The 72,089-nt window shown below is 31.4% G+C and overlaps 6 protein-coding genes across 17 annotated transcripts in view; 2 read left to right on the forward strand and 4 right to left on the reverse strand.

The window, feature by feature from the left end:
* Positions 1-14,174: 14,174 nt before the first annotated feature.
* Positions 14,175-36,020, reverse strand: LOC123705927 (schwannomin-interacting protein 1 homolog). Of its 6 annotated transcripts, none has more exons than XM_045655031.1 (12): positions 35,778-36,020; positions 26,168-26,486; positions 25,805-25,965; positions 24,548-25,551; positions 23,239-23,333; positions 22,732-22,829; positions 21,451-21,577; positions 21,027-21,197; positions 20,569-20,744; positions 19,822-19,962; positions 18,071-18,204; positions 14,175-17,561 (listed from the first exon to the last, which is right to left on the reverse strand). In XM_045655031.1, exons 2-12 carry the CDS (start codon positions 26,478-26,480, stop codon positions 17,477-17,479), a joined length of 2,505 nt encoding a protein of 834 aa, XP_045510987.1. In that variant the 5' UTR covers positions 26,481-26,486; positions 35,778-36,020; the 3' UTR covers positions 14,175-17,476. The 6 variants fall into 6 exon arrangements, with proteins under 6 accessions (XP_045510987.1, XP_045510986.1, XP_045510985.1 ...); XM_045655030.1 differs by having other exon boundaries at positions 18,077-18,204; positions 21,027-21,233; XM_045655029.1 differs by having other exon boundaries at positions 21,027-21,233.
* A 7,142-nt stretch (positions 36,021-43,162) lies between these two features.
* On the reverse strand, positions 43,163-51,447 carry LOC123706089 (activating signal cointegrator 1 complex subunit 1). 2 transcript variants are annotated; one of them, XM_045655231.1, is made up of 7 exons: positions 51,218-51,447; positions 50,880-50,979; positions 50,496-50,628; positions 50,292-50,420; positions 49,665-49,825; positions 49,261-49,433; positions 43,163-43,477 (listed from the first exon to the last, which is right to left on the reverse strand). In XM_045655231.1, the coding sequence occupies exons 1-7, from the start codon at positions 51,327-51,329 to the stop codon at positions 43,209-43,211; spliced, it is 1,077 nt and encodes a 358-aa protein (XP_045511187.1). In that variant the 5' UTR covers positions 51,330-51,447; the 3' UTR covers positions 43,163-43,208. The 2 variants fall into 2 exon arrangements, with proteins under 2 accessions (XP_045511187.1, XP_045511188.1); XM_045655232.1 differs by lacking the exon at positions 51,218-51,447 and adding an exon at positions 51,077-51,202.
* Positions 51,448-52,776: 1,329 nt separating this feature from the next.
* On the forward strand, positions 52,777-56,329 carry LOC123706088. 2 transcript variants are annotated; one of them, XM_045655229.1, is made up of 2 exons: positions 52,777-53,221; positions 54,953-56,329. In XM_045655229.1, the coding sequence occupies exons 1-2, from the start codon at positions 53,140-53,142 to the stop codon at positions 56,137-56,139; spliced, it is 1,269 nt and encodes a 422-aa protein (XP_045511185.1). In that variant the 5' UTR covers positions 52,777-53,139; the 3' UTR covers positions 56,140-56,329. The 2 variants fall into 2 exon arrangements, with proteins under 2 accessions (XP_045511185.1, XP_045511186.1); XM_045655230.1 differs by lacking the exon at positions 52,777-53,221 and adding an exon at positions 54,148-54,639.
* A 2,020-nt stretch (positions 56,330-58,349) lies between these two features.
* LOC123706097 (eukaryotic initiation factor 4A) lies at positions 58,350-62,818 on the reverse strand. Of its 3 annotated transcripts, none has more exons than XR_006753366.1 (8): positions 62,613-62,816; positions 61,807-62,179; positions 61,459-61,673; positions 61,187-61,334; positions 60,792-60,923; positions 59,384-59,607; positions 58,874-59,080; positions 58,350-58,422 (listed from the first exon to the last, which is right to left on the reverse strand). XR_006753366.1 is itself a non-coding variant. In XM_045655245.1 (8 exons), exons 1-7 carry the CDS (start codon positions 62,633-62,635, stop codon positions 58,936-58,938), a joined length of 1,260 nt encoding a protein of 419 aa, XP_045511201.1. In that variant the 5' UTR covers positions 62,636-62,818; the 3' UTR covers positions 58,350-58,422; position 58,935. The 3 variants fall into 3 exon arrangements, 2 of the variants coding, with proteins under 2 accessions (XP_045511201.1, XP_045511200.1); XM_045655245.1 differs by having other exon boundaries at positions 58,935-59,080; positions 62,613-62,818; XM_045655244.1 differs by having other exon boundaries at positions 58,350-59,080.
* Positions 62,819-63,531: 713 nt separating this feature from the next.
* Positions 63,532-67,553, forward strand: LOC123706436 (profilin). The gene is made up of 4 exons (XM_045655709.1): positions 63,532-63,749; positions 66,063-66,234; positions 66,361-66,460; positions 66,542-67,553. The coding sequence occupies exons 1-3, from the start codon at positions 63,639-63,641 to the stop codon at positions 66,456-66,458; spliced, it is 381 nt and encodes a 126-aa protein (XP_045511665.1). The 5' UTR covers positions 63,532-63,638; the 3' UTR covers positions 66,459-66,460; positions 66,542-67,553.
* Positions 67,554-67,611: 58 nt separating this feature from the next.
* LOC123706435 overlaps positions 67,612-72,089 on the reverse strand; it is a 90,572-nt gene continuing 86,094 nt past the window's right edge. For all 3 annotated transcript variants that reach the window (XM_045655707.1, XM_045655708.1, XM_045655706.1), the window contains one exon: positions 67,612-68,424. In XM_045655707.1, coding sequence (XP_045511663.1) covers positions 68,336-68,424 — 89 coding nt within the window. In that variant the 3' untranslated portion in view covers positions 67,612-68,335. The remainder of the gene's footprint in view (positions 68,425-72,089) is intronic.

A 72,089-nucleotide genomic window follows, 5' to 3' on the forward strand; every position in this document is an offset into this window, starting at 1 on the left:
GCCAAGTGCCGACACGTCTGCTTAATATCAAGTTTATTATCTATCCCTGTTTATATACGCCTCGCTAGTTATGTCTAGATAGAAGGATTAAGAGATCCTTAATAAGGGCGTCGTCAAACCAATCCCAGACTTGAGACCTGTTCTACAGGAAGGTATTTGTGGATACGTCCTCGTTAATTTTATTTGTTTGAAAATTATAACTTAAGATCCAATTATTTAAACTCAATATCTAATTATCTAAATATATTGATATTATCTTTCTTATATATAAAAATGAATCGCAAAATGTGTTGGTAAGCGCATAACTCGAGAACGGCTGAACCGATTTCGATAATTCTTTTTTTTATTATATTTCTTGAAGTACGAGGATGGATCTTATGTAGAGAAAACGTAAACATGTACCACGATGCGAAGCCGGGGCGGACCGCTAGTAGCTAATAAAAATATTATTGCTAACCCCAAAATAAAAATATTATAGCTAATATTATAGCTAACCCCAACAAAATTAATTTAATTGATAAGATTTCAATTGCTTGAACAATGAATACTTATTTATTAAGATCCCTACAGCAACCTACCTAGTACCTACTTATTAAATTTTTATATGGCGACTTTTTAAAGTGATTATAAAAGATACATACGAAATGGTAGATGTATATTACTTTAATTAAATTTTTAATTACTTCCATTGATATCTACCTATTGCTTTAATCTTCTATGATTCATTTATGCATAACGATTGATCAGAATATAAAATTTTTACGATGTCATTTGGTATCGAGACAGAAAGTTAATTCGAGTATAATTATTGTATATAATTTTGATATAAAATTTTATTTATAAGACACACTAATGAACTAGATTTTTATTAAATGCCTCCACGCAATTACATCCGCTAACATGCGTCTATTTTAATGAGAAGAGAAGACCAAAGGATAAGATAGACTAATAAATGAATAGAGAATTCAGTGAATGTGTAGAAAAGGAAAGTGCAGGATATTGCACGCCGCGGCCGCTATCGCGTAAAAATCAAGTCATCTTTATACCGTAACTAATGCGGTATGTCTCATAAGTATAAAAAAATATCTACTTGCTATTATAGTGTGGTATACTAGCAAGAAGTGTGTAGATGAAGAACGAAATACACACCTCGACCTTGCTTTTGAATCTTCTTTATGGCCATTGAAAAATGTAATGAAAAATCCCATGCATACAGACCACAAGACATATTTATGTTTCCCTCAGGTGCAAGTTGCATTCGAATAGTCAATTGTTATGTAATCTGTTTTTTTATTTATTTTTCTTTAATTTCAACATAGTTATATCATTAAAATTATTTAATAAAAATTTACTAATGAACGTTTCGGAATACAGCATTAAAGTAGCACTGACTGGATTTAGCAGTACTAAATGAAACGCTAGCCGTTTTTACGGTTAAAGCACAAACACGGTGGGCAGTACGCTATAAATAACACTTTCGCAGCATAAGCGCGTTAAATCGAATCCAACGATGGCTGGAACCCGTCCGCTGTGCACCTGCGACAATTTTTATAGTATAAATTTGCATTAATTCATTTGGTCCTGTTTCCAGCGCATCGTATAAATGGGTTAGGCGGTAAGTGGTGATTCCACTAGCTGCCTAGCCGGTCTTGCGGCGCGCCACGTCTGCTCCTAGATGTAGTTAATTGACGTTTGATGTCTGTCTGCCCGCTGGCGTCTGCAAATAAATCTCATCTGCCTGACGCGATTTGCTGTGATTGTTTAATTAAACTTGTTGTAATCAAAGCTTTGTTTTGTAGATAAACGCAGGATTTTCTTTTAAACCCTTGAATATAAGAATTTGTATAGTAACTGCACAATACCTACATCTACAATATATATTCTACATGCTTTATTTCCACATAATTATCCAGAACGATGTATTGTTTGTATTGAAAAAGATAGACAAACTAGGTACAAAGCTTATTAGATTTTTCCAAACAAAGTGTTCACAATTAATGTGTTTAATATTGTGCATTACATTTATTTTGAAAATGTAATGAACAAACAATTCATGTAGAAATATTAACATTAATAATAAGAAAAAAAAAGTGAACAACTATTTGTTCAGTAATTTGTATTATTATCGTAATATCATACTATTATGGAACTTAATTTGAAATAAATAACTATTTATTGGAAACAAATTATTATTTTTATGAAAATTTATTACATATTTCCTTTACTTATCTTTCTATGGAGCATTTGAAGCATCATAACGCACATGATTGTACCGAAAAAGAGGCAATTAAGAACAAATACAGTGTTGTACCTTGATAAATTTGTGTAGTAGGTAATTTTAACAGATTTAAATAATATAATATAGGTAATAAAATAATATCTAATTTGTAATCATCTTATACTACCTATGTTTTAGAACAAAACTCACAATTAATATATTGCTAAGGCTTTTGCATAATTATAATTTGTAAAAAAATGTCATGGGAGGTGCATTTCCACAAGACGCAATGAGCATACAAGTACAATTTAAATGAGGGATTTTTTATTTTGTTCACACAATTTATTTTGGTCGCATGAACACGTGCTGACAAGGGAAACCACTTAAAGATTCTATTAGAGACGTCACACTGAACTCAGAGGATCCGGGCTAACCGCCTTACTATTTTTTATTACAAACGACTTGCACTTTCCCACATAAATACGGTCGTTGTGTATTTTTACTTTTCCGGTTATAGCCGGTCCAGTCCACATCGACAAGGAAAATGTAAGCGCAAACCTTAGGCTGAAGGAATAAATTATAAACAGATTTATAAACAGATCTAACGGGATTTTGTAGCCGAAACTGAAAGCGATAGACCTGAAAAGTAAGCACAATTTATTTAATATCTCTAAGCAGTAAAACATTCATGTACATTATAATTCAACAAAAAGAATTTCAAAATCTTTTCCAAAATTTATCAAAGTTTGGAAAATAAATAGTCATTATTCTCTAAACCTATGTATGTATATAACTAATTAACCATAGATAAATATGCGTAAGCCAGCAGAATGATCATTATTCATTTCTAAGGTAAAAATCCTGCTGATAAGAAGTAACTTAGTAACTTATCAAAATAATACTAAGTCCGATTTAGATATAGGTATGCATTATGATGACATCTAAATTCCTGTTTGACACAAATGAGAGGAAACACATTGCTTGAGGCTTAACGATAAACGATGTATTAAAAAATATAAAGTAAAACCCACTCCGAGTGTATAAACTAGTCTTTAACATAATATCAATCTATATTTTATTCGCATGACAAAAACGAATGATTTTGATCTGAAAATAATAAAAAATATTGCATACGAACAATTTGATTACGATATTCTAGATAGATAAGGAAGGTTTGATAAGTCTTGTAACAACAATCTTATCTTGTACGAACAATAAATTAAATATATTTACATTTGAGTTGAGCTTAATACAACGTGAGCTCTATAATTAATATAAAAGGCAAGGAACGCGTGCGCAATCAAATTTGCTCTTACAAACGATTTAAACGGGCGCGTGAGCCGTCTTGATAATATCACGGTTCGTAGCCAAACGGGCACCTTCCAACTTTCCCTAACACCATGTGTTTAATAAAACCGCGACATTTTTTATAGCTTGCCGTATGATACGGTAAAAAATACGCTTTTTGTTGATTATTATTTCAATAAAAAATGATACAGTTGACTTTTTGTGCTCATCACTGTTTTTGTATGTATTCACACTGAAACATGCTGCGTTTCTGATAAGTGCACTAGTTATGAAATTATGTATAAATATACAAGTAAGTTAAGTATATCTAATTAGAAAAATAATGTCTTATGAGAACTATTATTAACGCTGTTCTATAATTGAACGTAAATTGAAACGATATCGATTAACACACCAGTTATTTGCATAAATAAAAGCAATAGATAATTATAAAATTACACTCAACAGATGGGCTATCTATCATGTTCGTGGGATGTCACTGAAAGACTACGACAAGCTAGCTTTAGGTATTAGTAAAATGTATGTATTATCGATAGCAATTAGACAGTTGAAGGCTTAAAGAGTAATAATAGACTTAGGACAGCAATGTGCGCTAGGCAGGTGGAGGCGATTTATTCCAATATACAAAGTGAATAAAAAGTTCCAGTACTTGTACATCTTCGCTGGCAGGGTTTGGGCCTCGCTTCAGTAAGCTGGATGGATTCACGCCATATGGCAGTGCACATGCCCTGCTCGTGCCCTCGCCCGAAATTGCAGGTTGCTACAATTGGTTTCATTGAATTAAAACGAACGTCTATCACAATTTGTTGTGCCCTATATAAATAATATAATGTTTTAATTTTTTTCCTTGTTTAGATCATCCATCATAGATATTACAAATCTACATGAGCGAAAGAATTATTATGTATGTATAAATGTAAAAGAATAAAGATTCAGAGATAAAATAGATAGATATTCTGAATATTCATATATTTAACTTACCAAGTACTCGACATAACGACACATTTATGTATAAAATCAGGAATTCTCCAAAGGTCCATTTAAAAATGTAGCTTACCTACTAATTCTCAGAGTAAGGGTACTCTTATGAACACATCACACATGGTTATATCAGATCATCTGCATTTGCGTTATAACAACTTCATTGTACTACCTAGTTCACATAACCATAACATCACAAAATTTTGCAATATGACGTCGCATTAATCAGTCATAACAATTACAATTCGTACTCTGGCGTTTTCCAATTATCGTCCCCTTGTTACTCCCTTGTAATGACGTGGAACGAGATGATGAAAGCCGCATCGAATCCCTATCCCGGTGATGTTTAATTGTTACACATTGTTTTAGATTGAGGCAATATGTCGGAGGCGGTGGGCCGTTATCTGATGAAATATGTCCGTTATGATTGGCAAACAAACAGTATGGCGCGTGGCCATATGTCGCGGCACGTGCGCGCGCGCATCGCTTGCGCTGCTCACTCAGGGATGACACTGTAGCCCTTAAAATAGTAACCAAGTGAAAACTTTTCACTTTCGTTTAGACTTTTTATGTTTTGTTACGAAAAAAAAAAGGTTAATTTACATCCAATAACACGAATTTAAAAACCATTTCGAAATTCCTAATAAAACAACCGCAAACATGTTAGTAAACTAATTTTGTTTTTTTCATTTATATAGCTCCTGACTTTCACAATAATGGAGATTAGAGCTGCATATTCGAAGAATCAAGTCCCAAAATATTTATCCACTGATTCGGAATGCAGAACAGTCACATTGGCTCTTAAGTCTTCCTATTGCTACGTGATTCCACTTCTAGTAGGTACTTTTTATCCTCATATAACTTTTAATAAAATAATAAATTTGCGAGTCTTCTGCATTGTAACTCTATGGTCAGTGAAGCCACCGTGAGCACACCGTGAGCCTCCCATACGTCAACGTATAACACTAATCATTTTTCGCTTGATAGGGTTCATTGTGGTACCCTCACGGATTGTATTATTCACGCTAATATTTATATTTTTTTTATCTTGTTAGTACCACGATGTGGCGACAATTAAATGAAAAAGACATAAAACTGCTGTAAAGTTAGCATGGGCCCGTATCACTTCACCGCGACATCGACCTTACTATTGACAATGAACTTTGCTTTGATATAGGGGAAGTTGAGCTGAAAATACCTAGTTATATAATGTACTGAATTACTTGTTAATTTTAAAATATAAAGTTGTATTTTTCTTTGTAATAATTCTTTTACCCAACTCCTAATTTGTAATTGGATGTACAATCCACTTACACTGCAATTTATAGATCAGTTAAACAGTAATTGATGTTATAAGCGCTTGATTTAAATTATCACTTGAACTACTTGTTTGAGTATTCGGCCAAGCTGTTACCTATAAACTCTCTCCATTTCTGCAATAAAATATATCCTAAATTTTTTATCGATTTCATTATACTAAATCAGTTTCATAGCATTGAAGATCCTACAAGCAAAGATTCTCCACTTCATGACTGGACGATTTCTAGTAATCCTAGTTAGGTAATGATCGATTACGATAGAAGGAAAAGCAAAACTGTCGTGCAAATACTTTTTTGATAGGTACATCATACCAAAACATATATTAATAGGAATTCAAATAACATATATATATGTATATCAAAATACTTTTTTCCTATATAAAAAGGACAAAAGTATCAACAATAAAGTTGAAGGATCAACAATTGCTAGATACAAATAAAACAAATTTATCATGAATAAATAAAAATAATTATACAGACTAGTACGGCTGATGATCCCCAGCTACGCTTGCGGTGGGCAAATGACGCGGGCAACCCGCATGCAGCGGTGATTTGCATGCGCCTGACCGATGACAGCACCGATAACTTTAACTTATTGCCGCTATTTACGTACTTACTATATAGGTATCGTTGGTACCTACTTATATGCCAAATAGGTAATATAGTATACATATAAAGTACAGCGATTAAGAATTGTGTAGGTTGTAGGTCAGATGGATGCCCGTGCAAATTGTAAGTAGCTAGTGACTTCTTACAGTGGACCAGGAAAGTATATTTTCAATAACGCAGATGTTCGTGTAAAATTGGGTATAACAATTAACAATGATGAAAATAACTTTGTGGGGACAGGGAATCCCCTGTCATATAATCATATGTTTAAAACAACTTTTAACACCTGTAGCAAAATGATACGAAAAATTTTCATGAAAATAAACCGAATTTATCAATAATCATATGGCAATCAGACTTGGAAAGTTTTATTACCTACCTGCTGTCTGTGCTGATGATAGATACCTACTTCTTTAATTTTTTAGCTCATTTTATAACAAGCAAAAATATGTACTTACCTACACTGCAACAAGTTTCGAAGTGTTTTTTACAGCCAAATTGCTGAATACTATCAAAACTGCTTAGAATTTGTATTACCAAATGTTCGACAAAAGTAAAAATAATCTAAGATTGTGCTTATTTCCGGTGCAATTAACAGTATTTTAGGGATAACTCTGGATGCAAAAATCAATGTTGCACTCATGTTCAGTTCTGCTGCCCGTGCTGTTAGTGATATTTACCTACTTCTGGGCCAATCTATCGCATTCTTATAGTTGCGTCACAATACATTATATTAATTAGTATGTAGTGTATTTTATTTATATACATAAACAGCTATTTATATTCAACTGTAGATGATACGCATGATTAGAACTTACTCGTGGTAAAGATATAGGTAAATTAGTATGCCACATTTTCGGCATAATAAAATTCAAAACTCTTTTATGGGTCAAGGTTTTCGTTTTTATAACAAAATTCCTCGTAATGTAACGAATTTTAATGTTATTCATTTGTTAAATCTACTTTGATTAACAAAGCTTAAGTATTAGGTAGGTACCTTCACAATAAACGAATATCTTGATAATAAAAATGGATGGAAATTGGAATATATAATTCCCAATTTAAAAACAGGATTGAAGGACAGCCAATGAATTTAAATTCTGTTTTATTACTTGTAATGAATTACTTAGTACTTAATCACGTTTTTTGGCGATTCTTGTAGGTAAAAGCGACAATCAGATTTGGTGTTACCTACCTAGTTGTAAAAAGGACTATTTAACAATGCTTGTAAAAGTTTACATGGTAAAATAAGTTTTAAGTCTGAGTCTTGAGAATGTAATCAATCATTCTATTAAAAAAATACCTAGTTACATTATTTCTTATCTCAATTCGTTAAAGTTTAAAAATTATATTGGCCAATATATTCTCACAGGAAACAATTTTCCAATAAAACAAAAGATAACGGCGGGGAACGTATCTGTTCACACAATAATTAAACACCCCATCAAATACGTTATCCAATCTATATTGGAAATTGCAATTAAGATAAAATTTGTTCATTAAATAGTATCGTTTTCTACACGAATTTTCGCGCGAGCGGAAACTATAAATCTAAGATGGACGGGAAAAAAATGTCGAAGTCTAAGCGCGATAGAGATAATAAAACAAATAAATTTGAGTTTCTATTATTAGAGTTGTATATTAATTGCGCGGACGCACCTGGGTCGTACAGGTGAGGGATATGTTTTGGGGTCAACGGTGGTTTTGACATGGTTGCGACGCGCCATAGGATTGTGGGAAATGACCCATTGGCGCGTCGCAAGTTAATTATCGCGTTCATTTAGCTCTTGATGTATTTAGGGCACGCGTGGGGTATCGTCGCGTATGTTGCGATTACATATAATATACATTTACGACATCATTATTTTTGTCAATGGCATTCTTTATATAATACTTCCTACTACATATTACCTATAACAGATTCAACATGGATAACACAATATAGACGACGATAAACCACATCAATTGACACTAATTGCGTATTATAGAGGTATTGTAGCGCTCATACTCACGGTCTAAGATTTATTTTCTGGAAGGTATTATGTTTTGTTCTATGAAAATCCTTGGTAATATTATTAAACTTACAATTTAGAATTTGTACCTAGTTGCTGAAGGCCCGCTCTCAATTCCATGGGGCATGGGACTTATCATCGTCCGCGTAGCGCAAATCGCAGTTAGCATGACTATCATGCTAATTACTGCGATTTAAATTTATAAATATCATTTTCACTACCTAACTATGTATTCTACTAAGAATATAGCAAATTGAAAAGAATATAATGATTAATGGTTAAAATTCTAATTATTCTTCGTCGTTCTTTTTGTATTTTATAGTAAATCGTTGTCATTTAGTCCCATATTTAAAATAGGATATTGGAGTGGTACTTCCTCAGAGACGCGGAATTCCGCGCCGGTGACATCTTTTGTTGTAGAAAATATTTTTATACCTGTAGGTAGGCTACAGGCTACAACGATATAAATATAATTGTTACGACTGATAACTCGGCAGCTACGCCCCTATATGTAGTCTATGGAAACCTTTTGCCTCTTAAGGTGCCTAGTAGAGCAAAACGCGAGTTTGCTGCTAAATTATAATGCTTTAAAGTATATGATTAACTGCAGTAAAAAATCTCAGATAAATATATGATATTCTTCAGGAGATAAACTAGCTAGATAGTGTGTTGAAAACACAATACAACTTATTTTACTCGATAGAAAAAAATCACAAAGGTACCTCTAAAAAAATCTTTTGATGCTTAAAAACCATACTAAACTACATGCAATCATTCTGTTTATTCGGCAAATAATTCTACAAGCAACATACTAAGATAAATACTGTGTTATTTTTTTAGTCCAATCAATAGATTTCGTGTAAATCGCAAATTCTTATTCCCAAACCAAAAACGTACGCATGTGTGCGTGAACGCCTGTGTACCGACACTACCGGCCGAGGCCCGTTCGTAATGATTCGCGTATGGCGATTGGCGTCGGGCTGCAACTGTGGCGCGGCGTGTGTGTGTGAGTGGAATGAAATGCTTGCTCAGGGCAGCGCCTTAACTTGAATTTAACCAAATTCAAACAACAAAACATCGCAAGAAAATCATTACCAAAATACAGTTCTGTGTAATAGGTACTGGCCGAAGCATATGATATTTAGTTGTATATAGAGTAAGATCCCAGAGCGATAAGACATAACTTATTTTCTAAAAGATGAAACTTTAAGTTCTCAGTAGTGTCTCATGTACTTTGTATACCTGCGTGTTTGTGAAGTTTGCCCAGTGACACCTGGGCAGGTACCAGGTGAGAAAGGTGACTAAAAATAAGAGTTACTTTACTTAAATTTAGATGGCTGATTTTTAGATATATTTTATAGAATATCATTCTCAAATGGTATCGCAAGTATCAGACACTTTTCATGGACCAAAACTTTTGTCAGACGCTTTAAAGCTCCACCAAAAATAAATAAACTTTTAAACTTATTTTTTAATGTCTGATTTTTTAATATGTTATCAACATAACTATTACAAAATTATATTTAATCAGTCAGACAAATCGGAATGACCAAAAATCCACTAAACACAAAAATTATTCGGCCGTGAGTACGAACGCGAGAGCATTATGCATGCGTTTCAGAGCGAGTGAGAGGTCCATAGTAACACAATATATGGCTCACGCGCACAAGCAAGCGTGTTTACGAGTATCCTAAGGGTATTGAGGGGGATCGATAGTAGCGGGTGACACATCCCCAGATTTGGAATAACAAAGATACGTAGTATAGAAAAAAGTTTAAAGTGATGTCAATTCACATTAAATAAATATCGATTGTTTCAATTTGTAGCCCTTTCAATAAATATATTTGTACATACCGTATCTGACTACAAGTTAAAAAGAGACTATTTTTAAATTTCTATAGATATGGCAGCATGAGTTTTAAATTATGTTGACATATTTTCTCCCAAAATGATAGCTACAAATAATCACTATTAGCCTATTAGGAGTCCAGTCTGTTTAAAGATCGCATCTATTTTTTACGCAATCTAGAAGAGCACAAAAATCTAAAAAAATGGAAACCTTACAAAATCTTGTTTAAATTTATGTGCATAATTGCGTAAATATTAGGGAAGAAAAAGATAGATATTATAATTATTGTATTTTTATCGATACGTGACTTTACCACTTTGTCAAGCACTAAGCCTGTCACACTATTTTCTTTTTCATCCTAAATCCTAATCCTAAAACAAAAAGGTGGAGGTTGTATGCTAAAAATTAATTTACCGAATAGATGCAATAAATTATTTTAATTTTAATTATTAATTTATTACCTTAATGTTGAAATTCATTTTATTTGAAAAGAGATGCAGAAATATTTTATCGAAAGCAGTAAGTACTTTTTGGACATTCTTCGCTCTGACACGCATGCGCATAATACTCTCGCGTTCGTACTCACGGCTGAATATTTTTTGTGTTTAGTGGATTTTTGGTCATTCCAATTTGTCTGACTGATTAAATATAATTTTGTAATAGTTATGTTGATAACATATTAAAAAAATCAGACATTAAAAAATAAGTAAAGTTCATTTATTTTTGGGGGAGCTTTAAAGCGTCTGACAAAAGTTTTGGTCCATGAAAAGTGTCTGATACTTGCGATACCATTTGAGAATGATATTCTATAAAATATATCTAAAAATCAGCCATCTAAATTTAAGTAAAGTAACTCTTATTTTTAGTCACCTTTCTCACCTGGTACCTGCCCAGGTGTCACTGGGCAAACTTCACAAACACGCAGGTATACAAAGTACATGAGACACTACTGAGAACTTAAAGTTTCATCTTTTAGCAAATAAGTTATGTCTTATCGCTCTGGGATCTTGGACTAATAGCATTCAATCTTTATAAATAAGAATGTGTTGATTGTTGAAGAATAGACGGCAAGGCGAAAGACGCGGTTTCAAATCCCGCCTCGTCACCGAATTTTTTCTCGTTTGTAAAAATGATTCACATGTCAATAATATTTATTTTATGGGTTGAAAATAAAATAATAATTTTATTATTAACGTTTTATTTATTTAATCATCAATATTATGGTATCACATCTGTAGGGATTTTAAGCACGCCAAGCATTCTTTAAATGTACGCGAACAGTTGTACAATAAATAGAATCCGTCATGCACTTACCAGTTAACAATTTTGTATGATTTTAGATATAAATTAAAAATGTACACTTTTCACCATAGTAATATCGTAAAACAGTATAATCTATTTATTATAGAGAGATCAGATTGTAACGGGCTTGGGATAAATAGATTTATAACGGTTCTACGTTTACCTGGTGGCAATTTTCATGAAATAATCTGTAGATTAACATTAAGTCGTCTATAGTGAATCGTGGTGTCTCACGTAAACTGGGCTTTCAAAAAAGAAATGTGATAAAGCGCCTCTAATAGTTATTAGGATAAATTAAATGAAGAACAATAAGATCTGACTAATTTTAAAATTCCTTCCTAGTTTTTTAATTAATTGGTGTTTTATTCTTTTATGTGTTATATTGAATTCAAGTGAGACATACTGATTCACTGACCACGACATGACTGAAAAGAAAGATATACAAAGAGGTACATGTCGAATTGAAAACGATTACAAAAGTCGTATAATTAATGATTTCTTTATTTAAACAGATGCTGTATTTATCGTATAAATTCTAACTTTAATCTGATTGATATTGAATTTCTCTAATTTAAATGTTTGATATGAACAATCTTAAATATTATTTGATTATTTTCTATAGTCCTTTTCAGCTATGATGATTCCTGTGACACTTCATCGTGTTCCGAATTACGTATTTTATGTTTAAAACGCCAAAATGATTTTAGTGCATAATATTTTTATTTTATGGCGGCATTATTACCAAAAATATAAAAATGAGACATCTTAAGCTTATAAATCAAAAACAGTATTGTTTAGTTTAATATAATGAAAAATAAAATAAAATAACACAAACATATAATGCAACTCGTGTACATGAAATGGATCGTTGAAAAATCATAGAGTTGGAAAATCATATAATCGGCGCCCATCTTATGATCGTTTGTCAATCGAGTCAATCGTCTGTAGGAGTGCGTCAGCCTTGTATACAAGTTGCATTTTTATATTGATACTTTCCGTGGTATTCTGCTATTGTTACTAATTGTTATTGTTGACTTTTTGTTGCTGTTGTTTGCTAAGTTTCCTTAGTTAATTGATGGCGAAATGCCGAAAAAACTAATTTTGGTACATTATTCAAATCGATTTCATTTCCATATAAAATATTATCGATTATCGAAAACAATTGATATGATTTCAGTACAGACATCTCTTCACGTGTCAAAAATCGATGTGTCACAGAAATCATCTTAGGTGGAAAGGACTATAGGTGGTGTCGGTATTGGTTAGTAAAAACCAACGCAGTTAGTCTCTTTCAATGATAATATTAAAAGTAAATAGGTGTAGAAAGGTTACCAATACTACATCATATCTTAAAAAACGACAAAATCACGAACACTTGATAAGACTTCAAAGTAAAATGGCATGTTTCAAGCTTAGATTACAAAATAAAGTACAGATGGAGCATGACAACCGCCCGTCGCCCTTGTCAAAGAAAATACGAAATCAAAAACAAATACGTCGCTGCACCAGTGCTATAGCGCATAAAGTGTCATGCAATACGTCAAAAAGGGTTTGCAATTTTAGTAAAAAAATGCCGTCTTGTGATAATAAAACGCTGTAAAATTTGTTCCCGAAAACAAAAAAATATATAAAACATCGTTTCACAAGTTTTCTGTAGATTATTTGGCTGATTTATTTCTTTAATACGAATAATAATTTTACAGATATGAAGGAATACAAAACTTCAACGTATGTTGCCAGTATTTTGAAAATGAATTTGCCATTTTTATTGGTAAAACGGTAAAATGGTTAAAAGATCTTCAGGGTAATGCTGTTGGATTTTTCGATCGTGAATGTGATTATTTGTATAGTGCACTAAAGGTTCATGATAATTATTAGATTATTTTAATAAGCATAATACATTATTTTGTTACTTTTATAAAGCTTAAAAACGTCATAGTCGTTTTCGCTAGCGATTTAATTTATGTGAACTCCATGATGGATATGATGAAAATAAAATGTCCCGTATTCTCGACTAAAAACTACCGCTATTCGTATTCATATATTATGAAAAATAAAAAATAATATAATTATTATAGTTAATATTGAAACTTTTTTTATGTAATTTATTTAATAAAAAATTGAATACAATTATTTTGTCCATATATAACTTTAGTAGGCAGGTACTTTATGTAATAAAAGAATTTAAATAAAAATTAAAACTTGACTTCTCATTTATGTATATGTATAGCCTACGTCCGCGTCACTACCGCCACTAACATAATAATTCAGATCATTGCAATGAAACCTCACAACTCAAAATCGGTCCAACGGTTTATACTGCAGGGCGTGTCAAAGAAATATTATACATACATCCATAAACTCGAAAAACATAACCCTCTTTTTTCCGTAGTTGGGGAAAAATTTGGGAAATTTTTCAATATCTGGCAACATTACACGCACACAGAAGCACCGTGTACGTACAGTGCAGCGGCGAAATGACAGCACACATAGCTTTATTGAAAATGACGATAAATTATTCGGTTTAGTTCGGCAACGCTCCATCTGTCTTTTATTTTGTAATCTAAGGTTTCAAGTATAGTGATGACTATGGCTACTTAGCCACATTTCGACATGCCGCTCTTGGAGCGCTTTTAGCCTACACCTTTGTACTAATAATATCACATTCGATATTATTGAGATCATTTTGAAGTAAATGACAAAACACTAGATTGTCTTTACTATAACAAGCCTCTTTTCTTCTATTTTAAAATAAATAAAATTTCGGGTAATAACGCCCGAGAGACGAGACTTCCCAGTTAGGTTGAACATTTGAACGTTGGCTAAAATATGTTTATGATAATATAACTCGAAACATGTAAATACTTACTTATGTATCGTTTAAAAAGTTTTATTTATTTTTTACTTATAAACGATAAAATACACGTCGAGATCGTTCGTTTTAGTAGTACTTTTATTTTACAATTAATAATGTACTTTGAAATTAATTTTAGAATTATCGTAGCGTCATGAAGAATACTCGGTTATACAGTCATATTTTTTCCAAAAAAAAAATACAAACATGATTTTTTTTATAAATGCAAAATTTTTTGTATTTTTTCTCAATCATTTAATGCTAGTTACAAACAAGTCAAAATATCGTGTTCATCCCACATTAACTAAAGTTTCTTATAATACTCACATAAATACTAATTCTTATTCATAAAACTATACGCTGTTAACTATTGAAGTTTTTTCAAATTTTAGTGATAAAGTCAAGCATTCAACAGTTATTGGCTTATAGTTATGAACAAGAATGTAATAAAAAAACATAATATTGGTAACTAATAGATTTAGGTATAACATGATAGCACTTATAATTAATATTATAAAAAATGTACCCAGAATTGAATAAAATGGTCTATAATAATTATGATGTTCATCATCATATTTTAATATTTGTTGTATTCATTATCTATGAAAAACCGTTTTTTTTATTCATGAAATATTTAAATTTAAAATGGTGATTAACCAAACTATCCCTATCATGCTAGTCCCTACTAAAACTAAAACTACAAAAAAATACAACCAAAAAAAAGGTACAAAGAAATTAATTTGAGCCATACCCATCGTCACAGAGAAGAAACTTACAAGAATATTAGTACTATTAGAAATAATGAAAATTCATATTTAAACATTATATAGGTGGTTTTATGAACATTTAACAGTCTATTTTATTATTTTATTTAATATATACCTCATAAGACAAGATTTACAGATATAAGATTTTAAAGTTATCACTTTTTATTTCTATTTAAAAGCAAGCATAGTAAACGAAAAATGCGAATTTCTTTGGAAAATGAATAAAAAGTTATAATATCTTTCAATCTAGTAGTACAATAAGCATATATATTAATAAACGTTTATATACCAAAATGTACCAAGTATGAAATCTAAATACAACAAAAAATACAACTACATTTTTTTTATTACTGAAATCCAAAGAAATGATAATTTTGAATATGCTTCAACTTCGACAACCGTGCTTGAACGCAAAAGTAGGCACAAATTACTACGCTCTATAAAACCACTTACAATTTAGACGTTATAAGAATTTAATATGAATAAAGTGAAAATTGTGTTTTGAGTCGAGTAATTGTGAATATTTATCTTACGGGAATATATTTTACTACAGATTTAGATAACTCGTATAATAAATACGTAGATATGCAGATGTGTATGTGTAACAATTAATGTAAGAAAATTCTCTTCTATTTTACAAAAACACGTATTTTTATTATGGTGCAGTGATTTCCTATGTGAACATCAACTCCTACTAAATATTTTTTTATATACGAGAAAATATAAGGACACAACACATATAATATCAGTTATAGAGTAAGACTGCAATACAAAGTCAGTTTTATTATCAATTACATATAGTATATATTTGTTTAATGAAAAAATATAGCGCGATTCTAACAATTTAATTAAACTAAGCAACTAATACGAACCCTGTTTATGTCTGCCGCCATCGTTCATAAAATTACATCTAGAACAATGAACTATCATGGAAAAATATTTATACTACATATGTATTTGCAAATCACAAATTTATCTAAATCTAAATCAGACATCGTAGTGAAGCAAAATATGAATAAAAAATTATAGAAAACGTCAAATCCGAAACGAAAGGAACATTTTATGTTAATTTATTTAAAAAAATAGGAACCAAGTTTTTCACAAAAAATTAGTATGAATATATAAATAAAATAACACATTAGGACGTTTTCAATAATTAAATTTCAATCGTACTTTGTTAATTTAGTATATAAGATAAGAAATATACAACAGCTAAGTCGGTCTAAATGAGAGTTTAATCTTTCGGTATTTATGATATTGAGTAATATTAAGAAAGATATGAAAATGTTGGCTATCAATGTGTAATTTACATACTACAGAACGAGATAGTGAAAATTTAAGTAATATAAAAAATTGTAATGAATTCTAAGAACCAACTTTCATTAGTAAAACACTTTTTCTCAGAAATTTATACTTTGTATAGAGCGCATAAAACTTTTACTGTTCCATCATAAAACTGAGAAAAAAGTGACCGTCCGTAGCACCATGTTTTTAAAAGAAACGTATACGACTTATATCTGTGTATATTTCTAGCAATGTTAAAAAGTGAGATTTCCTTAATACGATAATCATTATTATTAATTTATAACAGTGTAAGACCTTATTTCTCAATCGTGAAGTAATATTACTTGAATATTAAAAGATATAATGACCATCTCTTTCTTTTATTTTCAATAACATGAGACAGCAATACGTTATTTTGTGTAACCCTCACTAAGATATTGAGAAATAGAGTCTAATATAGGCATAATTTGTTGGTACGTAATTTTCTACATGTAATGGAAGTGCAAATTACAAATGAACACTGGTAATAAAATTGGTACTAAATTGATACTCGCTTTACAATAGAGTATGAGTACGACATAATATATATTTTTAAATGTATACGAAATACAAGTTTATATACAACAATCTAGTTCCATGCAAAATTGTACTATTAGCGTTACATTTGTCGCCTACAGTTTGCGTAATGGGCCTTGCTGCACAATGGGCAGCGTTGGCCCAACAAATGATCGTCGATGTTTGCCACCATTATGGCGATTATGTATAAACATCTACAATGACAACTGATACGACGATAGTGTATTAAATTGTCTATAAAATTTAATCCCTCTACACTATCGTGATTTCCTCTACTCGCCCAACGCTGCCCATTGTGAAGAGGGCCCATATTTTTTTAAACATAAACGGTAATATACAGATAACAAGAGCAGGCCCGCAATAATCAGCGTAGAACTAATGCTTAACATACATGCAGTTATTTGTGCACGAGAGACGTGAGCCTCCTAACTCCGGATTTTGCCGCAATGCCTTTGGATTTCTTGGTCTGCTCCTTTACACCGCTGGAAAAAAATGACCATGTTTTTCACATATTTATACGAGTGATTACGTCGTGTTATTCAATAAAAAACAAAACTAAGAATAGCTAACCGAAAATAATACAGTAACTATTTACTGCAGCCTTCTTGAATTTGGCGTTTTTGAGATCTGTGCAAATATTGTAATTATTTATATTGTATTTATTCCACTAGAATAATTTTCTCCGCGCAATATATTTCCTTCATCACTAAATGTAACACAAATGTACATTTTATCAGTAACAGGTGTTGTAATTGTGTATAAAATATGTAGGCATTTGGTTAACTTATTTTTTTTTTTTTTAGAATAAGGGTGTGTGTTAAAGAAACATCTAAAGGGCTTAAGTGACTTAACTTATATTATGTCAATTCATCTTGTCATGGCTTCTTAAACCTTAAATTGGACAAACAATAAGAATTATTTAAACCAGGCTTAAAAAAATCAGATTATGTAATAATTAATCATAATATAATAAACAAAGAAATATTCTTACAGGTACCGGGTGAGATCTTCAATGTCAACGAGCATCGAGTCCTGTCCCATGTGCAGTTCGTCGCGCGCCATCAGCAGTTTTACCAGGGTGTCGTTCAAAGATTCTATCTGGGAGTGCAGTTCGTTCACTATTACCTGAAATATAAAAGATGTTATTTAATTTTTTCTTTTGATAAGAAAATATTAGGACGAAAAAGTTACGACCGCCATATTTTGTTATAATGTATCGAGAAGAATAAGGCATTAATAAATTAATTAAAATATAACAGTTTAACAGTAGTTTTCATGAAGGCATGAAGACAGTTTTCAAGTTGTGATTGATATAGGTAGATATTATGAACACTAATTGTTTGAATCGTAACGTAATAACTAATAAGTGCAATAATAATTTTGTTTCATTCTTGCAAGCCTTTAATAGACACATCTAAATCAACATTATTATTTATTATATTAAAATGTTTGTAAGATTGGCCTTTTTGGCCATTATTTTTCAAAAACTACATAGGTAGTACATGTACTCTAAAATTCGGTCGCATTAGTTATACTAATTGGTTTTCTTTTGTAAAAACAAATACAATGCTTATTGTTTGACGATACTACGCGTGACTCGACCAAGCTAATCGTGAAAAATACATGAAGGTCATGCGATAGCGCAATAATTGTAAACATTTGTATTCGAAAAGGCCGCACTGTATATTTGTATTTTCATAACTGACTCTGTTATATTTTATTGTTAATAATACTTTTTATTTCTACAATAATCCTTGAACCGAAATCTAAAGTAACATTTATTTAATTTATATAGACATAAGACTGATGTTATGTTTAAACAAATAAGCTTCAAAATTACTAGACCAAATGAAAAAAATCTTTCGTCAGATGACAGCTGCATTATTGCTGAGCGACAAAAGTTTTATTTGTTTTTGCCTAGTCAAAGGTTTACCAGAGCGCATCCGTAGTGGTAGTGAAGTATATTTCAAAATTGATTTTAAATTTTCATTATAATTAGTTACTAGAAACCATAATATAATTTATATTTAATTTAATGATTATAATAATTTGAGTTTAAACACGACTGGATTAGTTTAAGTCTTATGAGCAGTTTTTTTGTTACTAAATATAAAAAGTAGCATAAATTATTACTGACGCGTTACGATAACAATCTTACTTATTTTCACAGCCATAATTTAGTGTTTAGTAACCATTTCTTTTAGCCTCGATTTACTGTTAGAACATTCAAAAACTATAATAATACAAGATAAAATGACATAGATTATGATACTTCTTATGATTACAGAAGATAATTCGCAATAGGCAACTGGTATATTATAATAAAATTTAATGTTTTATGAGAAATTTTCATAGTTACAGCAAAGGGTTTCCACTTCTTTCGTAGACTTTTTTTTTACATCGAAAGCAAAGTAATATTATGTCGGGAAGTAAATAATAAAAATAATTGGACATTAAAGTTTTATAATAAGGAAAAGTCCGACATAAAATACTGTAATGAGGATTAAGGATAATTTTAAAATTTTCAAGAATTATTAATTATAGATATGTTGGATATATTATACACAAAGTTGTTATTTTGTTGTGGGGAAGATAGCCTGTTTAATAAGCTTTTAATAGGTTTTATCAGCTACTTTGAAGAAGTTGCATCTATGGATCATTTTTAAATTCTAGCCAGCCATTCTACATTCACAGACAACAAAACTACAGAAAAATTATCTGTATTCATAAGTTAATATTCACCTGCAACTGAGCTATATTCATATCAGTAAGTATTTGTCGGGAAACACGGCGGCGGTCTGGGGCCAGAGGAACGTTTGCCTTCTCCATACTGCGTCGCAACATTTCTGTCACAGGCGATACAGGCCGACTACGACGTTCATGCTGAAATAAACACGCCATTTTGTTAGAGCAACTTAATTAAATTTGGCATAAAGAAATAAATAACATAAGAACTAAACATATAGGGTTATTATTGAGAATAGCCCTGGTATCAAACTATGCATTTTTTTTTTTTGTTGGAAACGCAGACATCCTAGATAAATAAAACCTACATAATACAACTTTATGTTGCTTGTTTCTTACAATATATCAAAAAGTTGCTTATTTTTTAAATAAATATATAACAATCAGCATCATCATATCTATAACCACAATCATTCAACAATTACCATTTTACATAAAAAAGAGCAGAAGCTACGAATAGACAACCTTCCAGTTTTTATGCAAACCTCAGTAAAAATATTAGCATTTAGAGATAAGAGAATCTGATAACAATGAATAGTTATTTATTTAAATTGACTATAGCAGTTTTACAAGCTATTAAAATATTTTTTAACAATTTCAAAATGAACAAAAGTCTCCGATTACCAATTTTTCATTCTGAATGTACATAAAATGGTTCTGAAACAAAATCATTAGGAACAAACGTGCCTCCAACTTACATACATCTAAAAATGCAAATAAATACTACAAAAAGATAATAATTACCTCCATTTGTATCCGAGCCATTTCCTTAGCTTGTGCCAAAGCAATCCTAGCTTCAGTTTGCAAGGTTGATTGCAGAGCATAGAAGTCCGATTCCTTCAATTCAATGTGATTCAGAGATTGTGAAGAGCGCGATTTGGATGACTTTGATATGAACGACCCTGGATTGAATTTGAAACCTAAACACAAACATTGGTTAGAAATTATATCAATTCAAAGATATTATTTAATCAACATTAGCTTTGATACAATCATACTATAATAATATGTAAAATTCTGAGGTTAAGTTATCAAAATAGTTACAATAATAATGATCACACAGCACTGCACACACAAAATACACAAGCCCACAAACTAATATACAATGGAAACCGAATAATTCATTAGTCAACTGTTACTGAATCCCATAAAAAATATCATAAGGTCCAAATAAATATTATAGAAAAATGCAAAATTCTTACCGCTTTGTACAGTATTTATTTTGTCATTTCTTGTAATGTTCACAGACAGAGGTCTCGTCTGATAGGGATGGTTAAAACTACTCTTGCTAAATAAACTTGACCGTGACAAACTTTTTGTGTCGGAATGTAGATTTCTATCCAAATCTGAAGTCTGTGATTCATTATCTGAAGCTGTTTCATTCATGAAACAAATTTGTAAATTCTTGCCTGTATTGACAACACAAAAGCACAATCAGCCATTGTAGAAAGCATAAACCTTCACCATTTGTAATTATTCACAGAAAAAAAAGAGTGTTCCACACAAGCCCACCAAGCTTCCATAAAAATCAATGATACCAAAATTATTGAATGTTAATGAATTTTCAAGTTTTGTAAAATTTTACCCAATACCATAGTGAATATAATGATAGTTTAAGATACTTACCATTTTGTAAGCGTGAATGTAAACTAGGCTTCTTTCCTGGACGATCTACATGACCCAAACTGTAATATTCATCTGTATCTACACCCATTGCTAACCTTTTTCGTATCTCTTCTCTGTCATTGCGTTTCTGTAACAGAGAGGAATTATTAATATGTTGACAATGGCTCTCAAACTTTACTTCAAATAAAAGATAAACACTGTACTTTTCTATCAAATGCATCATGATCTTGTATCGAGATTATTTTGGTGAATTTATACAATATATCATGATTATTGTCGGATATTAGAGGCCACTCAATTTCAGTTTGAGCATATTCCCCTCCACTTATAACTCTAGGACTAATAGCAGAATTATCACAATAGTTCACATTCAATTTTGGTTCATTTAGTTTAATTTTTGATTTAAATATACTGCGTTTAGTATATTTGGGTTTCTCGTTGCTGTCTTTGTGTTTGTCAGACGTTTGAACAGATGGTTGGCTAAATTTTCTTTTAATATTTGCTAAAATATTCTCAAACATCTTAAAACTATTCAGTCTTCGTTACTTTTTGGCAAAATAAATGGCACAAGTTCGATTAATTAATATTACAAATTTTAAACAATATTGAAAGTTATAATAATTTAAATAAGTGGTATAATTTCGTTGAGATAAATAATATCAAGCCTCTTGTCAATTCTGTCAATAATATGCGGATTTGATGTTTGACACAATTTGTCATTTAGGGCAAGGACAAGAGTGTTCTATTTTTTTTGTACTGTGCTCTTTCATCTTTGGTGCGTACAATGCCGTAAAATTAAAAAAAAAAGAAAAAATAAAAACTTACGAGACAACAAATGTTATCAACAGATTCATGATTATCGTATGTAATCGTATACAAATCTAAAAGAAACCTTGTGTCCTTTTTGTAATGTCTTTGTTCTGGATTAAAATAAGGTAATGACGCCATCACAATAAACTTATGACACTATAACTTAGTTTATGAGCCAATCCGTAACGTTAAACCCGGGTTATGAAAATGTTAAAACTAAACAAGTTTATAAGACTGCTCGCTTGCGTCGTTGAATCACAGTAGAAAGGCTCGCGCGCTCCAACTTGGATTGGTAATTTTAACAGTTAGGTATTATAATGAATAGGTAGTGAGACGTGATTCGCATGTGTATGTGTGCATGCACCGTTACTTTATTAGGCGCTTATTTTAAAATATAAGTACTAAATAAGCACTTGTCTTTCAAATTATTTAAATTTATATAGACCGCATGATATTATTTTAAGTATTTACCCGTCTTTCTGCTTCTTTTGCCGCCTTTATATGGTTTTCGATAGCGTCAATATCTAGTTTCGGTAGAGCTGTTTCTATATTGTAAACATCAAAGCTCTCTGAAAGAAAAAAATAGTATTTAGGTAATTAATTCTAATCCTCGGGCCTTGTGTGTGTAATACCTACATATTATATTTCTCGAACATATTGATGTTAAATTCTAATACAAATAAAAAAATATAGGTACATCTATTACCTATACTCTGTCCATCGATCGTCGAAGGATAGAAAACAAATCCAAAATAAAAGTACAAATAGGGACGGTATTAGATATCGACATTAGTCTACTACGTCATACGAAATCACATGAAACCTCTTTTATATATCATAGCATGAAACAGTATATTGCATCACAGTTCCTGCAGTTTCATTTGAGCATTACAAAGTAAAATATATTATGTATCTATACATTTATAATCGTTTGCAATTAGGTAGGTACTTGAGTAATCACCATTATTTATGACTTACCAAAATCGCTGTCAGCTATTACATTATCTTGTTGGACGGATTTGTTCATTTGAGCGTTACAATTAGACTTTCCTGTGGAAGGATCTTTTGTTTCACTGAAAATATGAAAACAGAATATTAAAATATGAATTTTCTTAATGTAAAATTTTCTATATCACTAACCTCATCTTTAATAGGTACTACCACTGCGTAAACTAATGTGTATTATGTATCTCTACTTTATGCTCATATACGAAATAACAGAGTTCGATAGAGAACTTCATTAGAATGCGTCAAGTCTATTTCAAAGCTTCGTTGTAACACGCACAATTATAAACATGACGAAAGCTTTATGAATAGGTTCGGTTTACTGAGATAAACAAAATCGTGTACTACTGATTACTATATGAAAAAACGTTTGAGTTGAAAAAATTATATTTAACGGTGTCATAGAAATGAAAAATATACGTATCGAAACCGTTTTTAGGGTTCCGTAGCCAAAATGGCAAAAACGGAACCCTTATAGTTTCGTCATGTCCGTCTGTCCGTCTGTCCGTCTGTCCGTCTGTCACAGCCGATTTACTCGGAAACTATAAGTACTACAGTGATGAAATTTGATGGGAATATGTGTTGTATGAACCGCTACAAAAATATGACACTAAATAGTAAAAAAAAGAATTGGGGGTGGGGCCCCCCATACATGTAACTGAGGGATGAAATTTTTTTTTTCGATGTACATACCCGTGTGGGGTATCAATGGAAAGGTCTTTTAAAATGATATAAAGTTTTCTAAAAAACATTTTTCTTAAAGTGAACGGTTTTTGAGATATCAGCTCTCAAAGTCGTAAAAAGTATGTCCCCCCCCCTCTATTTTTATAACTAAGGGGTATAAAATTCTAAAAAAAATAGAGGTGATGCATGCTAATTAACTCTTTCAACGATTTTTGGTTTGATCAAAGTATCTCTTATAGTTTTTGAGATAGGTTGATTTAACTGTAATTTATTATATTTGCTGCTACGGAACCCTTTGTGCGCGAGCCCGACTCGCACTTGGCCGGTTTTTAAAGGATGTTAAAATATAATTTGTTCTTCTTAATATAATTAAATTGCAAAAATATACAGTTATTTTATTAAATTCATCGTTAAGGTAAGTAAAGTGAACTGGGATGGGTATAATAACAACCTAAAAAATAAAAATATCCTATACTCAGATAGTGTGAAAGTAGTATTATATGCGATAATTTATCGTAAGTATTAATAATCAAGTACCTAAATTACGTTACATAATAATAAGTATCTCGTACTAATTTATTTTAATTTTCACACTTACTTTTGAGCTTTAATTGTATTTTTATTCAACCCTCGATGGTAATTTAATTTATGTGCTGGTCTGCTATTTTCAAAGTGCGTGGTATTTCTAAGGTCTTTTTTTGTTTTAAAACTATTAGTGGAATTATATAAAATTCTGTTTGAATTTGCATCTGTTATTATTGGTCTCTCAGACCAAAGTTTATCTCGTTCACGCATTTCATTTAATTTTGGTATTATTTTTCTGAGCTCAGTACTCAACTGTTTAATGGTACTTTCAACATTTTGACTCAATTTTTCTGTGTCATATTCATCTTCGTTTATATTGATTTCTTCTTTTCCATCCGATAAAACAGCGTCAGTTATATGATTGTTGTTATCAAGCAACAAAAAAGAAGGTCTGCTTAAATTAACTTCTTTTTTCACACTTAATTTATTTTCATTACTAATTTCAGGTGTCTGCTTTGTGTCTGTCGATGAAATATAATTTTCAATTTCATCACAAACTTCAGTCTTTACTAGTTTTTTTATAACGCCATTTACAACTTCACTTATATTGTTAATCGTATTTTCTATTGGCTTTTCAAAATTGTCTTTTATATCTTTTCGAAGTTCTTCTAGATCATCTTGAATGTTAATATTATAATTAAGTAACTGCTTAATTTCATCTTCAATTTCCTTGTTAAAATCGCCAATTATGTCTTTCGTGTTAAAATTATTTTCTATGTCAGTATCAAATGTGGTTATATCACAACTTGTTAATTCTTCATTATTGTTGTTTGTTGAAATAGTCTTTATGAGGTCGGGTATATCTTTTTCTGTTCTTGTTTCAATTTTCGTACTAAATGGATTTTGGCTTTCCAATGCTGATAGCTTTATGCATATATCTTTGCAACTGTTGTTATTATTCATTTCTTCATACTGATCATTGCATTTCATCTGGATGTCGGTAACTTCTGTATCAACGTCGTCGTCAGTCATTTCATTTTCAGATTGGTAATAATTTTCTATGTTGATGGAATAGTCCTGTAATTTATAAAAAAAAATCATTAAAATAATAAACTTTTTACCTCTTATTAAAGTTGGGTTTCAGGAAATGTGTCTTAATTTCTTCAAAGTATTCAATGGAAGATTAGTATAAGCGTTACATAACTAGATAATCTTTGGTTGTGGAGGTTTCATTACGTTGATTTAAATGTTATAGCACTTGACGGGTTTCGTTGTTTAAACAGTTTACTGTGTATTAATTTCATTAATATTAGTACAATTCAAGTAATACCTGTAAAGTGTGTGCTAAATGCTGGAAACCAGGGTAGTTTGGGTTTACAATACCTCTCGGTACTGGGTGAACGCCGTCGTCCGACATGTCTTCTGTGTCTGATTGGTCCAAGAAATGCTCTCCATCAAGAGATGCGGAATTAAATAATTCATTTGTTTTTGCTAAAAAATATCATGCAAATTTAGGAAAAATTATATCTTATATAGTTAGTCCAGATAATACGCGTAGCTTATAACGTTATGAGACTGCGTATCTACATAATACATTTTGAATCTTTAGACACCTTTATATATCTATTAGATATCCGTATAGTTTATCCGTAAATTCTGAGCAATGTTTGAACTAAATTATCATCAGTTATACCTGTTAAATATTTTTCAATATTCGTCGTATTTTCAGGAGGAATATTCTGTGAATTTATTCGGTATTGATGATTACAAACTGCCGTCTCTATGGACCCATCTGTGCCCGAATTTTCAGTTGTGAACAGAATTCTATTATCACCCTTATTTGTATTATTACAAATATTGAGTGAATTGCAATTATCTACAATATTGTTGGTTTGATGTAGCGTTGCAGTCTGCCAACTTTCTCTATTTGATTCTTCGTATATGAAGTTATCGTTTTTGTTTATAGCTGTTACATTTCCGTTGTCAATTCTATTGAGGATCCTCATGATTACCTGCAATAAATAAAATAAATTAAAAACAAATGTCCTGTTCTTTAGGATAGAATTTCTTTACATCATATTTTATTCCATGACTCACTGAAACATATTTAAATATTTAATTAGTTAGTGACCACTCTTCACACTCTGGTGTGAAGAGTGGTCACTAACTAACAGATTGCATTGCGATGCTCAATATGTTTTTAAATTTGATTATATACTAGTTAAAATACCAAGTTATAGATAAAAAGCTGCAATAGGTTATTGTGCAATAGGTGTATTATTCGATTGTTTGAATAAATTCATAAAAAGCAGCTATCTCGTACTGTAAAATCATTAATTTCATAAGGTCATTGACTTTTGAACCTAAGTCCGTGGGATTACTGTGATCTCATAAAGCTCGGAACTTTAGGGTAATTTAATGCGTAAGTACCTGAGTATATTTAAAGAAAAAGAGGAAGTGCACGGTTATAATATTTTGTAATTCTGAAGGCATTGGAAGAGGCTGTTGTAAACCCAATCGGTATTTTTTACTCAAAATATTACGCAAAAAAAAACTTTATTATCCATGCAATATGCATGTCATTACCATTTCAGCTTCTCTTTAATTAAGTTACGATTAAATTAAGTCTGACATCAGTTACACAAAGACTTTTAACAAAACAAGTGAGAGAATATTTATTAAACCAGTTTGTTACTTAAGAGTCTCGCTTTCAGTCTTTGAATTTACATAAATTTGTAATTATTTATGGCTCTCTATTTTACCGTTTCTACAAAATATAACAGATTGTATTGCAAAGCCAAAGCTAGGTATTTATTCCATTGCATTTATTATAATAGGTACGTATCCAAAATTGTTGAAACAATACTTATATAGGTCACAAGAGAACAAATGAAATATAAATATTACAAGCAAAGTTTGTACTTGTCGTTATAATGTAAAAACCTTTTATGCAATGCTGGCTTGGCAAGCTTCCAAGATTTTTTGGAAACAAAATTAAACTTAATCTTCTTAAACATTGACATATTCACAGCTATTCGAATTTACTGCGAAGTTAAGTAATCAAGGCGATACCTAAGTACCTAGGTATGTGTGTAAAAGTAACATACTATCTAAATGTGTGCATAAAATTGCATAATCAATTAGTAATAATAATCATAATGTATTAATGTTATACATATTCTTTAAAAAAAAAAAAGTTTTTTACTTGGAATATATATTAACAAGAAAAAATATGAGACGTTTATCAATTATCTCGTAAAAAGTAAAAACTCTACACAAACAATGCCATCGTTAACCTAATTTTCTTATTGCTAATTTTCATACTTTGCAAAAGCAACGAAATGAAGCAATTGTTACATAATTGTTAATTGTACTCATAACAGTCTTTGTTCAGCGTTGATAATTTTCTTTGAACCCAAATTGTCCTTGAAACCGCCCTAAACAAACGGTAAAGGCACTGAATGGAAAGGTTTAGAACCTTTCTGTAGATAGTTATTTTATCAACAAAATTCTAATTGACTTATTTTTAGTACGGTTTACTAATTAAAAATAATATTTAAATAATAACTTTTACGCAATTACGAATAAAAATTTTATTGTTCAACCAACTTCCAAAAAAAGATGGAGGTTCTGAAATCGAGCGTGTTTTTTTTGGGTTTGTAACCTCAAACCTTTAGACTGGGTGTACTGATTTTAATTACTTATTACCTATTTTTTATTTATTTGAAAGTTTGTGCTCCTTTGTGTTCCCATTTAAATTTGATTTAGTTTTCTCTTAAAAAATAATTAGAAACATACTTACCTATCTACAAGTTTGTTTATTGCATATTACGATCAACTGTACTGAGCAATGAGCATACAGTAAAGTACCACTTGCATTACTAAATACAATTATTCATACGGTAAATTATACCTACTAATCATTCCAAACATTTATCCATACAAAAAGGAGATTTAAATAAAAAAGTTATGTTGCCTTGTACTAGGACTGAGCTAAATAGCTATAACATGAAAATATGAAAACACTACGTTTCAGTTTTCGTTCTATCGTTCTATTTCGATAACGACTTAAGAAATTCTATTCACGCAATCATTTAATTTCGCAATATGGTAGTTAGTAGTGACTATAACAACTTAGACATTCAATAAGGTTTTTCTAGGTAAGGTAGGTAATTTGTATTTTTTATATTTGCTACGTGTTTTGCGAATCATATTACCTATAGGAAAATATTCTAATTAGGTACATGATACAAACATATTATGTACCGACGATACATAAGTATTAAGGTAAACGCAGGTATTAACGACCCCTCTAAGGCAATTTCAAAATCAACCATATTTTTTAAGTATACTGGTTCTTCTAAAGATTTATAATTTCATTTTATATGCTAGTGTTATGTATAAAAAATGTATTTATTGAAGCAAATACATTCTAATAAAGGATTATCTTGTAAAAAATAATTTACAATGTGACTTAGTCGATTGTTGCTATTACCGACCCATAAAAACGGCTGTGAAGCTATTAACGATTTTTATGCAGCTATTCCCGATCGTATGTGAGAGGAAGCCTTTTTCCAGCAATGGAATGTATAGAAGCTAGTGATGATGATGATTACCGATCTTAATAAAATGAAATAAAAATGCAAATATATTCGTATTTTTTAATTGTAGTTATTTTTAATAAAACAAATGAGTATTTTTTAGTAATGAACTAAATAATTATAAACTTTTAAATTAATCAACATAATACTATTAATATATGTACATATATTAAATTAAGGATTTCAAACTCTAGGATATTTCGTTATGCTATTTGATTGATTGCTTCGGCGAGTTGTGTTTTACTGAATACTTTTCGCCGCTTTCGTGGCTCCATATTTCTGGAAAAAATATAACTAATTATAATATGTTTTATGTTAATTTAACCTAAGAACCTAAAAATATAATTTTTTTAAATTTTTTAAATTTAACCTAAAAATATAATTTTTAATAGGCACCTATTATGTCATAAAAGTAATAAAAATATATTTGCACGCTCAATTACGAGCAGAATGTTTAAGGATCAATATTATCTGTATATACAAACATCTTTATTCTACATTCTGCAAATAAAGCAATTTGAATTTGAATTTGTAGATGAGAAACTAAACAATCTATATTCGATCGGTAATATCTTCCTATAGTTGCTATTGCCGACCCACATGGGTCGGTATTAAAGTATGTAAGTATAAACCTAAATTGTATTACCGACCTATAAAGAAATGGTTATTTTAATTTATTTGATCATCAGACTATAAAATAGATTATAATTGATTAATGTCATACAAAATATGAACAAATGCATATTGTTTAAACAAAAAAAAAACAATGATTTACTTCTGTAACTATTCGATAGGGATCCTCGAAAATATCATAACTTTGTATAAATTGACAACGCTAAAAGACACAACACTAGACAAAAAAGTTTAGTCGCTAATAGATTTTTATGAAGACTCATAGCTTAGATTTAAACTGGTCCATAAAACCACTTGTGTTAGTGTGATATAATAACATAAAAGAAAATAAAACAAAAAGTTACGTTGCTGCCATTGCCGACTTACGGGTCGTTGATACCTGCCGCGGCTTAAACTGGTGAAGCTAACACCGTCCCATATTAATTTTAAGTTTTATCGTTTCAAATTACTTTTTATTAATAAAATGTTGTAAGAAATGAAAAGTTGACACTTAAATGCATTGACATTTAGTAATATAAATTAAAGTATAGATGTCATTTGTTTGTAAATGTCTTAAAAAGATACTCACAGTACTTACCCGAAGGAACAACGGAACAGTACGACACGTCCTGCTTCCACGCTACCCCGCAGCAACTTACGCATTTTAACTCTTTTTTGCTCAGTTACTCACTCTAACGTTAAAGTATACGATGCTCAAGTAATACATTCGTGTATAACTTTGCCTACCTATAGCTAGAATAGTTCTGGAAACGTTTAAATTTCGAATTACTTTTATAGGTCGGTAATACCTTCAGATTTTCGATGGGTCGTTGATAGCTGCGTTTACCCTAGGTATATTATAGTAAAAGACAAAATACTATTTCGTAAAAAGAAAAGTGGAACCCAACATAATATTTTCTAGATGAAAGTTCTCAGGACATTCATTGTCCTTGCATACTTGTTTGATCTTTCGGGACTACAAATGGTGCCAAATATGAATTGACTTTCTTATTATTTTTCATTTTGAGTATATTATTATAATTTTTTCAGCTTTTATATTCTCAAGTTATGGTAGCTATTTATACGTACTTACATTATTATGTAAAAAAATAAATATTGATACAATCACTCAATTTTAAAACTGTGAAATTAATTTGGGTTTAAATAATAAACACGAGCTATCATGAAAACACTTTTAAACAGTTATCAGGTGTAGGTGTCAAAAAATAGGTCGTGAAAAATACTCTACATTTCAGCTTCGCTCTTAGATTAATGAGATTAAGAATTAAATGACTTTTTGCTTTTATTTGCTATTTCATTAAACTTTAGTTTTACAGTGGTATAATAATAACTAAAGTAGGTCGACTGATGACTACCCCACTCCCCATAGAGTTAATATAATAGTATCCTTTGATACTCAGTCGCAATCTAACATAAATCCGTTTCTGGGTCGCTCTATGTCAAGTGGCATACAAAGAGCAGTTCAATAGGAGTTCGTAACTCCGTGATGGACCCTTGAACCCGCTTCAGGCCCGCATCTAATATTAAAAACATGATACAAAACCCTCCCGCCAATGAAGCCTCAAATGGACGAATTACAGAACGACTATCGATTTACTGCGCACTGGAATAACAAAACAAACGATTCTTTATATCCCATTGCATAATAACCTTAATAGCGCATAATAAATACCTACACTCATTGAAGCAGTTCATCAAGTATGATGTCATCGCATTTGTTCATATTATATTGAAAAGTCAAGGTAGGTATTTATTTACATTTTCCTCAGTATACCTACTGTCACAATGTAGAGATAGCATGATAATTATAGTACAGGATACATCGCCCATTTTTGCAAGTGACTACTATCAAGCTGATTTTCCGTTTGTAGCTTTATTTTGATGAGACACCGAATAATTTCGTGTACGAAACTCTCGATTGTGGTAGCTAACAGAGATAACAAGGATAAAATTTTTTGATTTGATGGTTCTCAAATATTTATTACGCAATTTGTAGGACAATATGTCTGTTGAATTATATAAACATTAACTAAGTGAAAACAAAAAAAATCAGCTTGTTAGTAATCATTTATGATGACCTCGTTATCGATACACTTTGGAAAGGGGGACTCTTTGAACCAACCATAGATTTTGTAGGACAAATATTTTTTCGAATAATTTAGGTAATTATCTTGAGATTGAACAAAAAAAAATTCAGTTAGTAATAAATATTTGAGAACCATCAAATCAAATTTTTTTATCCTTGTTATCTCTGTTAGCTACCACAATCGAGACTTTCGTACACGAAATTATTGGGCGTCTCATCAAAATAAAGCTACAAACGGAAAATTAGCTTGATAGTAGTCACTTGCAAAAATGGGCGATATATCCTGAACTATAAGTTCGATTTCCATGGAAAATACCTACGTCTTGACCTCGAAAAGGGTTTGCATATTGTTTGTATGTTACCTAATTGTAATTATCGATTGAGGTGTGCTGTTTACGCGTAAACATGAAACATAGGTAATAAATGTCTAATGAAGTATAAGAAACACTAAATTGTATAAGAATATTACTTAAATGGAAATTAAACAATTTGAGTTTGAGTTTTTGAGTTTATCTGGTCTGGCAATAATGAGTACCAATTAAAAATATGTTTGTCCTGTTTGTACTGAAGTAGATACTGTTATTATTAAAAGTAACGGGTGACAAGAGGACGACATGACCTGGCGCACCCTCGCCGCTCCACGTTAATGGCCACTACAATGATGGATAACTCAGAGCGCTGTCAATGGCCCTGTTATACAAATTTCTCAACTATTTTCGGGTACTTTTTTATTTTGCCTACATTATAACGGCTGTTATAATGTAGGCAAAATAAAAATAAGAAATACGTTAATATTAAATACTTCTTAGTTCTTAGGTATACTTTTAAGAGGTTAATGTATTTTTTTATAGCTTAAATAAAAATTTAAGTTAAGAAAAAAAGTAAGTTAATAGTAGTAAGTAAGTTAAGTTTAAAAATTTATATTTATTTGTAAGTGTGTAGTGTGTGTTAATATAACACAGAACACTTAGATATAACATGACATAAATCATAATATAAGACATTTTTTTAAGGGACACAAACTACTGTGAACATAGTATAGAACATCTCTTCATTCATCCATATCCACAAAAGTTAAACAAAACCTCGAGTTCATAACAAAGCCGCGCAGACAATAGACAGAAAAATGCCTAACGAGACACTGACTATAGTTTATGAGTACGGACGTCGGACTGATAATTATGAAGCACTAAACGTAGACTAAATGTAATGTTAATAAATATAGCATCTAGAATTCTATTATACGTAATCTGTAGAAAATGTTTACACATAAAATAAACCTTTTGAAATGTTACCTAATTTTGCCTGGAATGCTCCCAAATTGCTACGACTGCAGACACACGTATACACGTACCTAGGCTCTTTTAAACTAGCACAGAAATAGGTTAACTACGAACTGACTATGAGTAGGTACTCTTCCATACCAATTAGTAATAAAATAAATCAAGTTGTGCCCTATTTACTGCAGTGACGTTTTTAAAAGGAAAAAGCAAGTTATAAGTCATCGGTAACACAACAACCACTGCAAATTCATGCTAGTAAAAGTTTTCATCTCCACATGTCCCCTTTAAGTGCTTTTGCTGTGAAAACAGTAGGTACTATAAAGCTTTTAACTTCCTCTAAGTAATAAATAATTTACTGCAAGAGAATAAATAATCTATTGTGTTGAAAGCTTGAGATTGTAGAGTCTGGCAGAGACAGTTTCACAGTAACTTTTGAATTTATATTAAGGTAGGAAAAAGAAAAGCAAATGGAAGTTCTGTATGAAATTTCAAATACATTATTTACTTAAATAATTAACGATAGTAAGAAAATAATTTACTTATACATATTATATTCGGCACGAACCTGACGTGAAGAACTGAAGTAAAGTGAAAAGAAGTAAAGAAGTCAAGCACTCAAGCCATGAAGTGTTTTGTGAGAAATTAATTCGAAGTTAAACTGTAATCAAATTGAGACAACAGCAATAGTATTAACATACTTGTAAACATTCACAAAATGAAAATATGAAAGTATTCATTAAAAACCATATTATTAATTTCTTAAATTCACCATAAACGCATTACGATACAGGCTCTTGCTGAGATTACGTAATATCAAACTGCTATAAAAATGGATGAAGAGCCCATTGAGTAACTTTTGGGATTTTATACATGAAAAAAACATCTTTTAACATACTTAACCATAAAATATTATGTACTATGTAGTAATACTCTTAAGAGCCCTTAATATCATAAGTTATTCAACGTTTCTTCCCGTCTCTGAGCAACCATAAAAGTACACCTTCGTTACCATGTAACTTTACCTTCTTAAGAGCCTATTTGTTTACTATTTTTTTACTTCAAGCCTAATTAGCGGTCGTTAGCTGTTTTATTCCGTGTTGCTATACGAGTTATTTTATTTTGGATCGACCTACCTATCTCTACCCATATACTTGATACTTCAGGGCTTTTTCATACAAATTAATTTTCTTAGAATCGTTATATTATAAACAGTATCTGTACATAATATTGTTATTTCCATTATCCAACTCAAGCTCTAACTGATAGTGTCAATACATTCTAGGGTAAAATTATTGCTACACTTTATAGATTGAAACAATACCTACAATCTACATGCAATGAAATTTTTATAGTATAAAAAGAGAAAACGTTGTGTCGTGAATAAAATTTATAAACTAACCATCAATAACTCTGATCCAACTTTTTATTTTAATTTTATTAGAAAATTATTGTATTAAAGTTTCCCGTATAAAGCTTTTTCGAACAATCTATAGACTAGGTTCTATGCTATATATTTACTTTAGTTCTAGTTTTAAGAATTTAAACTAAGTATATTATAATTAGTCATTCATCAAAGACTTAAAATATAACGAGAGTCAGTCACAATATAGTGGCTGAAGGCAAATGGTCCGTGAGGACCGTAAATAGCGCTTACGGGCGGCGAAAGCGTTCCACGCTTTTAGTTATTATTTAATCAATGCTATTTGGTGTGAATATCTACATATAGGCATGACCTTAACCTTTCCATAAGCAACGTAGATAACAGCTATTTTAATGCCCTTTTTTATCCTGTGAATACATTTTCTGATTAGTTTCATAAAACCTAGAGCATTTTATGGGTAGTGTACTGTGTAACTAGTATGGGCAGTGTAATGTAGAAATTATGTATCAATACCTCTTTTGTCAATAGCGAATATTAAATTTTATTTTTGAAGTGAAACTTCTTTATCGGGGTTGGAAAAATATTTAGTGTAACATTTTTTCGTTACGCGTGACATTTTTCCGTTACGCGCCATCTTTTTCTTATCCCTACCACGCATGATTCGACGTATTTCTGTAAAGTTCCATAATATAGTAAATTATTTTTTTTTTAAATAAGGTCCTAAAGAAGTTTTATTTCTTACGTGCGTACACTAGAACACGCACACATTTTTAACTAAGACGCATCATAGTGTAATATGCTCTACATATCATATAAAAATTTAAAATTGCGAAATCCAAATCTAACAGCTAAAATAAAACCAACAACTGCAATAAAGTGTTTAACGATACTTGATTGTATTAATATAGACAATTGTGAATTGTTATATTCATTACTTTAGCTTAAATTAAAAATAGATATAAACATCAACAATATTTTTTTTAATTATTAAAAACTTATAAACATTTGCAAATTATACCTAATGACACTAATAAAAAAAACATCAAGAAACATGCAATTAACGTAGACAGTAAATCAAACCTCCATTACCGTAATTAATAATTATAACAAAATAGGTAGATACATCATAATTGAACTATAAATAAATAAATATAAAAAGTACTCTAGAATGAGGTTCTAGACTACTTATACATGGAAATATGCATCCATGCATTATGCGAGTGCAGGATCAATTTTTGCAAGTCAATGGGATCTCGTTCAGAGTGCGAGGGATCTTTGACGTCACATTTCAGTGTCATAGTTTATTTTGAGAATCGTACCTGTAAAGGGCGCCATCCTGACCATAGCTTAGCGCAGGCACTGAATAATGAATGCACCGAGCAAGGTTATCTTTAATATGTCCAAGAACACTCTGATCGATGCAGCATCACCAAGTATTTCACGAGTCGCAACACAATACGTCCATGTATGAGAACCGTTTACGTCACTGTATTTAACGAGGTTACTGTATAAGAAATAGTAGTTGTGGGTGGCGTATGTCGTGGTGAACGACGTGCACCCCGCCCGTGGCTCGTTGCAAAGTGATCGCGTGGCCCGACCGCCCGCCCGCCGCCGTCGCGCCGGCACCCGACTGCAAGCCTTGGGCGGCTAGCCATTTCCTTACGTACATTATATTTAAATACTATAAACCTTATTTCAGATACACATTTTATTTATTTTTTATATCGATTGCTTTCAATAATACAAAAATGCTAAACTAATTAACATTCACAAAATAGGTACGCATTGTTTATGCTATAATTTTATCAAGAAATACGTAAAGTCGCAACATAATTATGAAGAAAACATTTGTGTTTAAAAACGATCAAAATATTACGATTGATAAATGTTTTAAAATATATTTTCAGAGAAATTCTTCAAAGAATCCATGAATTAATATTGGCGTAAATTAAAGTGACCTCTAGCGATATTTCGGAATCCTGTACTGTGTATAGAAGAACAACGTGGGTCTATGAACACCGTAACCTTAGATTACAAAATACCGTAACAGTAAAAGAGGTCGCGACCGTCGGATTTTCCACGTCTGAACAAAATGTTTCCACCCTGCAAGAGATGGCGCTACTGATATTCAACCATGCTATCAAGGTTTATCTTGATCCGAAATAATGCTCTACAATGCAGACTTTGCGTTTCCCTCATTGCGGAAAACTTCCTATAACTAGGTATGTGTTATATAAATAAGTCACTTGAGTATATTATATACAAATAAATGGCAATGTTCCTTCATTTAATTTATTACTGCGTATACCAAGTGTAAATAACGAACAAAGTTTATCTTTTGTTAAGAGAAAAGTAAGGAAATGTGAATAGAACTTGATATTCAGATCGCTTTGGAGAGTCATTGTGGAACCAACACATGTACATACTAAATTCTCGAATAAATAATTAATACAATGATAATGTATATGGTAATGTATGCCGATGTTTTTAGTTTAACTCATTTTTCACCAACATAGTACATACATGCAGGTAATATATTCAAATACGAGCTGTAAGTAGGCCAGACTCACGTTACAAAAGCGATAATGTATTGGGAGAACATTGATATATGAAATACTTACATACCAAACACAAAACCCAAATAATTATAATGTGGTTCTAGGCCAATACCTAATATTATACTTATACATATCTTCGTTATTGTATAATAGAGATAGCAGCAAACCCCTTTGTTTTAACCCTACATTTTATTTGGGGGAATAAACTTCTGCCTTTGAATCCAATTATTGAATTGACTCAACTGGAAACATTTACAAAGGACTATCTATTCCTACTTCGATCATTAGGGAGCGAAACATATGTGGCAAAATGAAAGGAGCCTTCAATATAAACTTAATGTAGTATGTGTGTGACCATAGAAATAGATACCTGAATATTATATTTTACAGCAATAAATAAATACCTCTAATATAGCTCAATAAATATAGCTTTAAATGTATGTCTAACCTAGGTACCTTTAAAGCAATGAAGAGTACATTTTATATAAAATTTTCCATATTAAACAACATAATATATGACTCCGTGGCCTATAATGATTTCGGTCAGGGAACGCCGAATTATTGGTTGTTTTTCTTTTTAAGAATTAACAATTTTAAAAACTTATCTCTATTACTCGATGGTCGTTTTTGATTTATAACCATTATTTAGCAATTAACTTAAAAGATAAAGCCTATTGAGACTTGTTAAATATTCATAGCGTGGCACAAGATTCCGATTTGCCCCTCATAATTCTTTATTTGGGAGGTAATAATATATAGTGTTTGCCGTTTCTTTCACCCAAGGTTCGCTGTTGGATACAATCCAACATACGAAAAACACAACACTTTTGCGAATAATACTCATTGTACAAAAAAAAATTTACATTTGATGTAGAGTTATTTTTCTTCATTTTACACCTATCGAAAAAAAGATAGGTAGATGTGTTACATAAATCCATACTCATATTATAAATGCGAAAGTAACTCTGTCTGTCTGTCTGTTACTCAATCACGCCTAAACTACTGAACCAATTTTCATGAAATTTGGTGTGGAGATATTTTGATACCCAAGAAAGGACATAGGCTACTTTTTATCCCGGGAAAATGACGCAATTCCGGAAATGACGGGAACGTTAACTATGCGGGTTTTTCTTTAAATGCGCGGGCGAAGCCGCGGGAGGAAACCTAGTAAAATATAAATTTAACTGCGTACGTATATGTTGGTGTTGAAAAATGTCTCAAGCAGTTAATGCATTGAATTCTATTATCATTTGTAATATAATAAATATTTGAGTTTTTCAATCTTAAGCAAAGTATAAGAATACACCGTTATTATTTATGAATTGACGAGGAAAATATAAAAAACGGTCCCTTTATTTACCAAACAGAAGAACTAATTTATAAGAAAACCAACATCAGCAAGGCGGATATTATCCAAGGGATTATTACCTATCTACGCAAGCTGCTTTCGCTAAAAGTAATGAGCGCTTTTCTTTAACTTTATCTGAACTTTGTGCTTTTCTCTTTCCAGTTAGTAAGATGGACATTTTTTTTATTAGCAGCCAGTATTAGATTTGCCTTTTAAACGTATATAAAAGATTTTATATGAATTATTATTACAGTAAGTATAAGGTAGTAGTAATTAAAAAATCACAATTTGAAACTACTTATATTAATCTTTGTGAGTAATTAATACATTAATAAAAAAAAGATTATTTTTAAGGTTGAAGAAATCCGCTATTAATTTAGCAATCCATCCACGCCATATAAAAAAAATAATATATAAATATAAAGTTTCCGTAAAAAATTTCATGTTTGATGTTAGACAAAGTCTATCGAATTTATGTAGAGTTTTTTGATTAGAAGTTTCCGTTACCCGTAGTAAAAGTTGATATACGGATCCATTTTCCAGGTCCTTTTTGACAATAATTATTCACAGTTACGAGTTACCCACTCTTTATCTGCTGGTATTTCTCGGTTTTCTCAAAGTTGAGTATACAGTACCTATAAATTATTGTAAATATATACTTTAATTACCTATCTACTATACTAAGACGCCGCGGGCGGTCACTGATCAGTGGTTCACAATATTCACGTTGTTTTTTTTTTTTGTAAAGAACTTCTTTGGCAAGATCCAAAGATACCAAAATCGACGCCACGCTTCATGACGTGACCGTAATGCCATGACGCGACCTCGAGATTTTACTCTCAACGCGCCTGAAGAAGTTTGGATGGAAAAATGAATATTATTTTGCAACATTTTAGATCAAGGCTACAAGAATTGTATACGATACTCAACAAACTGCTACTTGACCGTGTCGACTAGATATAAGAAAGATAGTTGTTACAATTGGGTCGCTCGACTTGCGACAGCAGCACATATTTCAACAATATATTGACGTGTTTATTCTTGTTTCCTCCAATTAACGATGAAAAAAATATTTTTTGCTGTTTCTCTATGAATATATGAATATATGAATGAACGAATTGAATTATTATTTCTGTATAACTTTTATCGCTTTCAAGTGAAATAAATTTCCATTTTATTTAAACATGGCGTTTTTTTGTGAATTGTAAAATCTATAAAAAAAGTATATAGGTACTTGCATATAGGCCTATGAGACGTCCGCGTCGGTAACTAAATATAGAATATTCTTGGGGTTGCTACAAGAGTCAAGATAATCCAATAGTATTGAGTTACCTATTCCCTTGTTAGTTCACGACAAAGCTAAAAGCAATATAACCTGAGTTTTAAAGTGTATTTATGTAATAGATTACAGAATTAATATTTTAGCATTACTAATACTTAATATTTCAGAAGTACATAATTTATGATTTCCCCATACATTGTGCATTGTAAAGAAATAGCAATACCGGTAAATTTGTATGTTTATAAATCGGTATCTTACCTACATAACCATTGAAATTGAATATTGCAATATGTATTTATAAAAATGATATACTTATATGTTACTCTAGATGACTTCTAATTATTCTCTTTAGTTTTCACAAATACTTTAATTTAGATTTTTGGGCTAACTAAAAAATGCTCAATTCATAGGAAAGTAGTTAATCGAGAAAATAAAGATTAGCTGTTCGTTTTTCTACAGGAATTCAAATTTAACTATGTATATCCACTAGACTCAAAACTTACGCAGTTTCTTAGAATTAAATTAGGTATTTATATTGTTTCATATTCAGTTTCTAGTAAGTATTACAGTAATCAATTTAAATAACCCAAATCATTAAATTGTTCCTTTTGGGTATTCGATCGATGAGCCGACCGTAGTCCATTCATCATGCGACGAAACGCACTTTACATTCATATACATAGTTGAGTACGCATTACATATTGTGGAAGGAACGTTCAACCTTATATTTAAACTGTTAGAGTGCAATATTGAAAAACCATAGTCTTGTGCACTATCAACATTATTTGTAGATCTTGAATTATTATTACCAAATAATTATAATTTTATTAAGGATTTTGTTATAAAACTTATTTAATCCTAATCAAGAAGATTTTTTTTACTCTATAGCTCATTATAATGCTCTTGGTACTTTTTAAAAATGTATATCAAACAATAAATTATACTTTAAATTATAATAATTGACGAGAATGATAATGGCGCAGGATGTTATTAGATTTGAAATCTCAAAAGGGTTCGATCCCTACTTTACATTTAACGTCTCTAGCACGATAAGGACCCTTCTTTGCAATAAGTGTCTACCCAACACACTGTAATGTTTTTAGTAGGCATAAAACGGGAATGAAGTCATTATAAAGTTGAACTTTTTAGTACCTACGCTTGGAATAACGAGCTTTTAGATTTCAGTAATTTATGACACATAATAATAAAAATATAGGTATAGAAATTGAATAACCATTCCGATACATCGAGAACATTTAAAGGACATTGGGCAGATTGCCATTTAACAACCAAATATAAATTACGGCAATATAAAGTGATCGGTTAGTTTATGTGCAAAAAGCAAGCTTTAAAAATGCTTCTTAAATATTATTATTTCAGTTCTTATCTTTATCTACCGACTTAAACAATAAAATCATCATAAAGTGTCTTACCGGCAATCGAAAGGCGACTATAGTATTATATCTATGTAAAATAATGAAAACGCGGCAGAGTGATGAATCACAACTGTAACATGGAACGCGTCCGCGTAAGCTCTGCGAGTGACTGACGCACCCCGCTACGACTCCATCGCTCGTAGGCAACGCTACGGCCTACGACGAAAAGCTTCAAGGCCCGCGCTGTGATTTCTATGGTTACAGTTCTAGGGTTGCTACAACCTTAACCTTACGTTAGGTATTTAAATAACACGACTGTAAATTCTGGATGTTTGGTTAAGCTAATTTATATGTGTTGTAATGAATTCGTGTTATTTTAATGAAGCAACTATGGTTTATAATTTGTATCTTACCTCAAATGTACCTAAATGGATTAATATAGAAAATAACAATAATTATTAATATATAAGTTAAGCTAAGCTAAGTTTATTTTGTCATCAATATAAATATTTAGCAGCTTTTTGTCTGATCGGTCTATCAATAATTTCGATTATTTCTTGATGATGAATTGAATAGAATTAGATTTTTAATTAGGATTTTTATTTAACTGGGTAGTTTTTGTTTAGTGAATTGAATTACCTGTCTACAGATCACAGAAATATCAATACATGATAAGAGAATCAGTTGAATATGTTATTAATGCTATGGGATTATAAGGATATAACATAATATGGTACACAGGTACAAATTTATAATTAATTAAGCTTTGAAGCTTTTTTAATTGAAGTACCAAACCATTTAAACACTATTGAAAACCAATGATTGTCTTGTTTCAAACTAAGAAACTGCCAATAAAAGTCACTTGGCTGTTAACTAAAACGAGACCCCAGAATAAAGACGCAGTTAAGATGGGACGCTGGCGACGTTTAGAGCGAGATAAGCGAACCTTTACATTGCTATCTAAATTCTGAGATAGCAGGCGTATTTTGCACGACCTTATCTGATAATAATTTGTATATTTCATACCAAGTATATGGCTTTTGTGTTGGGATAGTCACGTTCTAATAATAAAAAGCCTCAGCCTATATCCTTTTATAGTACGGTTAAAATTTGCATTTAATTATTTTCAAACTAATTAAAAACATACACTTGTATCCTACTAATATTATGAATGCGAAAGTTTGTGAGGATGTGTGTGTGTTTGTTACTCTTTCACGCAAATTCTACTGAACCGATTACAATGAAATTTAGCACACATATAGAGGGTAACTTGGATTAACACATAGAACTATGCGGGTTTTCCTTTGAAAACGCGGGCAAAGCCGCGGGCGGAAATCTAGTATAATAAGAAAAATATTCATTGAAAACATAATTTGTAATCCTACTACTACACTAAAAGGCCACCGACGCATCTTTCTGTATATCTGTTAGGTACTCTACCGATTTTATTCCAGGTATCATCATGAAGGTTTTAGTGTATAATTTTAGCTCCTATTTTGTTAAAGGTACTTATTAATGTTTTAATGTGGAATAAAGGATTTGTCATTCACTAATTATTCATATTATATTCAATAAATCAATTAATACACTTAATTTTCCTTTTTTAGCACGCTCATATTAGCTTCATCTGTATGTTTGTATGTAACCGACTCCTCGAGATTCGAATTTGAACAACTTTTATCAGACAGGTTTAATTCAAACTTTGTACACTTATCAAGGATCGGTGAGACAATGATTTTATGAGTTTATCTTATTAATCTGAATAACAAAAACAGTTAATAAAAAATAAATATGTATTGTTTGAAAAATATATTATTTACTTTTATTGATTCTATCAGTAAAGCGTGTTTTTTAGTTTTTTTGAACTATATTTAAGATTGCTATTACGTAATTAGACCCTGACGAACCGCCATATTGGTACAAATCAATAAATATTTTTGTGACTTTGTACATCTTGTTCTATTTTTATTTTTAAACAAGCTTTGCCCGCTATAAATAGCAACGAACAAAAACGGGGACGGAATCCAGTGTTTTTCTTTCACATCCCTCCCTTAATAAAATAAAACACACCTTTTCATACTAAAATATATTTATTTATCTTTGCTTAATCGTAAAAAACATTTCACAAATATCGAAACGAACAGGTTTATGAAAGCTTCTGGAACAGAACATTGACAAAATATAACTTAAGATATATTTATTACACATGTTGGTTGGTAATACCCATCAGGGCCAATTGTTTGACGTTGAGATAAATGAATGTCTGTAAGTTGTACAACGCCAAAATCGTAATCTTTGAACTTATTCAGTATATCGGTTCCATCGAAAGTCTGCCTTGTTCCCCTGTTCCGAGGCATACTGTCATCGTCATCTTCCCTCCTTCCTCTATATTTTGTATTGAGGAGTGTGACGTGCATTTTAACGTTATTCCGACCAAACTCCTTTTCCATAAACCCTAAAAATAATTATTTAATTAGTATCACATCACAATAGTCCAGTCCAGTACGTCCAGTGTGTGGGGAAATGAAAAAGCCTCTGCTCTACAAAAGGTGGCGTAGAAAATGTTTTGAAACAATATTGTTAAGGTATGAAAGGTTAATAAAAATCCACCTTGACGGACCCAGGCGCTAGCCGCCATCTTGAATTAAAGGTGCTAAAATTAGGTATATTTTAAATAACTTCTCAATTGTTTACTAAATCACAAAAGTGTCTATGAGGGGTTCAAAGAAGACAAAATTACCTACATTTTTTGCATACATGATAGATAGGGAGGCGAGGTAGCTAAATGGCGTAATTCAACGGCGTCGTCGAGACTTATCAAAATCGAAAGAGAAAATAATTTCGAAAAGAAAAGCTTCTATGGTAAAAACCTTTTTAGCGGTGGGTTTGGCGTGTACGGATTTTCAAAAATGTAAAAAAAAACAGTTACTTGGGCATTCTCGAGCGCGTCAGATATTCATACTACGTATGCCCCAAGTGCCTCTGATAACAACGGTATACTAATCTGCCGGTTTGCGTGGTGGGGCTAGGCATATAAATTCATCAAAAATGCACAAAAAAAAAATTTACTCGAGCGCGTCAGATTTTCGGAAGGGGTGTTAATTAGGCCCCAAGAAAGCTCCCCTTAAAAAAACTGACGATTACGGCATGACGATAAGTTACGATGAATTTTTGAAAATGCAGAAAAAAAAAGTCCTTTTGAAATACTCGAGCGCGTCAGATTTTCATAGGGGAGGTTTATCTAGGTATCCTGAAAGCATATTTTCTTAATCTGATAAAAATGTTGGTGGGTTCTCTTAATCTGACCGAAAAAGGTTTGTGGGTTTCTTTTTTTTAATCATCGTTATTTCATATCAATTTTTCTTACCACCCTCAGTTTTCGAGATATACTCAAAAAACCGGGAGTTTGAGTTTTTATGATGCTTCAAGTAAAAAAAAATTAAACTTTGGACAAAAATGAAAAGAGACCTTTTTTTGTAAAAAAAAAGTACCTTTTTTGTTTATTTTGTAGAGGGGTTGTGAACTCAAAGACGATACTGATCGTAATGATTTTATTTTGCACACAATATCCGTATTTATACAAAAATTGACCAAACACAAAACCAATCAGAATTCTAATGTTGAAATTGAAATTTAGAATGCGCTCTGATTATGAAAAAGAATGCGCCGGCCTGTACACAATATGATATATATAAACTCTATGCATGTCTCCCATAGTGTCCCCCCTCAAGCGAAGCGAACATTTTTCTTGACGACGCGTCCACTTCTTGTAGTGTAGGGACGTGCCTTGTCCGTGTTGTAGTCTGTAGCAGGAACTGACGACGTAGCACTCGTAGGTGTAGGTGTAGATGCTACTGCTGTGCTTGCCATACCTTCAACCTCTTCGTTTAATATGTATGCAGGCTTGAGTCTGTCAATAGATACTACTGTAGTCCGAAGTGGTAACTGTATTTGGTAGTACTTGTCGTAGCGCTTCAGCACTTCATAAGGGCCGTCATACGGCGGAGTGAGTGGTGCTCGAACTGTATCGTTCCGTATGAATACATGAGTACACGTAGACAAATCCTTGTAAATAAATGTTGCTCGATTTGCGGGGGATCGTTTAGTCGGTGTGAGTATAGCCATAGTTTCTGTCAGGCGTTTCACGTAGTCAGCGTCTTCAATACCCGTCCGTGTAGGCACGAAGAAATCGGAGGGCATGCGCAGTGTAGTGCCGTAGGTCATCATAGCTGGACTCAAGTTGTTATCTTCTCTTATAGCTGTGCGTAAACCCAGCAGTACTGTCGGTAGTTCGTCTGTCCATTGACAAGTACTGCCGCGAGCTATGAGCGCGGCTTTCACAGTATATAAAATATATAAATATAATATATATATTATATTATATTTGTATTGGTGATATGACACCAATAGGCTCACTCCAATAACAACGACAGAGAAAGCAGCACCTCAGATGCTTTTAAGTGTAATTTCTTGCCACTGTAAAAAAGGATGCAGCAAAGCATGTAATTGCAGAAAAGCTGGATTAAAATGCTCTATTGTTTGTGGATTCTGTAGTCGTCAGCTGTGTGAAAATGCAGTAGAGATTCAGATGTATAACGAAGACTGTGATGACGACGAAATTTAATGGTTGGAAACTAAAAATACAGACAATGAAACAGAAAATTTCAGCGAAGATAATGAAGAAGCCACCATTAACCAGCCCGGGCCATCAAAGAGAATTAAAAAATGATAGCTGTACAATTTTTAAACAAAATTAAAATTATATGATTTCTGTAAATATTATTATTTCCGTCGCTTGTAACTTTTTACCTTTAAGGCCGTGTACGCGGTCCGTGCGCTGTTTGGCTCAAATATGTGATTTTTCAAACCAGATTGTCCATCAACCACTTATCTTACAAACATATGAATTACTAATAATTTTAGGAAATTTTATTGTTTATATAGTTAGTTAAGAGTTTTTTTCAATTAATACAGTATTTGTGAATACCATCAAGATAACTGAGCCGATGATTACTTGATTTCACTTTTAGTGTCAATTTCGAAGCTAAAAATATCTGAAATTGCTGACAGATCTAACACACATTTTTTTTAACAAACTGCAAAAATCCTTATTAAAATAGTTAGTTAAAAGATTTTTTTATTTTGGACTCCTAACTTACGAAATTAAAATCCGAACAATGTGAATTTTTTTAGAAATTATAGTCGACAAAATGATTATTTTCACCAAGATATTTGACTTAGTTGAATATAATTTATACATATTGCAATAAAAGAACGTCTTACTTATAAGATTAAATTTAAAAAATCAACTAAGGTACCTCTATTATTTTTCTACAATTTTTTTTAAAGTACTATAAAACACAGCGCGCGACCCGATTAAAATCAGTCGGCAGCGAGCCTTCCCAGAGAGAGGACATGTTGCTCGGCGCTCTCCTGTGGACCTATGCTTTTCATAGTAAAAGGATAGCGCAAGCCGCGATCTATCGTAATAGATCGCGGAGATTTTGACTTGCGTTAAATTGAATAAGCGCTCTTAAAGACTTACAGAATAATCATGTATGCAAAAAATGTAGGTAATTTTGTCTTCTTTGAACCCCTCATAGACACTTTTGTGATTTAGTAAACAATTGAGAAGTTATTTAAAATATACCTAATTTTAGCACCTTTAATTCAAGATGGCGGCTAGCGCCTGGGTCCGTCAAGGTCGAAAACTTGGATTTTTATTAACCTTTCATACCTAAACAATATTTTTTCAAAACATTTTCTACGCCACCTTTTGTAGAGCATAAATACCTACAGACTGGATTACAAGTGAAGTAGGCAAAAACATTTTTTTTTACGCCTAACATAGTTTTGAAAAAGGAAAAAAACATCATTTCAAGATTGCACCTAGCGCGTACTATTGTAGGTAGTGTCTTTGCTCAAATAAAATATCACGGCAATGATAAAATAAAAGGTGTAAAGAGGTTATTAGCGCTCCGCAAGTGGAACAATGAAATGTGGTTAGTTTGCCACAATTTTCATCAATTTTCTCTATTTCGCTCACGATATTTAGTTTGCCGTTTTTCTAGATAGAATAGAATGTTGTGTCGGGAATCTATCTACTTAAACTTTTCACTTATACCACACCCCGGACACTCCATACAAAATTATTGTTTTATAATATTTTTTTTACCATATTGTAGAAATAAACTCCCAAAATAGTCCATTGAATGAGTCCCTCCCAGGGGGGTCTAGAGTGCGTGGGTTAGTAACGTAAGATGTTTGTTCGGAAACATGTCAAGAGTCCCTAGGTAATAAACATACTAAAACCCCGGGACACTAGGAGGAGCCCCGGAGTGGGGGGAGGGGGGAAAAGGTCCATTTTTTTCATTTTTCGCTTAAATCTCAAAAACGGTACATGTTAGAGAAAAAATTTCAAGGAAAAGTTGAAAGGCCATAAAATTATCTACAAGTTGTACCTAATTAATAATTAATTAATAATTATAAATATATATATAATTATAAATAAAGTAATTTTTTTCTATTCGCAGCCGTTTTCGAGCTACATCCCATGAAATGTGAAAAATTCGAAAGCTTTTTATTTTACCTAACTACTCTAATAAATTCAATACCTCCTAAACGCCTCCATGGAATCTGTTTTTTTTATCAATGATAGACCTAATTATGAGCAATCTATCTGTACCGGTCACAAGTTGCACTTTTGAGTTTTTTGGAAGAAAAAAAAGGTCAACTTCAGTAACTCAAACTACCCTAACATAATATTTTGACAATCGATTCCTCCTAAAGGCTTCCATGGAGGAATGTGTTTATTTTACCAATCATAGACCTAATTAAGAGCTCAAACTACCCTAATATAATATTTTGACAATCGATTCCTCCTAAAGGCTTCCATGGAGGAATGTGTTTATTTTACCAATCATAGACCTAATTAAGAGCAATCCATCAGTACCGGTCACAAGTTGCACATTTGAGTTTTTTGGAAGAAAAAAAATAAAAAGTTCAAGTATCGTAACTACCCTAATAAAATTCAATTCCCCGTAAAGGCCTCCGTGGTGGAATCTGGTATTTTTATCAATGATAGACCTAATTATGAGCAATTCATCTGTACCGGTCACAAGTTGCACTTTTGAGTTTTTTGGAAGAAAAAATAATAAAAAGATCAAGTTCAGTAACTCAAACTACCCTAATTTAATATTTTGACAATCGATTCCTCCTAAAGGCTTCCATGGAGGAATGTGTTTATTTTACCAATTACAGACCTAATTAAGAGCAATCTATCAATACCGGTCACAAGTTGCACATTTGAGTTTTTTGGAAGAAAAAAAATAAAAAGATCAAGTTCAGTAACTCAAACTACCCTAATATAATATTTTGACAATCGATTCCTCCTAAAGGCTTCCATGAAGGAATGTGTTTATTTTACCAATTATAGACCTAATTAAGAGCAATCTATCAGTACCGGTCACAAGTTGCACATTTGAGTTTTTTGGAAGAAAAAAAATAAAAAGTTCAAGTATCGTAACTACCCTAATAAAATTCAATTCCCCGTAAAGGCCTCCGTGGTGGATTCTGGTATTTTTATCAATGATAGACCTAATTATGAGCAATCTATCTGTACCGGTCACAAGTTGCACTTTTGAGTTTTTTGGAAGAAAAAAATAAAAAGATCAAGTTCAGTAACTCAAACTACCCTAATATAATATTTTGACAATCGATTCCTCCTAAAGGCTTCCATGGAGGAATGTGTTTATTTTCCCAATTATAGAACTAATTAAGAGCAATCTATCAGACCCGGTCACAAGTTGCACATTCGAGTTTTTTTTGATCGTATGGGGAAATTGTTTGAGCCAAAATCATTTTTTACTGCGTGTAACTCAGAAACGGTAGGATATAGGAAAAAATGATTTAGGTACAACTTGTAGATAATTTTATGGCCTTTCAACTTTTCCTTGAAAGTTTTTCTCTAACATGTACCGTTTTTGAGATTTAAGCGAAAAATGAAAAAAATGGACCTTTTCCCCCCTCCCCCCACTCCGGGGCTCCTCCTAGTGTCCCGGGGTTTTAGTATGTTTATTAGCTAGGGACTCTTGACATGTTTCCGAAGAAACATCTTACGTTACTAACTCACGCACTCTAGAACTTTTTATTCAATGGACTAAAATAGGGAAAAGACCCTGATATCATGATGTCAGAGCTTCCATTTATATTCTGTGAAGTAATATTAAAAAAAATTACCCTTTTTATAAAAGAAATCTACTATCGCATCCACCATTTCTTGTAACAATCCAGCTGGAGCATTTTCCTCTTCAACACAACTGTATAAAACATTTATCTCTTTTGGGTCATCATTCATGTAGGATAAACCTTTTATTCTTAATCTTAATGGCAGATGATCCTGTATAATAGGCCTGTAATTAAAATGGAATTTATTTGCTTTTAGAAGAGACAGTTATTTTTTTTTTCGTAAGTACTTTTCTACAAAAAAAAACGATATCATAACCCCATAACTTACCTACCCACTTATAATTAAGAAACAAAGTAACAGTAAAACCCCAAATAAAATCAATCCTTTTCCACAAAACCCTTTGAACTAACTCCTTAAATAAACTAAGCATGCTACAAATTGAATACATAGTTACATGATTATCCGCTCCTTAGCTTCAGTGAGCAGTTTTGACACCAGTAACCTCTCCTCATTATCCATGAGACACATCACTCCAACAGTCAGATGGAGCTTGGTCGCTGGTATAAACAAAGATTCCTCCAAAGCCCTGCTCTGACATTCTCGTAACACAGATTCCTACAAATCACTGCTAGATTAATCTAAGAGGTTATGCTTCGTTGCGATTTTAATATGAAAACTAGTTGGTAAATATTAAATATTCTTTCAATAATATTAAGGTACATTTTTCTGTATGTCTGAGATACTGCCTTTATAAATACAATTTCATCATATAAAAAATTGAAATAATTGTAATTGTATGTACATATTTATGATTTATCAAATATACAAACATTTTTTATTTATAACAAGTAAGATACTTTTTTTTATCTTGGAGCTGCGGGTATTATATTGAATTTGTCCATGACCCCCACAGCGGCAGTCTGTAACCACGTCGAAGGCAAACCTAGTGGAAGGTGGTTTACCAGTTCTACCCTCATAATAAGATTGGGCAGCATAAGTGGAACATGTTTCACTATACATGCATAAGCAAATATGGCACCCTTCATCAAGCATCAAGCAGGAGATTCCTATTATAATTTACCTTGAATTTTTCAAACGTTTTCTGTATGTTAGGTTGGTTCAGTGGAATAGAAATAAAATGGGTCGCTCTCTGTTTCCGTCTAGCAGACATTACAATGACATTTATTCTTCGACAAGCTGCTTTTACATTCTGAAAACAACATCATTATTCAAATTTGAGTTTATATGAGAATTAATATAAATATCTAACTGTATAAGAACTAACTGCAATGCTTGGACCATATATGAGTATGTCCTTGTTTTCTCCAATCCTTGGGATTTTGACATCTGTGTTGGTGTCCCTTTGTATTCGCATTCTCATTGCACCTTTCTTTCCAATTATATTTCCCAGATAATGTCTGAAAATTAAATCAAAGAAAATTATTTATTTTACAATTGAACAGTTTTTTATGGTCTTCTTATAATGACTAATCATTAATATTATAGTATTACTTTTTGTGGTATAAAATACCTGTACCTATGTTGGTACTCTCATTATGACCATCTCAAAAGTCAGGTGACAGACCAAAGAAACTAGATGTGGCATACATAGTGTTTCTCTATACAACCGCAGGAGATTGCTAATATTACTAATGATAAAAAATCTTACTTGGAAACATGGAGACTTGTACAATATCTGCCTGAATCCATCATTTCAACATCAAACTCATTATCATCATCATCTTCTTGCATATCTTGGAATGGAATTTCTGCAAATATTTGTCATAATGATTTGATTCATTTGTATTTGATTGATTTAAATTTAAGTGCACTTCTGTTACAATCCCTGTGGTATTATTTACTTACTTTAATTCTTTGTTTATAAATGCATTTGCTATATTATAATATAGGTAATCAGACAAGTGAATGATTGGAAACTTAACTTTCGGTTAGTTAAATAGATTTAATATATACTGCTTTTTGTAATAAAGGCTTAACATTCCTCACCATTTTCATATAAATCTTGTTCAACGTGAGTTGAAATTTCGGAAGTAGCATCATTTAGTCTATAACATCTGCCTTCAATCCATACTAACTCTGGCCTAAGAATATCATTCATATTGGATGTTTTTTTATTCGTTTACTATACTAAGTATAAAAATAAAATTAATTGCATTGCATTGCGGTGTAAAAATGCGATTTTTCCAATTTCAAAACATAAAAACGTAAATGGAATGTGTCAACTGTCAACTTTGTGTCAATTGTCAAATGTTTGTTTGAAAACAAGAGAGGTAGCCACATAAGAAGTCCTCCGCCGAAGCACGCAAAGAGAATACCTACAAATACTATGGAAGCACGGAAATGGGCATATAGCATTCAGAAATGGGTAGGATTAGGAGGTAGGAAGTGGGAACTAAAAGCTAGTCGGCCATATTATAGAAACTTATCACGCATAGGCAAAGCATAGGCACTCCTCGTTTTGCGTCGGGGGTTAAAAAAGACATGAGTTGCCCGCCTAAAACCGTGAAATGAAATCTATAGAAGATAGAAAAAATAGGTTTGAGTTGAGTTCTGTAAAACGAAAGTTTACATTGAAATGCTTCACACCCCGCCATTACGAATTGGACTACATTGGGTACGATATAGGTACGATTTGAAAAATTCTTTGAGTGTTTAGATAGGTAGCCCATTTATCGAGGAAGGCTATGGGCTATATTATGGCTGTTTTCCAATTACAGAGCATAATGCGACTCAGTGGCGCACAATGCCGAATTATGCTGATGCTTAATTGGAACGTGAAACGCACCAGCAGGTTGCGCTAAGTTCAGTGTTGAAAAAAAAATATTCATAGAGTTAGCAATAACCTCATTAATGTGTAAATAAAGTGGTATACACAAGGGTATAGATAATAATTGGTTGAAAACTATTTACGGTTATTTTAAGTAATTTGGATTTACCTTCATCCATACTTATATTGATTTTTTTAACACAATTTGAATTAACTTTGATTATTTCGAAAAAACTAAAATGAAACGAAAGCTTTAAATTTTTTTCCAACAATTAATAATTACTTACGATAAATCGATTGCTCGCATCAATTCACGCGCATTACTTTTAAGAGTGCTCAATTGTGCGAAGCATTGATGTAATTGGAACATTCAACGTTAAGCATTATGCCGCATAATGCGCTCTAGTGCTGTAATTGGAAAACACGGTATATCATCCCGCTAAGACCAACAGATTTCAGTTATAAAACTAAGTCTGATATTATTGATTTGGTTAATCAATTTAGTAAAATGCTAAGCAGATTTAGATGAAGGCTCAAAATTCGGAAACTAATAGAAAAGCCATAGTTGATGTATCAAATTAAATACTGAAATCGTTAGGAAACCTATAATAAAATATTATATTTTTAAATAAAAATTTTAAATAATATTTTAACTTATTGTTTATCTCAGCAATGACTGTAATCTGCAACTAAGCGTCTAATCCCTTTTTTATGGTACCGATAAGATAATACCATCCGCATACTTTACTAACACCAAAACGTTAAAAACAGATTTAATTTACAAAGCAATGGAATAGTGTTTTGATTACATTATTTAAATAATTTGAATAAAAATGTATATTATATACCAGCTATTCTGAATATAAATATAAAAGTAATTAAAGAGTGTTATAATGTTGCGGTATTTAGTACACTCTCCCTATTTGTAGATGTTATTATCTTCGTGATATATTTCGATGATAAGCTTATCGGACACTGCGTTTACATAAATCGTTATTGTAATTCATTTGTAGCAGCTCCTTCTATTTTTGCATTTTAACTAGTATGTTTTAATGTTAACAATAGTTTTGTTTAGTAAAAATCAATATTTTGCCGTGATCTAAAAAAAAATAACACAGTTAAACTACATAGTTCGGTAAGAATGAGTCAAAAGTTCCATCATTCTTGTAATTCGTACTACAATGCTAATCACCATTACACGTCTATTAACAATAAAGAAAATGGTAAGTAAATTATTTTAAGAATTTTTATAAAAGTACATATCTAAACAATATGAGTAGGTATAGGTCTACCAGAATCTGATGGCATATTTATATTTAATAAATAAAAGATTTTCATATGGCAATTTTATTTGACAACTATCAAAATGGTTGTCAAATTATTTGTCTTCTTTGCAATTCTTGAATAATTTTTAGGATTTTGTCTAAATAATCTTCGAAGATGTCGAAAAAGCCGCTGCGATCACAAGCAAGAGGTGTTGTTCATAATGTGTATAGAAAAACATTCGATGAAGAAGGGTCAAACACATCACAATTTTCAATTTTGAATATTTTATTGGTAAATTGGACTTACCCGTTTTGATACTTAAAATTAAAAATGTTATAAGTAGGTAACTAACTATAATATTGTTTTTTGATTACAATATAATTTTATGAAAACTTATTACAGGAGTTTCCAATACGGCTATGCGTCAAGTCCAAGCTGTCCAAGTCAATTTTATAATTATTTGTGTATCTGTTAATACTTACGAAAATAAACATAGTTTTATTTTATTTTATTGTTATTTTATTTTATAAAAAAAAATATTAGCATTATCAAGTTTTGATCTGCATTATCATTACATCCATATTTTTACATGGCTTAATGATAATGAATATACAAATATAGGTATGTGAAAATAATAATATGTATTACATAGATAAAAGTAATATGTATATTATACATGTAAGTAGTACCTACAAAATATTAAGTGGATATCTCATTATTTGGTACAGTATTGTTCACTTATGTAATGTGACTAATGATGTTGAGGACAAAATAAAAAATAAGCAGTATCAAGATCGGTCAGTCCATTTTCCCTAGGGTTGCACACTCAAAATTTTGATTTCCCCAATTGCCATCAGATTCTGGTTTACCTATAGTTTTAGTTCAAAATGACTTTGTAACTTTACACAGAAATATCCATTTTGAAATATGTAGATACAAAAAATGTTTAGGTACCTATATTTGTATGAAGTTATGTGTTTACGAATATTACGTTTTAAATTTTCGTGTATTTTTTTTATTTATTAAATATTTAGAAAACAAAGTGTGAAAACATGCAATAGAAGAAACCCTAAAGTTCGGAAACATAACTGTTTAGAAACATTTTGACGTTTCATACTGTCAAATTATTACATGTTTTGATGTTTGGGATAATTGACATATGATTTACATTTTATTGATAAAAAATGTAAATAAAATGTAGACACCGTTCAACTCTAAGTAGTATAATCTTTATTGGTAAATAAAAAATATACTTCCTTTCGTGATCTTATGACTATTCAAGGTTAAAATATTAATCCATAATGTAAATAGTTAGAAAAGTGTAGAATATACCGTTGTTGTTGTAAAAATAAATCAAGAAACGTCGTTCTAGTAGGTATGTCTTTAAATGCTTCTTTATTTTAAATAAACTAACATTTCCCTTGCGTTCTTGTAAAATTTAAGGTTTTCCCGTCAATTTTAGAACATTTACTTGTAAGACTGACAGTACAGTTGATTAAATTACCTATCATAATGGTCGAAGCTTAAATATATTTTTATCCCTACAGGTTCCCATAATTTTTAAAGATTATTCAATGAGTTTGAATGAATAAAAAAAATCTTGCATGTCTTTAAAAATAAGCAATCCATATTATGACTAGCTATTACTTATTAATTGTCATAACATATATTTTTTTATTGTGTTGTAGATGGTACCAAAATGCATGGAACGCGAAGAGTTGTAACATTTTGTTTGCTCACTACAGTTTTACCATCAATACTCATTATATTTCCATTATATCTTAGGCATATACGATATGCTGATGTTATGTATAAAATATCAGATTCTGATGTCATACAAATACATAAGGGTCAATCATCAATATTTTGTGAAAAACATTCCTTAAAAATGAATACAACATTTAATGCATTCCAAATGAAGGGTAGGCCACGTTTATCTAAAAAAAGAAAACATATAACACTTAAGAAGTCAATGTCTTTGCCGGACGACACATTAGAATATTGGGGGTTCTACTTATTCTCGGGGGCTACTGTTGAATTAAAAGCTTGTTCTAGATATGAAGGTTCCAAAATATTAGTTGTAAAAGGAGATAAAATATTAGATACATGTGGCATTTTAGAGGGAAATAAATACAAACAGGAACCTCCTCTCATTGGTAAAAATGGTCATGTCATGGTTACTCTACAAAGACCTAGTGAAAAAGAAAATATTAAGAAATTTAGTACTAATTATATGCATAAAAATAAAAACATTGATGAAAATGTCAGTGAAATCAATGTCATAAAGAAACAAAGAGACAAGCGTGATACACTGAATCCTTCAATACATAACCCTAACACAATATTAGACACTGGTGTGAACCATGGAGGCAATGCCTTTAACACATCAAAGCTACAAGAAGATGCATCTGTATCCAGCTTTGAAAATAACTTGCATTTATGTTACAACAAAAATATACTGATTAATGAATATTTTCCATATTCAATGCAATGCAATAACACCAAATATTTAGAAGTCACTACAACGCTTAAAGTTATTCATGAAGTTACGTCTGACGGATATTACTACTATATATTTTACAGTGATAATGACTTTGTTGTGAATGATGTTCATGCAATATTTGATATTTACAAGCCAATCTTCCTCTATTCAAATATGTCAGATTCTAAGGTATGTTTAAATAAAACAGAGTGTTCTTTCAATATTGAAATGTTTAGTGATGAGTTAGTTATTGTAGAAGTACCTACAAAAGATGGATTGAGAAATGATGATGATACTTCGATTCTAATATCTGTTTGTCACCCTAGAATGTCTGTATATATAATATTTCCAGTTTCAGTGTTGTTACTTATACTTTTATTTGCATTTTTATGATATCTGTTTAAAATATTATTGTATGCACTATTAGTAAGAGTAAATATTACTGAGAGTAAGACATTGATTTATTAGTAGATAAGAATTTAAATGTTTGTGTATATAAGTCCTCCTATAAGACTGTGATGTTATTTTGCCTGGCATATAATTTTATTACTGTTGTAAAGAATAAAGTTTATTATTCTACTGATCTTTTTTTTTATTAATATATAATACCCTGCTTCAATTCATATATTTTTCTTAGAATATGTATACATTACATTAATTAATAACTAGTAGTATGTATATTTTATTTTGTATAAATCATGACCAGCATTTAGAAACTAGCCGCCCAGTATACCGTTATAAATTTTAGTTTAATCCAATAAATATTTAATTTATATAAGGTACCTATTGACTTTATTCGTTTTTGTACCAATCCATTATCTAATAAACCAAAACTTGGTTATGTAATTCGATTTTCTTATAAATAATTATGCTAGCGGTGTTGCACATGGTACAAGCTTATTGATTATTCCACTGGCCACTGGGTAAACAACGACGTAGACATATCCAACGGTGAAAGAACGTTACATCGGTAAAGAACGTAACATCAGTAAAGTAGGTATTTCTTGAAATTAGTACATTCTAATAAGATGCGCCTTGCGGTTTCGCCCGCGCGAAAGAATTAGTTTTTCTTTTTAATCTAATTTAAATTTTAATTTGCTTATAAATTATAAATTTATATTGCATAGCTTCTATCACGGGCCTCGAGCGCGGGGACCGAATCGATAAATTCCGTAACGAAAAAACCTCACGCTCCCCACTCCGACGGGCGGAGTTGTGGCTTGCAGGCTTGAAGGTATAGCATGCAATAGCTTTACTGCGGCAGTCCCCGAATGCCACACGTCGTTTTTTAATCCTTATGTTCCTGTGGGAATATCGGTACTAAAAATAACCTCAGTTATTATAACAACAGCTATCTGACAATGAAAGTCCTGTCATAATCGGTCCAGCTGTTCCTGAGATTAGCCGGAATAGGAAAAATTGTTACTATTTTGGTAGATTGTAGTGTATCCTTATGCATTAAGTAAAATCGGTTATTTCAATATTATAAACAGACAGAATAGTATAGTGTACCTATACCACCACCACCGGTAGAGAATGAAGTTTAATCAAAAGGTGTGACTTTATTGTATTCTAGTAGTCCGCCCCGGCTTCACCCGTGGTACATATTTCGCAATAAAAGGTAGCCTATGTCCTTACTCGGGTATCAAAATATCTCCATACTAAATTTCATGCAAATTGGTTCAGTAGTTTAGGCGTGATTGAGTAACAGACAGACAGTCAGAGTTACTTTCGCATTTATAATATTAGTATGGATTATATCTTGGATAGATGGGGAGGCAAAGGGTGGTATTTTTTCTGGAAATACAATTTTCTAACACAAATGATGACTATTTACTTCATGTGTAAAAATAGCATGGGAAATATTTATATGCATTTTTATATGTATTTTAGGCTGTCCAATCATAGAAAGTCAAGTTATAATAAACCCGCTTACTCTTCTTATTCGTATTATGGTTCAACTGAGGAGATAATTTTTGATAGTGGCCTTATCAGGAAACAGAAGGATGAAAGATCGGCTTGTGTTATGACGTCATTAGAATAGGTATATATAAAAAAAAACTAGATACGTAACGTAATGAACTATGTAAACAAACAAATTAGGTGTTAGGATAATGTATTTTCTCATTTAGATGTGTTTCAGGAAGTCCGACATGTATAAATTTATACAAGATATTTAATTTATTGGTATAATTCTTTAATTGTACACATGTATTTCATGATTAATTGCATATAGTATTAGAAACTTGACATACACTAAACAGTTAGTTTGCTTGTGTGCTTACATGTTTTATTATTATATTATGTTGAAAGAGAATTCACAATAAACATTTATGACTATTATATTTTATTCTAAATAATTGTATACAGGAACCTTAATCACCAACTTCATGTTATTTTAAAATTAATTTATTTGAAAATATAAAATTAATCGAAATGAACAAAAAACCATGTAGAAAACAATAAAAAAAAGTTGTAAAACAGGTTTTGGATATAGATCAAGAGCCACAATATATAATTACATAATGGGGTCAAACTAACAGGGAATAGGAGGATATCAAAAAGGACAAAACATAGGGCCCATAAAAAGAAAGTAATGAACATATTGAGGAAATTTTGATTTATTATTTCCACATAGTTGTTTCCAAAGTGTGTTCAGGCGAGTTGGTAGATCTTCTGTAAACAAAAATTTTTACAGCTCAATACAAGAATTTATATGAAATTAAGGTTCCGATCGGGAGTGGAGTGCTACAAATCCTCTTCAATAACAATACCAATAGATGTTTAATTATATTTATTTACTGAATTACAAAAAACAGTTACCATATTATGTACAACTGGAAAAAAGAGGTTACAATACATTATTTCCTTCTAGTACTTTTGTGATTGAAATAGCCTCTCCAGTACCCGATGAGACCCCTCTGCAAGTGGCAGAGAGGTCTACGCGGAACGGGGGCCATCCGGCCGAGCCGGTCTTACGCCTATAATGTATATTAAACTTATAATATAAGACTATAATAGTATAATGCATTCATTAAATAAACTAAAACAAATATCGGTCCAAATGAAATGAGTTCCAATAAAAAATCAGCACAGCGGTACTTGGAAGGCGGCTCCTAATACTCACACTGTATAAATATCGCAATAGAATGCAGGACACAAAAGTATAAACCGGAATGCGTAGGCACCTCAGATAAGGTTGGCCACATCGCTGGGCATTTCAGTAATAGTAGTGTGGTAGAACTCCTCAATATCTTTTAACGCTCTCTTGTCATTTTCAGTCACGAAGTTGATAGCGATTCCCTTACGACCGAAACGACCACCTCTTCCAATCCTGTAAATAATTAAGAATATAATTTTCGTTATTAATAAATAAAGTCCAAAATAAAACAAAATTAACTAATCATTGTTGAATGAAAACTAGTACAGTTGAAGAATTAAGAATAACTTTAATTAAATTAAGAATGAAATCAGATGCCCAAGGAAACAATGCAACACTTGGCCTCTTACTTAAAGCCGCGGCGCAACCACCGTGACACGCAAATATCATGTTTATAAAAAGTACAGTAATATCATTTTCAGCCACTACAAGGTACTGATTCATTCAGTCTCTAATTTCAAAGTTTACACTACACACCTGTGAATGTAATTTTCACGATTGGTTGGCAAATCATAGTTGATGACGCAAGAAACTTGCTGCACATCAATACCACGAGCGAGCAGATCGGTGGTGATGAGCACACGGGAGGACCCGGTACGGAACTGCCGCATGATCACTTCGCGCTCGCGCTGCTCCATGTCACCGTGCATGGCGGACACAGTGAAGTCACGGTCGTGCATCGACTCTGTGAGCCAGTCGACCTGTGGACGATAAAATTTAAATTAGTCTCAGTTAAATGTTAAATTTTGCAGTGTAAATTGTGTTAAATGTTTTAACTCTTATTTATAAAAATGTATGAAGCTTAAGACCACATATTTTAATGTTGTTTTGTTTTCCTTAAAAGGACCTAATCTTAAACTAGGATAGTAATTTTACCTTTTTTTTTTTTTTTTTTTTAGTGGGGAAATCTTGCATAGATACCCAGATATAGTGTACTAGCAATGTAATTTTAAATGGACACAACTACCCATACACATAAAACATAGCCTACATTTGACTACATTGTAACTTTTGACTTAAAATAAATTAATAAGCATCTCTTGCTCACAAATTACAATATTCGATTTAGCATAATTTATTAAAGACTGTGGTAGCTCAGTTGTTTGGCCTTTGAACTTTAAATCACTAAATCGGGGATTTGAGATGAGAATTTCAACAACAAGTGTTAACTGACAAGTGACAATCTGAACTTGATCACGGTGGTAGATACCATAGGTGGTGTTAAATCACATACAAAGCCTTTATCCATGCAGTGTCAACAAATTATTAAGGCATTAAAGCAAAGAATGTTCTTAAAAATTATGAAACATTAGCTTTTGCAGTCCAATTTTATTTGCAAACATATAACAAAAATAATACTTTTATATTGCTGTAACACTAAGTAATTTCCATTGACTTGGGAGTAGTTAGTATAAAGTTTAAAATGTAAATATGATATTTCATATTTATTATAAAAATTGTGATGAACTAATGCATTTTTGAAATATGATCCTCCTCTAAGCCATTTTATTGCAAGCTTTGTAACAATAAAGTTATCAATTATAATATTGTAGCTATAATTTTATCACCATAAAGGATTTAAAGTTAACGCATATTAAAAAATATTTAAATTAAAACATTGAACTTAGGTAAATTATGAATACTTATGAAAAATAAATTTATCATAGTTTTATAAAATTTCTGATAACCTAAAAAACAACTTTTATTTTAATTTGTTCACCCTGACTCTGTGTGGGTTATATTTTTTATTTTTCAAAAACTTATCCTTTTCTATAGACAGATTTAATTAATGATATACTAAGAATTACCTCTGAATTTAAATATTGTTTAGAGGTAAACTACTAACTCTTGTTTTGTTTATAATCTTAACATATTATGTACTGACCTTGCGACGGGTGTTGCAGAAAATTACAGCCTGAGCAATTGAGAGTGTATCATACAAGTCACAAAGAGTATCCAACTTCCACTCTTCTTGGTCAATGGAGATAAAGAATTGTTTAATACCTTCCAGGGTAAGCTAGAATGTAAATGTTAAATAAAATTAATAAATTAATTACAACATTTATATCAAGTGTACAGTAGATCATATCCTTTTGTCAAAAAATAATTTTTTATCATATATTACATAACTACTGTAGTTACAAGGCCTCTAAAAAGATCAATATGATATCATGTAATTTAATTATCTTGTTTCTGTTCAAGGTAACATAGAATACTTTTGCAATTTAAGCACAATAATTGATTAGCACAATTAATGAAACATGAAATATTGAAATTTACCTCTTCCTTTTGCACAAGAATGCGAACGGGATCTCTCATGAAACACCGAGACACTTCCAACACATCATCAGGCATAGTAGCTGATAACAGAATAACTTGTACATCAGCAGAAAGCATCTTGAATACATCGTGAATTTGGTCTTTGAAACTGAAATTCAAAATAAAGCAAATAAATATTTACATAAATATAAACCAATTAAAGACGATTTTATTATTTGAGATTGAAACATGACTGGAAACTAAAAATACTTAACAAAGAGTGTATGACTCACCCCCTAGACAACATTTCATCGGCCTCATCAAGTACAAAGAGCTTGATAGTGTTGGCCCTCAGCGCACGACGGGTAATCATATCATATACACGACCAGGGGTTCCAACAACCACGTGGACGCCACTCTCAAGTTGACGCATATCCTCCCGGACATTGGTTCCACCAATGCAAGCATGGCATTTGGCATTTAAATGATCACCAAGGGCTATCACCACCTAAAATAAAATAATTATATATTTATGTGTATTATATATGAATTCTTATTTATTCAATAGATGTGCGAAATTTAAATTCTAGTAGAATGAATACATAGGTATTTGAGTTTGAGAACAAAAGATAGACATTTACCTTTTGAATCTGTTGAGCCAACTCTCTAGTTGGTGCTAAAATAAGAGCTTGACACTCACGAATACTGGTATCAATTTGTTGAAGAATGGAAATCGAGAATGTAGCTGTTTTCCCAGTTCCAGACTGAGCTTGAGCTATAACATCACGACCTTGAATGCAAGGCATTATAGCGCGTTGTTGAATTGCAGACGGTTTCTCAAAACCATAAGCATATATTCCTCTCAACAATTCTTCTTTCAAATTCATGTCATCGAAGCTTTCCACGACTTCGTCCCAATTTGTGTCGAGAGCTCCACCGGGCTCCATGCCGGGAGGTCCGTCATAGCCTTGATCCTTAGCGGGGCCATTTTTGTCGTCTGTCCAATCGTCCGATCTGTTAAACGAAATAATGTTTCATATTAAAAATATTTTTTACAAGATACAATGCAGTGAATAAGCAAAATCAATTAAAATTTCAGAACTGTCAAAATGGCATTTCTAACGCATATTATACGCAATTTTTTAATGAAACCAACCTAACACGGTCATTTTATACACAGAATTTTGATAATTTAAATAAAAGCATCAATCGAGAGTAAAAATTCGTTTTCATCATAAAAACACGTGCACAGAGCCGGATTAGTAAAATGTTCCTCCTACCAGCGCCATGTTGGCAATCGGCAACCGTGGAGAGATTAATTTTTTACAATAACTACTAAAGAACCACTAATACCACATATTATTTTTAACTTTATGATATTTATACACTTCTCAAACACTATTCTTTCATTAAACACTGCTTAAATTAATCATAAAACTTATCTTACCTTCTTTCAGGTGAATAAGACATGTTCCAATCGCGGTAGCTGAACGGAAAAGAACTAGCAAGGTCAAGTTAAGTTTAGCAAAAGCTTTTTTTATGGTTATATACTTAAACCGATTTTCGCGTTTTGTTGGGATAGGGATCAAAATTTTAATATTTTAAAATGATTATTAAAACACAGAATTTTTTAATAACGCTGTAAATTACGGCGAGATGCGAATTACTAATTTAATAGGAAATAAAACGACGGAAATACTGAGACCTTATTTTAGTAGGCAACACTTGAGCAAATGCCATTATTGATCGGTGACATTTGGTCTATGTTATCTATTACTTTATTGAGATTTATCCAGTAGTAATATTGAACGCAACTTTATAATAATAATTAATTACTCTGTGGAAATTTTAAAATAAATGTATATAGCTATTAATTTTATTATTTTATCTGTATACAAAGTACTTGCAATACAAAAGAAGCATTTGTGCACAAGGCACAAGCCTGTGGCACAAGCACATAATGTAAATTGTGTATAGAATATAATTACGAAATTTAATATCACTAACAATAACCTATGTGAAATCCTTGTTATACTGTCACATTGTAAATGATATTTACGTTAATTATATCGTCTATAGTAGTATCAGTAGAAAAACAAAATTCTGGAATTAATTAATAATTTAACAGTAATTGGGAAGTCAATATTTCTAAGTTGATTTTTTACAGTTTTTTTGTTTCCGTTCTCTTCCTGTTAACTCCGTATAACTTTTTTTATTATAATCCTTCTGTGATCCTTCTATAAACAACGTCTCAAAAATATGCGAAAACTAAATTTTTATTTCTAAAAATTAAAAAGCAATGAACGTAGCGTTATTTTTGTTATGTTGGTAGAAAGCGCTTCCTGTCGTGTCTATGTGCATGCTGCCATTTTGAAACGGCAGTGCTTTTTGTTCGTGTGGAGCGTTAGCTCGTTGCAGCGATAAGACTGTGTTATAGCAAAGTTTAGTTTTAATTTGTAAGAACTTAAGCAAAATGAGCTGGCAAGATTATGTTGACAAACAGTTAATTGCATCCAGGTGTGTTACAAAGGCTGCAATTGCCGGTCATGATGGAAATGTCTGGGCCAAGTCCGAAGGCTTCGACGTAAGTTATTTTTTAGTACTTTGTGTTTTGTGAAAGAAAACGACATTTTTAGTGACAATGACAAAAATTATGTGAATTTAATTTCATTTTTATATTTGTATAATGACCAATCCGGCTAGTTGACAAGATGGCGACATGTGGTAGCAACCTGTTCCTATTGGAAAATGATTTTTATCATGTCATGGAATTTTGTGAAATTTAATTTGTAGTATTATGAACATCTAAACAGTATAAAACCAGTTTAGTAGATTTTATAACGATTTGTGAGCTTCCTAGCCTCTAATTATCGAGTTAGTAATGCCGGCCGGTACTTTTGGCTAAGAGTCGGGTCAACGTTACACGTCGCCGACGCTTATTATTGACAAAAACATTAAAAATGTTATTACCTATTGATTTAAACACAGACTTTATTTTCTACCAAAATTGTTTAAGTTTGTTAAGTTTTGGATTTTTTATTCTGCGCCATCCCCCCATTATCAAGAACACACCATCGTGAGTCATCGCCGATTGTAACTATTTGCGTTGAATTTCATTATTGTGCACTTTATGCAATTTTATTAGGTATAACATGAATATTGTCATGTACTTACTCCATGCTTCATCTTTTTATTTCCTTCTTAGAAATAATCGATTTAATAGACGCCTAACTAGATGATGTCATCGATTTCAATTTTAAAAGTACCACTCCTTGTATGTATATAAATTAATATAATCCATAAATATTATTTGATAGTGAAAGATAAGGATCGAGCAATTTTCCACTAAATGTGATAAATTTTTGAAATCTACAATTTAAAATTACTAGCTTTCCACCCGCGGCTTCGCCCGCTTTGTCTAAAACGTAATAAATTATTTACTAAAACATTCCTCGAGAACCACTATTTAATAAAAAAAAAACACATCAATATCCATTGAGTAGTTGTAAAGATTTAAGCATACTTAGGGATATAGGGACTGAGAAAGCAACCTTGTTTTATACATGTAGTAAATTAACATGCCTACCTAATTGGAACTATAAGTATTTTTTTTTGACAAATTGAAATTTTTCCTTTCCTCAATTTAATTATGTTACTCTCATAATTAGTTAAATATAAAGAAAAGAAAACTCATTGATTTCCAATTTTGTCATAGGTGTTCGCACTTGTGAAATCTAGAAAAATTTAAAACAAACAATTTGCTTTTGATCAAACAATCTATGGAGGCATTATTTACATATTTTTCTTAATGTTTTCATAACCTATTTTTCTACATAAAATATCTTAATGCATTGCAATTTTTTTTTAAACAAAAAATATAAAAAAGGGGATTTTATAAAATGAATATCCTCGCATATTAGGTATATGATAGCCTTTTTTTGCCTTTGTGTTTTAAAGATATGTAAATACAGTTTTTTTTTTCAGAATTTACTTTACTCTTTTAACAGTTGATCTATAAAATTAATTAATTGTATTTTAAATGGTCTACTAAATAATTAATAAATGTTACTATAGCAAGTGTTGAAACTTGAATTACAAAATTCCTAGGTATTCATTTATTTATTTTTTATTTACTACAGTGGATTACTTGTTTTTGACACTGTTTCATAGGTGTGTGTTATAAATTATGAAAATAATTATATTATTCAAACAATAAGTTCCTAACAATGTATTTTCAGAATGTATGTAATCTATACATACCTATAATAAATCTGTAGAAGGGTCAATTCTGTACATTGAAAATATTGAAAAAATAAATAGCATAATAAAGAAAAAATAATAATAGTGTTAAATATGTGATTAAAAAAATTTTTGTCTGTCTGTCTGTCTGTCTGTATGTTCAGGCATCACGTGAAAACTAACGGTTCGATTTCGATGAAACTTGGTATAATTATACCTTATTATCCTGGGCATAAAATAGGATACTTTTTATCCCGGAAAAATACGTAGAAAAAAAAATTAATCTTAATTTTTCCGCGCGGACGGAGTCGCCGGCGGAAGCTAGTCTAAAATAAAAAGACAAACAATCTTCTATTTTTGGGTGTGTACTTTAATCAAATTTTAACTTTTAATTTATTAAATTAGTTCAGATAAATTGTGTTGCTTCTAATTCAGTATGTCTTAAATTTAATAAACCATTCATTGACTTGAAATATTCACTGAAGAGTTTAACCTTTAAAAGATAATGTTTTGTTCACATATTCATGTATATCATGATAGATAGTTAGATATTTTACAACAAATTGTTTCATATAAAGATTTAACTCGACAGTTCTGGAACATCAAATAGGCGGCAACTATAACGCCCGTAGAATTCAATTAAATAAATTGTTAACAGATATCAAAAGATGAAGTTGCGAAAATCGCGGCTGGCTATGAAAATGAATCACTCCTTACAAGCGGCGGCGTGACGATAGCGGGCACGCGGTACATCTACCTCAGTGGCACAGACCGCATCATACGCGCAAAGCTCGGCAAAGTCGGCGTGCATTGCATGAAAACGCAGCAAGGTGGGTTCACTGGGACACAACACTAACTGCAATTTTATTTGTTTACAGCAGTTTAGAAAACTTCGTTACTTAGTGCATTCCTGCATGATAATAGTGACACATACTGATTTTGACTTTTGTTCACAGCCATCGTAATTTCTCTCTACGAAGAACCCATTCAACCCCAACAAGCTGCATCCGTAGTTGAGAAGTTAGGAGACTATTTACTTACCTGTGGTTATTAGAGGTATATAATTAACTTTTTCATTAAAATACATTTGAATATATTGTCGTGTACCAGATAAATGACCTTATTTTTCCTTTGCAGATCGAAGCGCGCCGTGATCTAAGAATACGATAAGATAATATTTTTTCCACAGGGAAATAAGTAACTGCATTTTGTATATTCTATAAAAGTGATAAGGATCGTTCATTGGTTTTGATATTCGATAAATTATGGCGCCATCAGTGTCTGATGCGCTTAGTAACTGTGTGCAGATACAATTACTTTGCGGATTCTGGACCCTTTTTTACACGCTCACCGCTTCCACAGAGTAATTGTTACTGTAGTGTGGTTTAAATTTATATTTTAAAAATTTGCTTTTATTGACCGATGCAGTGAAGCGATTTCAGTTTTGCTAGCGGGTCTTAAAGTATGATGTATAGAGATTTTTTTATTTCTTTTCAAGCATTCTGACACCTATCAATTTTTATATGTATTCCTTTTTATTGATTTTTAAATACACTAGTATTATAAAAAAGTGTAAGAGCCGTTCGCAAATCGAGTTAAGTTTTTGCTTACAGATGCTTGATAAGAAATCACTATAACCACGTAATGAAATTACTGTAACAATATACAACATAATTATATATGTAATTACAAATAGGCATTTGTGTAAGGGCTTGTTATGAAATGAAAGACACTGTAACCCAAGTAAAAATATTACATTTTTAATGAAAAATCTCTAGTCCCACTGGAACCATCGTGTGAAAAGTATATTCAATAATATAATGAAGTGAGCGTGCGGTCTCGGGGCGGCGCGCGTCTCTCGCGAGTTTGTGCACGCCAACAATTTTTGCTATGCTTCTTTTTGATTATTCCGCAAATAATATAATCTTGTGTAGTGAAAAATAAACATTTGCATTCTGTTTAAACTCTTAGCTGCAGTAACTAGAAGCGCTCAATTATTATTATTATTACCCTGTATCCTCCAACAAGGCTTGCAGTAAACGAAGGGTGCATATTGTTTATATTTGATATTACTACTATAGCTTTGTACATTGTTTCTGATAAGCGATGGGAACTGTGTCTATCTAATAATAAAATGATTTGTATTATATCATCTTGTTTGATTATTTTCCCAGGTACCCAATAATTCGTAAAAAATAAAACTACTCTTTGCTAATGAACATAATTTATTTTCCTTTGACAAAATCTACAATAATAATAGAGTTAAGTACACTCGAATACAAGAATTGGTATAAAATGTTAAAACTTGTAGTCTTCAAAAAAGATTTTGGTTCTTAGAAATTACACAATACAAGGTTCATTTTATAAGCCTAAATTCTACGACAAAAATAGTACATATATTAAAACTTATAAAAATTTGTGCCGATAACTGTGGTAAATACAAATATGTATACGATGTGAATTTTATTATAAATCATGGTATTTTATAAAAAGAACATTTTTAGAAACAAAAACATTGACTTACATAAAATTCTACGTGGTTATTATCTACATTTCTACAGTACTATATTATTGAAAGGAAAATTTTAGTTGCCTAAAAATTGTTTATTGCCTTAGAAATAAATTAATTTACGAATTGTTATTATAATCGATTTATATGATCATCTATACAGTTAGTTTAACAATTAATACGTGTCGGAACTTAGGTACCTACATAAGCCCACATACAACTACACATTCCATAATTCAAAAGCCACATTCACACGTGTATACTATCAGTTAAAATTTTAACGCTTAATATTATTAACAATATATTAATATATACTTTGAATAAATTAAAATAGCAATGGTAGTTGTGCGCGGTTAGAATGGTGCCGTTCGAAGGGAGCGGACACGAGCCTTAGTTTAATGACCACCCATTTTTTGTTGAAATCACGGATGCTCTAATGAGTAATGTCGCGATTTCTTCCAAAGATTTCTAAAAAATCCTTTTCGTTGCTTCTGTCCCGGATGGTCTTCACCTGTAGAAAAAAGAAAGTTACATTTAAATTTTAATCATACAATGTAACCTTGGATAGGACGTAATATCCTTAATTAGGTATGTATTATTAAAAGCCTTCTATGAAACGCTTATAATTAGATACATCAATCAACGTAGGTATTGCGATAGTATAGTTTGATCTTGGCAGTATCGTAAGGTCACTCGTAACTAACCATTAACTAAAATGCATTTGTGTCATCTATTTAAGGTCTTGTTAGTAATTAGCTACTAATAATTATAATAATATGTAGGTTAATATACAAATAATGTAAAAAAATAATTGCGACAGCAATTTTTTTTATAAAGACCGTTTTATAAGTTCCCTCGACACCAAAAATTCCATTTCTCTAGCTCTGATATTTCTTAAATAAAGAAAATTAAAAATTCAATTATAAATATAAAATAGGTACGTGATTTTTAGCGATGAAGTAAGAGAGTGTGCCGTTAGTAGGGCAACTAAGAATAGATCGGTTAGAAGATATTTTCCAGCGCGCGTCCCAAATGTTTTGCGTGCTGCCAAAAATAGACCTCATCATGATCTCGACATATGATGCCGGTCAAGAGGTACGAAGATCAACTATTATGGTATATAATTACGTAAAACTCTTCAATGAAAATATTAAATAATCAATCCATTAGTATAATACCTATAGTAGATATACTTTAAGCGTTGTGATTTTAATGGAAAATTCCCACAGTTATACATATTATAGTGTAAAATGAGATAAACTCAGCAACAGTTTTTAAAAATCGAAATTCATCATGATTTGTAGTATTAAAACCAAACAGACAGTGGGATCATCTATTTATAGCATGCGCAGAGGAGGCCCGTCGCGTCGCATTCAAGTTCATTGCCTAGACTACCCGCAAAGATCGAGTTCTTATATTGATTTGATTTGTGAGGTAAGTATGATCTGAACATTTAGGTTCATACTTAATGAAATAAGTATTTCATTTTAAATTTTGTGCTTATAAGCGTGCACAAGCGAATTTGTAGAAAAATTTAGATAATACATATTATGTAACTAGGTATCTACATTTTGAAATGCTGTAGGGTCGCGCAGTAATAAGTATGTGGCAAGTACAATCAAATGGTAGGTAAAAAATGAAGACACCGGATCTACTATGGAGCCAATGCTTTCGTTCTCAGAATACTAACGAGACAGTATTGATCGCATAAGGAAGGCAAGTTTTATCTCTACTCACTAGTTAGGCGTTCGCGTCAGTTATAAAACTATCTCTGAAGTAAAAACAAACAATTTTCTCTTACGTGATTGATATAGGTAATATGGAGATAAATATTGGCGAAAAATATTTTTAAAATCGACTACATCGTCGACTACATGGATTGAATTTTTTTTTTAGTTATTCGAAATCAGGTATTAATTTTGTAAGTAATTATAATAAGATAAATTATTTAATGATTACAATTGAGTGTCTAATCGGGTCACGAAGATCGCGATGGGGAAGTTTATAGGGATAGGGCTAGCAGGGGTAGGGGAGGGCGGTAGGGTGGGGGGTGCAGGGTTCGTCGACTCGCCGGTGAAGGGCAGCGAGGTCGGTACGTTCGCTTTCGACGGCGCGCGATGGCGACGCGGCGCGCCGGGTGCCATGTATTGATCCCGCAGCCTCCGCTCTCCCGCACCGACTGTTCCTCCAGGCTCCATATTCTACTATGCTCTCAGCTTACCGTTAAATAATTCCCCACAATAGAATACGCTACGAACTCACCAGACAGACTGTCGCATTTTATACAAACATTGAAGCCATACTATACCAAGATTAAAACTTAATTTTAACACGGAATAAAAATAATTATTTTTAATTTCATAGCGATTTATTTTGACCATTAGGTATGTTGAAACAGGCCAATTCCATTTTTTTATTTTAATTATTAATATACCTAAGTACTCGAATACATATTTGAATAAATGAAACGAGAAATTTTGTTAAGAATATTTTTTATAAACAAATAATCCTAGCGGTCAATGATCGCATGACATTGATATTTCGATAAAGCGACATTGAACTCGTGAATTGTATCGTCGCTGTGATTAATTTAATTAGATACTTAATATAGAATAATAAATTACTTACTATTCGTTTGTTTTAATCAGTACTCATAATAAAAATAATATACAGTAGCTTTTTTTAAATAATGACAGTGTGTTTATCAGGCTTTATCACAATTCACAATGCTTATGCCTGGATTATTCACAAAAAAAGGCTTTTTCGTTATCCTAGCGTCCGGACGAAATATGAAAAGAGGTGTATGTATAAAAAAATACATTTAAATTTATTTTTACTCCTTTTATCAAAAAAATAAAATAAAAATAGAATGTCTGACATGATATTGTATTTTGTTATACTTAATAATATGTGGAACATGATTGTTGCATATACCTAGTTAGTACTTTATCCATATTAGTGTAGGACTTTACTTGACTTCACTTACTTCTTCGATTGTTGCCTAATAAATTCTAATATATTGGGATAAAATTCCTAGCCTAGGACATATTCAAAAGATTTGAATTTATATTTCTATGAGATCTATCTAATTAAACAAATGTCATATTTTACAATATCTTTCTAAATATATCCTTAGTAACAAAAAAATTTACTAATCGGCTAGTTTCCATTTTTCATGTTAAGCAGTTTTAATATTTTCTGCTCTACATAGCGCCGAGTAGATGAAACAATAATTTTCGTTTTTGGTGTGTTCAATGTAGACAATTAAATCTTAGAAGCACATGAGTTGTGGGCAAGTGAGAAAAGAGAAGTGCACTAATTAACTAAAGAGAAAGCCAAATTACCTCGAGCGAGAATCGAGATTAATGAATGTTAAGAGCTAAAATCATGAAACTTAAAAGTACGATCTAAATTCTAATATATGAAAATTTATGAAACAGAGAATATAATTTCATACAAAATAGAAATAATTAATGTTTGTGCATTTTTATATACTATTTTTAGTTAGTAAATAAGTTGATAGTTAAGTATAATATAATAAAAACCGTTCACCGAATTTAGGTATGGTTCGTACTTAAAAATTTGATTGTTTTAGTAATTTTTCTTTAGGAATGTTCCTTCTGAAACAAGTATTGGTAAAGCTCTAATGGTATTTGTAAAGTGCGTAGTCTCTTTTATGAAATTTAAATTATTTCGCGTCGGCAACCTTTCTCTCTTTACCTCGATGATAGTACTTAAATTATTACGTAAACACTAAACATTACATTTAAACTACCTAATCTAAAATTGTAATGAGAGAAAACAATTTTGCTTTCGATTTTCGTATCTTTCGTTGTAATTACACTTGTCGTTCAATAGAACAAAAATATTTTAGATAAGTAAGCTTAAACTCAAAGTGACCACGGGCTGTTATCAAGAGCTGACTCACTTTCGTTTACTAATGAGGTCGTCAAAATCGTACTACATTCTTGGGATAAAGCATTTTTCGTATAGGGTATGTCACATTGATTACAGGAAAAGAATAATTTTGAGTGATTCATCTATAATAACTAGACGCATATCTATTAATGTTTACCCAGAATTGCTCAGATTAGGTACTTACGAATTCAGCGCGTTATTAAAAAATATATATAAAACTTTATAAAAATATTTCTGAAATTTCCGCTACTGCAAAAT

The sequence above is a fragment of the Colias croceus genome, chromosome 3, assembly GCF_905220415.1.
Source record: "Colias croceus chromosome 3, ilColCroc2.1".
Classification (NCBI taxonomy): domain Eukaryota; kingdom Metazoa; phylum Arthropoda; class Insecta; order Lepidoptera; family Pieridae; genus Colias; species Colias croceus.

Coding starts and splice junctions, on each gene's coding strand:
- LOC123705927 (XM_045655029.1), bottom strand. CDS start 26,480: ATGAGGATCCTCAATAGAATTGACAACGGAAATGTAACAGCTATAAAC. Junction 25,552..25,804: donor ATTTAGCACACACTTTACAG/GTATTACTTGAA, acceptor TATAAATTACAG/GACTATTCCATCAACATAGA. Junction 19,963..20,568: donor TGGCTCGGATACAAATGGAG/GTAATTATTATC, acceptor TGTTTATTTCAG/CATGAACGTCGTAGTCGGCC.
- LOC123706089 (XM_045655231.1), bottom strand. CDS start 51,329: ATGAATGATATTCTTAGGCCAGAGTTAGTATGGATTGAAGGCAGATGT. Junction 50,421..50,495: donor TATATGGTCCAAGCATTGCA/GTTAGTTCTTAT, acceptor TGTTGTTTTCAG/AATGTAAAAGCAGCTTGTCG. Junction 43,478..49,260: donor AGATTTCTTTTATAAAAAGG/GTAATTTTTTTT, acceptor AATTATTTTTAG/GGTTTATGGAAAAGGAGTTT.
- LOC123706088 (XM_045655229.1), top strand. CDS start 53,140: ATGAGTCAAAAGTTCCATCATTCTTGTAATTCGTACTACAATGCTAAT. Junction 53,222..54,952: donor TATTAACAATAAAGAAAATG/GTAAGTAAATTA, acceptor ATTGTGTTGTAG/ATGGTACCAAAATGCATGGA.
- LOC123706097 (XM_045655245.1), bottom strand. CDS start 62,635: ATGTCTTATTCACCTGAAAGAAG. Junction 60,924..61,186: donor TTCTTGTGCAAAAGGAAGAG/GTAAATTTCAAT, acceptor TTTACATTCTAG/CTTACCCTGGAAGGTATTAA. Junction 59,608..60,791: donor TCTGCAACACCCGTCGCAAG/GTCAGTACATAA, acceptor TATCGTCCACAG/GTCGACTGGCTCACAGAGTC.
- LOC123706436 (XM_045655709.1), top strand. CDS start 63,639: ATGAGCTGGCAAGATTATGTTGACAAACAGTTAATTGCATCCAGGTGT. Junction 63,750..66,062: donor CCAAGTCCGAAGGCTTCGAC/GTAAGTTATTTT, acceptor AATTGTTAACAG/ATATCAAAAGATGAAGTTGC. Junction 66,235..66,360: donor TTGCATGAAAACGCAGCAAG/GTGGGTTCACTG, acceptor TTTTGTTCACAG/CCATCGTAATTTCTCTCTAC.